Source organism: Camellia sinensis, chromosome 6, assembly GCF_055761805.1.
Source record: "Camellia sinensis isolate YWXY chromosome 6, ASM5576180v1, whole genome shotgun sequence".
NCBI lineage: Eukaryota > Viridiplantae > Streptophyta > Magnoliopsida > Ericales > Theaceae > Camellia > Camellia sinensis.
The window spans coordinates 23667159-23728106 of NC_138966.1; the positions used below are offsets into that span (position 1 = coordinate 23667159).

At 38.6% G+C, this 60948-nt stretch overlaps 1 long non-coding RNA gene across 1 annotated transcript; it reads left to right on the forward strand.

Moving 5' to 3' along the window:
• The first annotated feature begins 44936 nt into the window (after nucleotides 1–44936).
• On the forward strand, nucleotides 44937–48122 carry LOC145792588 (uncharacterized). Its single transcript, XR_014332043.1, has 2 exons — nucleotides 44937–45716; nucleotides 47800–48122. It is a non-coding gene; the product is annotated as an uncharacterized LOC145792588 (long non-coding RNA).
• Nucleotides 48123–60948: the final 12826 nt, after the last annotated feature.

The following is a 60948-nucleotide window of genomic DNA, read 5'->3' on the forward strand; positions in this document are numbered from 1 at the left end:
CTTATGAAATCAAATTCAAAACCACGGCAGTCCAAACTGTAGGGCTAGTCGTATTCGAAAGGAGCATGAAAGGCAAGCTATAGATTGTCATATCAATGTTGAAATTTATAACTGTGTTACATGTATCAAGTACTTATACAAATATGATTATTAGAGTCATTAGAAGTTCGTTAAAACCCTAATTATGATGAAGCACAACAGTTTATAGATGAAAGATGGGTTTGTGCTCTAGAAACATTGTGAAAAATATTCAAATTTTCAATGACCAAAATGACTCCTAGCGTGAAACATCTCCAAATGCATTTACCAAATAAGTAGCAAGTGAGGCTTTATACATTCCAAGACATTACAGATATTAATTTAGGAGATGAATACTATTCCAGACAATACTTATCCAATTATTTCAATTAAATATTGATAATGAAAGTGCAAACCATTACTTATATCAGGAGATCCCTCAACACTATAGATGGTACAACAGAGAAAAGATTTGGCAACGGAGATTGACCCGTCAGAGAGTAATTGATAGAATTTACATAGTTTCACCATCTAAAAAAGAGAGATTTTATTGAAAACTTTACTCGATCATATTAGATGGCCAAAATCATTTGATCATTTGTTAATAGTTGACGAAATTGCATATCTAACTTTCAAACAAGCAGCTGAACATCATGGTTTCTTGGAGCGCGATGAAAGCATACAACAATATTTTTTAGAATCTACAACCATGCACACAATTTTGATATACTGTGCGCCAACAGGGGTTCGAAGTTTGTGGGATGGAATCTACTCTTATTTGATTAAAGATTACATATCTTCAACCAATATGAGTAATATGTATGTCTTTAATAAAATCCTTTAAGATGTAAATCGTCCACTGCAACAACATAACAAGGATATATCAGAATATGATTTGCCTGAAATGACAATAAGTTTTGATGATAATTCAACAATTCCAAAGGTCATACAAGATGAACTTTCTATTGTAACTCCTCAAGAAGATTTGAATTCCATTGCCACGTTGAATAGCGATCCACGCCATGTATTTAATTTAATAGTGGGAGTTGTCGAATGTAATGAAAATGAAATTTTCTTTATGGATGGCCTAGGAGGAACTGGAAAGAAATATTTATATCGAGCACTGTTGGCTTTAGTAAGAAGTCAAGGTCAAATTGCTATTGTAACAACTTCAGAAATAGCAGCTACACTCTTGTTGGATGGAAGGACAGCTCATTCAAGATTTAAAATCCCATTAAATTTAGAGGTTTTGTCTGTGTGTGTTCCATTACCAAACAATCAGATTTGGCAGAACTAATTAGAAGTGCGGTAATCATCATTTGGGATGAAGCAACGATGACGAATCGCTATGCTTTTGAAGTTTTGAACTGAACATTCATAGATATTACTGGTGTTGATTCCTCGTTTGGTGGCAAGATCATGGTGTTTGGTGGTGATTTTCGTCAAGTACTTCCAGTTGTCCCAAAAGTTACAAAAGCTGAAACTATTGCTGCATTTATAGTGAAATTGCCTTTATGGAGTTACATTCAAATCCTTCGTCTAAAGCAAAATATGCACTCCATAAATTATCAACAATTTGGTTTTTTTTTTTTACATCTTGTAGATAGTGTATAACCTCTGAACACAGATGAAATGATCAAATTATCAACATCGATGGCAATACCATGGAATTGGAAAGAATCAATAGTTCAATTATTAGAAGATATTTATCCTGATATTGAAAACCATTCTTTTGGCGTAGGGCATATAGTTGGTAGGGACATAATAACTCCTCGCAATGATAATGTTGACAAGGTCAATGACAAAATCATTTAGAGATTTCTGAGACAATCAAGAGTCTACCACTCATTTGATAAAGTCAAAAATGATACAAATAATTTATATCAATAAGAGTTCTTAAATTACCCTCACATGTATTGCATTTGAAAGTTGGTGCCCCAATTATGTTTTTGAGGAATCTTGACCCTTCTACTAGTTTGTGCAATGGCACAAGGTTATTGTGTCAAGGTTTTCACGATAATTTCATAAATCTAGAGATTTTAACACATTTCAAAGGCACAAGAGTTTTTTGCATCACATTCGATTATAGACTCCAAAAATCATAAAACTTCCATTTGAAATGACTCGCAAACAGTTTCCAATTCACCTTAGTTTTTCTTTGACAATAAATAAATCATAAGGTTAGACAATTCCACATGTAGGCATTTACCTTCCAGATCATGTATTTAACCATGGACAGTTATATGTTTCTTTATCTAGAGGGGTGCCAGATCAGACAACAAAAGTGTTAATCATGTTGTTTAACTTTTGATGATGTCTAAATATTATTTGATAAATTGTAGTTTTGTTTTTCACATAAGTTATAATAATTTGGCACAAAATATAAAAATGTATTATATTATTTTGATACATGTTGCACTAAATTCAAATTTATTTTACAATCATATTGTATGTACTTTGATACATATTTCCCCGAATTCAAATTTATTTTACAATCATATTATATGTACTTGGATACATATTGCACTGAATTCAAATTTATTTTACAATCATATTGTATGTACCAATTACAAACATAGTTGATTTATATGGAACATCTTTTGAATATATTACATATATATATATATATATGTGTGTGTGTGTGTGTGTGTGTGTGTGTAATATATTAATACATAGTCGGTGGCGATGCGGTGCATCAAATATATATATAGTCAAAGTTTTGAATATTGTAATATATTAAGTATAATATTCAACTTGCCTGCAAAAGAAAAAAGTGTGCTGAAGTTTGACTTCAAGGAGTGCCACACATAATGATGGAGCGTCTTCTGTCTCCTCGTAATCCGAAGAAGTCTACCTTTCCAACGGATATATTTAAGTATAAATATAAGTGTTTTGTGTGGGGGGAAAAAAAAAAGAACTTAAAGAGAAAAAAAAAATTTGTGCTCCAAAATTGTGATTGTATTTTTTACTCTGCTCTCTCACTTTCAGATCTAAGTGTTGTCTTTGTTCTTACACTTTCATATCTACTCTTTGTGAGAGAATTATTGTAAAAGAGGGTTGAAGTACCTCTTATTTTTATTCATTATTTTGTGAGAAAATTTTGTGAGGGTGAGGCATTTATTGTTGAGTGAGACTTAATAGATAAAAGTAAGACCTGTGTAAAACCCATAAGCTTGGTGAAGCCTTCGTGGTATATTGATTCATTTTGATAGTGAAGAAATTCTCGAGAAGGTTCCTTGGGGAGTAAATGTAGGTCTGGCATGCTGAACCACTACAAATCTCAGTGTTTGATTTTCTCTCTCTATCTCTCTTACTTTTATATTGATAATTATTGTTCTATTTTTTATTTGTTAAAATTTAAATATTGTGTTTATTATTTTTTAATATTGCATAAATTATTTTTAATAATCTAATTCACCGCCTCTTGGGTTGCATACCTGGAATAATAATTGGTATCAAAGTAATAACTCTAGCTTTTGTGACTTAACCATCTTAGAGTAGATTATGGCAACTCCTAACTATTCTTTACCTGAGGGACAAGCATCCAATGGACCACCATTGTTTAGTGGTACCAATTTTAGCTACTGAAAAACTAGGATGACCATACACATACAATCTAATGATTATGAGTACTGAAAAATTATTTGTAATGGTCTAAAAATTCCTACCAAAATCATAGATGGCCAAAATATACCAAAACCTGAAGATAAGTGGGTTGAATCTGATACAAGAATGGCTCAAGTCAATGTTAGAGCCACAAATATGTTGTATTGTGCCTTAGATGCCAACGAGTACAATAAAATTTCTACATGTAAGACTGCAAAAGAAATTTGAAATAAACTCATAGTGACTCATGAAGGAACAAACCAAGTTAAAGAGTCTAAAGTTAGCTTGCTAGTCCATAATTATGAACTTTTTAAAATGAAACCTGATAAAATTATTACTCAAATGTTTACTCGTTTTACTAATATTATAAATAGTTTAACATTTCTTGGTAAAATATATACTAATGCTGAAATTGTAAGAAAAATGCTCATGTCATTACTTAAGAGTTGGGAGACAAAAGCCATTGCCATCACAGAAGCCAATAACTTATCAAGGCTAAGTCTGGACGAACTAATGAGATCTCCTTACACATAAACTCATCATGAAAGAAAGTGATGAAGAAGAAGACAACAAGAAAAAGAAGGGAATAGCTTTCAAAACCACTGTTACTTGTGAAGAGGAGGATCATGAAAATTCAGAATTTGATGATGAAGAAATGGCCTTCTTAATAAAAAGGTTCCTAAAATTTATGAAAAAGAATCAAGGAAGAAGAAAAATTTTCAAAAGACATTTTAACAAAGGAGAATATTGTAGAAAAGATTTTATAAAATGAGAAAATAATAAGAAAACTGAAATCATTTGTTATGAGTGTAACAAGCCCGGTCACATCAAAATCGGTTGTCTGGAAATTAAGAAACAATAAAAGAAAGACAAAAGAAGAGCAATGATTGCTACGTGGGGAGATAGCGACAAAAGCGATTCAACAAATGACAACAACAATAATGAAGTTGCCAACTTATGTCTAATGGCATTTGGAGATGATGATGAGGTAAATAATGAGTCTTATTCTTTTGATGAATTACAATCTGCATTTGAAGAATTGCATGATGAATTTCGAAAACTTGGCCTTAAAAATATTGCACTTAAAAAATTACTTTCAAATTCAACAAAAGAAAATGAATCTTTATCTAATAAAATTAAAGAGTTACAAAAAGATTTTTTAAAGATAAAAGAAGAAAATGAAATTTTGAAATCAAAAGAATCTACTATTTTAAAAAAAGGAACTAAATGATTTAAAAATTGAAAACGATTCTTTAAAAAAAGGAGAAAATTGCTTTGAATAAAAATATAGAAGAATTGCATAATACTCTTTCAAAATTTACTCAAGGAAGAGACACTTTGGATAAAATTCTTAAAAGTCAAAATTGTACATTTGGAAGAGCCGGAATAGGGTATAAACCTTTTTCAAAAGAAAAACTTTCAAAAATGGTTTTATTTATGCTTTTTCTATACACTCACATCTCACATGTCATTTCTGTGGTAAAAAATGTCATATTTCACCATCATGTTCTATTAAAAGAAATCCTTTTAATAAAAAATATATGGGTTCCTAAAAATATTTCAACTTTGTCAAATTCTAACTTTTACGGATCCAAGAATATATCGGCACTAATAGAAAAATCAAATTTTTGTAGGTATGTTTCAAGACAAAATCCAGCAACGATAGATGGTATCTCGATAGTGCATGCTTAAGGCATATGATCGGAAATAAAGTTATATTCGCCACACTTCAATCAAAGGATGACGGATATGTAACCTTGGGCGACAATAGTAAAGGAAAAATCATTGATGTAAGTAGTATTGGTAAAAATTCTTCTCCTATTATAGAAAATATTTTACTTGTTGAAGGTTTAAAACATAACTTACTTAACATTAGTCAATTATGTGATAAAGATAAAAGAGTTATTTTTGAGAAAACTCACTGCACAATTGAGAACACCAAAAATAATAAATGTTGTTTGTAGGACATAGATATGAGAATGTATATGTGTTTGATTTGCATAACTTGTCTTCTCATTTTGATGTTAAATGTTTATCTGCAATAAATGAAACTGGTTGGTTATGGCATAGAAGATTAGGACATGTTCATTTAGATTTAATTTCAAAACTTTCAAAAAATGAGTTAGTCATTGGTTTGCCTAAAATTAGTTTTGAAAAAGACAAACTTTGTGATACATGCCAACTTGGAAAACAAACTAGAATTTCTTTTAAATCTAAAAATACCGTTTCAACTACTAGACCGCTTCAACTCTTGCATATTGATTTATTCGGACCATCTAGAACATTAAGTTTAGGAGGAAAATCGTATGCTCTTGTTTGTGTTGATTATACTAGATATACATGGGTATTATTTTTAGCACACAAAAATGAAGCCTTTTATAATTTCTCAAAACTTTGTAAAAGAATTCAAAATGAAAAAAATCTTAATATTTGTAGTGTTGGATGTGATCATGGTAGAGAACTTAAAAATGATGATTTTATTATGTTTTGTGATGACCTAGGAATAGATCATAATTTCTCGGCTTCTAGGACTCCTCAACAAAACAGTGTCGTTAAAAGAAAAAAAATAGAGCTCTTAAAGAAATGGCCCATACTATGCTTTGTGAGAATAATTTACCTAGATATTTTTTGACTGATGCCATTTACACTGCATGCCAGGGACAGAGCCAAAGAAGGCCCAGGGGGTCACACGCCCTCCCTTAATTTTGCATTTTTTTAGCTTTTGTTTTTGTTTTGTGGTTATATACAAAATGTATTCTTTTTATTTTCTTAACATTTTCTTTGGCTAAGGATTTATTATATTATTCACAATGAGTAGTTATTTGATACTTTGGGAATATTATGTGGTATTGTTTATGTAGTAGTCTAATCCAGTAAGAAATCTTATGGATTGAATATAATTAACTCATTATTTTCAGGTAGTTGACAAACTACTTAGTGTGATTTGTGATTTCTCATACTTTGAGCATTACATAGGCAATGTCATATGGTACTCTAAGACTATGTAATAATTTTCATTCAAAACACATCATTTATAAGCAATATCATCTCTTCAATATTTTCTGTCAAATAAAAATCAAATATATTTTATAATAATTTGTGCTATAAATTATGTGTTTTTATTTTCTAAAATTAGGAATTTTGATCTATAATTTTTTGTGCTAAAATTACAAAGTTACACCATCTCGCACCGACCTATTACACATTATTATAGAATTTTGATTTGTTCCTATTGTTAATGATTTTTAATTTCTTATGCTTAAATTTAGCTCATAAAATTATTATTATCTTAATGTTGATCATGATTTTTTTTTAAATAAAAAATTGTAATTAATAAGTGCCCTTCTAACTTAATTTCCTGGCTCCGCCACTGCTGCATGTTATGTTGTAAACCGTGCCATGATTAGACATATTCTTAAGAAAACCCCTTATGAACTTTGGAAATATAGAAAACCTAATATTAGTGACTTGCATACTTTTGGTTGTAAATGCTTTGTATTGAATAACAATAAAGATAACTTAGGAAAATTTGGTGCTAAATCGGATGAAGCTGTATTTCTTGGTTATTTGAATTCTAATAAAGCTTATAGACTATTCAATAAAAGAACTTTACTTGTTGAAAAATTTGTACATATTGCCTTTGATGAATCTAACAACGTTGTTTCTAAGAATCTTGTCACACCCTCAAAATAATACATATGAACCCAACATTCATGACATCCATAGCCATAAGAGAATAACACATATTTCCATTTATCATAGTATTTAATACAAAAAGTGTTACATGTTGACAACAAAAGTAAATGCCCTTCAGGCTTACAACTTTCCAAGTCAACACTTGGTAAAAAAGAGAGTTCTAACTCTAAACACATTAAGCCCTTGGCTTGAATTTACATGTAACACCAAAAATAACAAAACAACCAAAAGAGTCTTTAACTCCCAAAACCTTCCAAGCTAAGGCCTTGGAGGCGGCATATCACCTGTACCTGAAAATGATGTCCCATATAGGGTGAGCCAACACCCAGTAGAGATATGCTAAACATAATATGAACGATAACTAAAACATTAGCCTTTGATAAATGTTTTACTCATATAAACAGACGTACATCTCTTTCATAACCAATCCATATTCACAGATATATGTATATCAATCCTTTTTCATTTCATTATCCAAACCAATTCATAGATGTGGTTCTCTATTCATCCAGACAGTTCATAATGAGACTACTACTCATGTTAACAATATTCTGATCATAATCACTTAATATGAGACTACAACTTACATTATTCATACTTCAACACTTCAATTCATCTACGTTATGCAAATGCAATCAAGATTTCGGGACTTTCACCCTGAACACTCCGGCCAACTTAGTTATCAATGGAGTCCATCCCCTATCTTCTCCCAGACAGGTTTGAGAGTACATCCTCTATCTCCTCTCAAACCATGAAGAGCATCCCCTATCTCCTCCCAAACAAGATACATATGCAATGTATTTAAACACTTATCATATACAATGATCAAGCAAAGCACATATTCAATGTGTTATTCCATCAGTCATATTCAATGACATACTCAATTGATTAGTTTTAATTCACCTAATCATCATGCAGTGTCTACAACAATTAAGACTATCCTCCACCGATAGCCCAAAACAATTATTTCTAAACAGATAATAAATTCATCAAAAAAATAAATTACCAACATTTTCATAGGCGAATGATTAATCAATCCAACTACACCATTCCATCTCACAATTGCCCAATTTCATTATTTCCCAACCAATTTCACATTCCCATAATTAATTTCATTAATTACACCAACAACCCGACTAAGCCCAACCAAGGCATTTTCCTTTTTTTCTCAACATTGACCTAAAGGTCCAAATATCACCAATAAACATCAATAACCTCATTTTAAGACTCAAATACACATGTGTAGTCCAAAAGGAACAAAACCCCTCATTATACATTTCAAGTTTTGAAACCCTGACACCCAAAATTTCCCAACTTCAACATTAAATCAAAAGGACTACATGTTTATGTCAAAGACCATAAATATGAGTAGTTATCCCTACCTCAAATTTCGTAGCTCAAAGGAGAAGAAGGTGAAAACCCAAGATGCTCCAAACACCAACTTTTTCGGATCAAAACAATGATCACGCCGAGTGCCACGCTTTATACAAAGGAACTAGGGTAAAAGATTACTAGAACTAGATGTATTTGTAGAGAGAAAATGTAGTCTAGACAGAGAAGCTCTCAAAATAGGGTTTTGGAGTGCTTTAGAGAGAGAGAGAGAGTCAAAGAAAAGTGATCCAAAAAACTTCTTCTCGGACTGACATACATCACAGTCCGCTCGAGCGTGGAACGCCCCGCTCGAGCGCCAGACACAGACTCCCGCTCGAGCATAGAAAGCGCCGCTCGAGCATGGGATACACTTCCAGAAGTTCTTCTTACGATGGTCCCCACTCGAGCGTGAAAGTGGACGCTCAAGCATCCGATGTCCTGCAAGAAAAATACTGGAGACTGAAGAATCCCGCTCGAGCGTCAGACTGCCCGCTCGAGCAGAGAAGCAAATGCAAAAGAGCCTGCTCGAGCTTGAAAAGCCCCGCTCGAGCTTGAAAAGCCCCGCTCGAGCGTGAAGGCCAAAATCTGGGCATAAACTATTTGTTTCTAAACACAACCAACCTGTTTCAAACTTGCCCAACACAACCCAAAACTCAAATACAAAGAGTAAAGGATAGAAATGCGATACAGACAACAATAATCACCCACGGAACCGAGTCCAGGATACAATAAACAATGAAGGAAAAATCAGGATCGCTATAAATCTTGTAAGTGATGATCCTGTAGAAACACATCCAAGAATGGAGAGCATTTACATAACAAATTAAGAAAACCCATCTCCTGAACAAAAAGAAGAAATCACAATGAAAAATCTTCAAAAAAAAATGTTCATTTAGAAAACGAATCAAATCTACCAAAGGAATAGAAGTATGCTCATGGCCACCCTAAAGACCTTATCATAGGAGATGCAGCAGAAAGTACAAAAACTCGTATCTCTATTAGAAATGTTTGTAGTAATTTAGCATTTGTTTCACAAATTGAACCAAAATCATTTTTAGAAGTTGAAAATGATGAAAAATGGATTTTAGCAATGCAAGAAGAATTCAATCAATTTGAAAGAAGTGAAATTTGGTTTTTGACCTCTCGACCTAAGGATCATCTCGTAATTGGTACAAAATGGGTTTTTTTAAATAAAATGGATGAATCTAGAATTGTTACTAGAAACAAAGCTAGATTGGTAGCCCAAGGTTATAATCAAGAAGAGGGCAATGATTTTAATGAAACTTTTGCACCGGTTGCTAGACTTGAAGCTATTAGAATGTTATTTGTTTTGCATGTTTTAAAGATTTTTAATTATATCAAATGGATGTTAAAAGTGCTTTTTTAAATGGTTACATTTCGGAGGAAGTCTATGTTGAACAACCTCTCAGTTTTGAAAATCATAAATACCCGAATCATGTTTTCCAACTTTCAAAAGTTTTATATGGTTTAAAACAAGCTCCTAGAGCATGGTATGTGTGGGAGCCGAATAAAGGGCAGAGTCAGAAGCGTACGCTTCGAAGGATGGAAATTTGTTCAACTCTAATCTGCACGGTTAGGAGGCCGATTACAATTAACAGGCCGAATAACTATGGGGCCGAATAAACAAGCGGTTTGAAAGCGGAAAGTGGACCAGGCCCCGAGGCCCTGTAAACGAGTATAAATAGAGGAACAACAGTCAAAGAAAGGTACGTGAGAACTATGGAGCTTAACTTAGAACATAAGTAATCTTGAGTGCAGAGACTAACTTGCCCGTCGGAGTGCTAATTCCGGCACCCCCGATCGGAGTGTTTATTCTTTTTCAGGTGACCAGAAGAGGATCAATAGCGTCTCCCAAGATCAAAAGAGTATTTCCAAACCATATCCCCACAATTGGCGCCGTCTGTGGGAATACTCAAACACATCCATGGTGGGCGTAACGGAAACCCTCCGATAGTCACTGATGAAAACACGCAGAGAGATGACCTCACTCTAACAAACATGCTTGGACTGGAGACTATCCCTGCAAGACGCGCTTTGAACTTCGCCTCACCCTCGACTCCAGAGCATGAGGCAATGCAAGCGATCATGGAACAAGCAAAGCAAAATGAACAGAGGTTGGAGAACAAGATCGCAGAGAACGAACGTCGCCATCAGGATTTGGCCTTGGAAGTGGCAAAGTCCAAGCAAGTTGTACGCCAAGATCCGGAACGAGCGGTGAGGGCAGGTGGTTGTAGACACCCCATTTTTGACCGACCTTGAGACTCAGATGTCACCAGTTGAGCACTTGGTGATATTGCATGTTGTGCTTGTTCAGAAGTCTCAGAGTCGCGGCTGCGAGCCCTGCCTCCGGACTTCCGAACCCTCTTCTGTGCCTTGCCTCGGTTTGCGAACCAGACTCAGTTTTCTTGGTTTCTTTTCCTGAGGGAAGGGAGAGGTCCCGTAGACCATCTCTCAATGTCCGTAGGCTACATTTTGTGGCCGTAGGCCATTTTTCCCATTTCGGAGCCCGGTTTCCGGTTTTTCGGGACCGTTGGCCGTGTGCCTCGGTTCGGGACCGCTTAACCATCTCCGTTTGCTCTAAATTTTTGCATACATCTTATTTACCCCCTTTTGAGGGACACTGGGGTCTGAGAAACCCACTTCGTGGCCGAACGCCACTTTCGATGCTTAACAGCCCATTTTCGGGACCCCGAACTGCGTGTTTTGGCCCCCGAGCATTCGTTTTGCATCGGTTTTCGTTCATTTTTGGCAGGTGCCTCTGTTTCATCACCAGGGAGGTCACTGGAGGGTGGGAGGCCAGCAATTATCTTGGCAACCAGTTATGTTCCATTTTCGCCCTCCGATACCCGTTTTTTTCGCACTTCCGGGCCAATGTTGAACACCTTGGAGCCATTTTCTTCAAACCCAAACCAAATATTTGTGATATACACACATGGGAGGATCCTAAAAGTTCATGGCCGGCCACTAATGTTTCTTGACCCTTTTGAACCCCTCCTTCCGAGCCAATGTTGAACACCCTTGGGCCACTTTCTTGAACTTTGAACCACATATTTGTGTTGTACACACATGGAAGGACCCTAAAAGTTTATGGCCGGCCAGAAATTCCAGTTGACCCTTTTGAACCCCTCTTAAAAATGGCATGTTCTCTCTCCTGTTTTAGAGTTTCCAAATTCGAACCACAGGGTTGTGATGAGGGGACCCGGGAGGCCACCTTTTTGTGGTGGCCGGCCACTATTTGAACTTGGCCTTTTTGACCCCTAGCCGGCCGGCTAGGGGTGGTGGCCGGCCGGCCACCTGCAACAAAAATACCTGGCCGGCCATGATCCTCACACTGTTCACTTTACAGCTGTACAGCTGTTTCCCCCAGAAAATATCTATATCCGGGGGATATTTTGTGGGGGGAACAAGAGCCTCAATTCCATCCACTTTGGCCTAGGGTCTTCTCTCCCTCTCTTGCATAGATTTCTGGCCTCCCAACTCAAGAAAGAGGGTTAGAAGGATTGGTTGGAGCATATACATACATATCACCCCATTTCCTTCAAGTTTTGGGCTCCATTTCTTCATCATCTTCAAGCTCTACCATCACCACTCCATTTCGGCAGCAAGGGGAGGAACTCCAGTAGCTTAGAGTCATCAAAGTTGGTCCAAGGAGCAACAAAAGCATTGGTCTTCAAGGGTGAGTAGCATTCCCCCCCTTTTTGGTCCATTTCTTGCACCATTTATAAGCCATACATTCTTATTGATTTGAGCTCCGACCAAAACTGAAAAGGTCATTTTTTTGAGCTCATTTTCTTGTTTCATTAAGGGCTCAACCCGGTTTGAGCCCTCCATATTGCACTTGCTTCAATATCCTCCTTGAATGCCATTTTCTTGCATGCTTTGGCAGCCTATCATGCTTCTGTTTTTGGTCTTTTTACAGGCCTAGAAATAGTCTTTTTTTGACCTTTTTAACATGTTTCATTAAGGGTCTTTGGCTGTTTGGTGAATATTTTGTAGACTTTGTGTTATAGCCTCTTTTGAGCCTCATTTTGCATTGCATTTCTAGCATGTTTGTATACTGTTTTGGAGTTTTTACAGTTCAGTAAATATGCTTATTTTTGGTCCCTCTTCAATGTTGTAGAAGGGAATTTTTCAGTTTGGACTGTGCATATACCACTTGCCTCTTTGGCCACCTTTTGGCCCTTTTTCTTGCATGGGAGTGCAGCCATACTTGTGTTTGTTTTTGAGGTTTTTACAGTTCTGTAAAATGTCTTATTTTTGGCCCCTCTTCAATGTTGTTGAAAGGCCCTAACCTATTTGGAGTCAGCAGCTGTGAGTTGCTTCATAATCTCATGTTTAGGGCCATTTTTGCATGCCATTGTTGCCCTATCTTTGCTTACTGTTTGGCCATGATTTGTACTGGAAAAATGCTTATTTCGGGGCTGCCTCGCTTCTGTCTTTTCATTGCATGTTCATATTGTGCATGGTTGGTATAGCTATAGGCCATTTCGGGTCCCAAAATTCATGTTTCGGGACTATTCCATGCATCGGGTGTGTTTTCGCCTCATTTCGGGGCTGTTTTCTCCCACATTTCATTGCTGAAAATCCATTAACATGTTTATATGTCATTTCCATGCCATTGCATTGTGTATGTCATCGCCTCGATTTGCGTGCCCGTGCGCACGCATTTCGAGGCACTTCATTTTCATCCATCGGCCTCTTATGTGAGTGCGGCTGAGGCTCTCTCATGTTAGTATAAGTCCATGTTGCATTCTATATGTCATTTCCATGCCATTGCATTGCGTATGTCATCGCCTCGATTTGCGTGCCCGTGTGCACGCATTTCGAGGCACTTCATTTTCATCCATCGGCCTCTTATGTGAGTGCGGCTGAGGCTCTCTCATGTTAGTATAAGTCCATGTTGCATTCTATATGTCATTTCCATGCCATTGCATTGCGTATGTCATCGCCTCGATTTGCGTGCCCGTGTGCACGCATTTCGAGGCACTTCATTTTCATCCATCGGCCTCTTATGTGAGTGCGGCTGAGGCTCTCTCATGTTAGTATAAGTCCATGTTGCATTCTATATGTCATTTCCATGCCATTGCATTGCGTATGTCATCGCCTCGATTTGCGTGCCCGTGTACACGCATTTCAAGGCACTTCATTTTCATCCATCGGCCTCTTATGTGACTGTGGCTGAGGCTCTCTCATGTTAGTGTAAGCCCATATCATATTTCTCTATCATTTGCATTGCATATGCCATTGCCTCGTTTTGCGTGCCCGTGTGCACGCATTTCGAGGCATCTCATTTTTACAGCATAGTGCATACTAGGTTGTATCTTAGATTGCATTCTGTCATTTTCTCGATTTGCGTGCCCGTGTGCACGCATTTCGAGGCTTGTCATTCCATAGCATTGTGTATACTAGGATTGTATCTTAGTTGTATTTCATGCATGTCATGCATATTGCATCGTGTTTGGGATAGGAGTTAGCCCGGGCACGGGAAACGAGCTGCATTTCGTACTCCGAGTGACGGAATGTGTCTCAATTCCCTAGTCACCGACACTTCGGATCATCCATGATGGAGTTAGGTTTTAGCTGTGTTTTTATGTGCATTCATCCCATATTAAATTGTACATTTTGACTCCTCGGCCATCATGCCTCGGTATGCGTGATTGGTGGCACGAGGATCGAGGCATGCATATATTTGTGAAAATACATTGCTATGCCCCTTTTCTGCTCTCTATTGCAGCAAAATGAAGAATCAGCAACTTTTCGGAGTCTGGCACGCTTTCCAAGAATAACTGCTAAACATAGGCTAATTGGGGCATCCCGGTGGATTTCCACGCAAAGCAGCCTAACATACATCATTCATCAGAAGCAAGGCAGTCCCTGGCTTGCATGCCAGTTTTACAGCTTTCTTAGTTAATTCGTTAATTAATTAGGAATTTGTACATTATTCGGACTGTAATATTTGGACTGTACTATTCTTTCATTTGGGACTGTATATTTATTTGGACCCTCTGCGCGAAGGCCACAACTGTAATAAGTGTGCGTGTGTGTGTTGTATGTCTTCCAACCCCACGTCTTTCTTCCCTTTTATTTACCTGCTTATGATGGTTAGATTAGGGCATATTTTAATTAGCATACAGTATGACAGCATGTTTGCATTCATTCATCTATTTTGCATGCACCGGGCTCGGCGCATCATACTAACTGCATTTGTATTTCAATCCCAAATTGAATACATGTTAGCTGTAGCATTCCATATGCCATCTTAGAATAGCCGAGCCTGCTATAGTTGCATTTTGCATGTGTTGCATTAGGCATTTCTGTATACTTAGGATTCATGCATGATTTCTAATGAGTTTCTGTTTTGGCTTGGAGTACTCGGTAAGCTTTATGCTTTAGCATCCTTGCATGCGTGTGAGTGACTGCTATGAATAGCATGCTTACCATGAGGCTATGTGCTTATATGATATAACTGCCTGAATGCCTGTGGGTGAAGGTTGGGTTACTTAGATTGGAATAATTCATCAAATGTTTGTTTTAAGCCCACTAGATAGTGGCAAAACCATCTTTTCTAAGCCCACCTGAGGGTGGCAAAATCTGCATTTTAAGCCTACTTGCGAGTAGCAAACCATCTTTCAAATAAACAAACATGAAATGTTTTGTTCCAATTCGGGCGACCCAGTCTATACTTATATGTTGTGTGCATCACATAGTAACCTAGGCTAATAACCGGAATAAGAACACACAAAGTTTTCAAAAATAGATATCATGGTTAGTAGAGGCCGGTCTCTGACCGGGCGAGCGGGGGTGCTCACGAAGTGACCTCCCCAATCGTACCCAAGTTCCCGAGCCGAGGCAACTTTGGTGATGACGGACACGTGGCCTTAGGCAAACGAGTCAGGGTTTCCTAAATTTTCCATTAAAAAATATTTAGGTGGCGACTCTGTATCTGGCAAAGCAGTCCATGTTTGGCACTTCTTTCGAAAATCTGTTTTTTCTCAAAACGATTTGCCGGATTTGGACTCTTTGATTCAGACTTAGAACCGTGACAAATTTGAGAGTCCTGAGCTGTAGTGACCCCAATATGAACAGAACGGGACTCACCCTCCCGGGGCGTTCGGGGACGTCTACAGTGGTCGACGATCTCGAGCCCGACAACAAGACACTGATAGCGACTCTGACTCATTATCTCTAGAACCCAAGAAGAAGGGACGATCTGAAACTTCCAGTGTGGTTATGTCCAAAACCCAACACCTTCCGTTCTTCAAGTGGCCATCGAAAATGTTAGGACCTCCTGACACGAGAAGACGGGACAGATGGTGTAAGTATCACAAGGACCATGGCCATGATACTGAGAGTCGTTATGCACTGAAGGATCACCTGGAGGAATTGGTACACGATGTCCGCCTACAACAGTACGTCCGAAAAAGCAACCCAACTAAGCAATGGCCTTAAGTCAAGATTCACCTCCGCTCGGCGTGATCCACATGATATACAGCCTACCAATGTCATCGGCGGTGCATACGATTCAGTCGAAGCTTGACCTTCAAAGTCAACTCACTCTGGCTAAACGGCCCCATGAAGCTGCAAGAATTTCTTTTGATGATTCAAATCTGGCCGGAGTGACACTCCCTCACATCGATCCCTTGGTAATTGAGTTAGGCGTAAACCGATTCACCGTTGAGCACGTACTCATTGATCCGGGGAGCACATCAGAGGTTATGTATTACAAGATATTCACCAAACTCGGCTTCTCAGAATCAGATCTCTCTCCAGCTCCTTAGCCATTATTCGGCTTCAACACCAATCCAGAATACCCGTTGGGGAAAATCACACTACCAGTTCGAGCCGGCTCCAGAACAATAGACGTAGAATTCTTGGTCGTCAAGCTGCCATCGCCGTACAATCTCATTATGGGGCAAACTTGGTTGCACACCATGCAAGTTGTGCTGAGTACATATCATCAGCTGCTACGCTTTCCGACGGAGCGCGGCATTGAGCAAATCCGTGGCTCCCAGAAATCGGCACAAGCATGTTATCTCCTTGTTGAAAAAACACCAAAGGAGCTGCAAGTGAATTCTATTGAGGTGCCAGATCGAGGGAGCCTTCACGATGTTGGGCAGCTCCCAAATGAAAAGGCCACGGAAGACTTAGACCGAGTTGAAATCGATGGCAGGCCAGACAAATTCTTCATGGTCGGCGCATCCCTATATTAAGCCGACAGACAGCAGCTAATCTCTTTCCTGCTCAGCAATATCGATATCTTTGCGTGGACTCCGTATGAGATGCCGGGTATAGATCCGTCCATTTCACAGCACCATTTGAATGTTGACCCTAAGTGCAAAACGATCATTCAGAAAAGCCGGCGGTCAGTTGCAGAGCACACTGTCACCGTCGTTGAGGAGGTTGACAGGCTGCTTGAAGCCGGGGCAATCAGGGAAGTGACCTACCCTACGTGGCTCTCTAATACAGTGGTGGTGAAGAAAAAAAACAGGACTTGGCGAGTGTGCGTCGATTTCACAGACCTGAACAAAACATGTCCCAAGGATTGTTTTCTCCTACCCAGAATTGACCAACTTGTAGATGCGACGGCACGCCATCAGCGTATAAGCTTCCTTAATGCTTACAGAGGCTACCATCAGATTGCCATGCATCCTAAGGACCAAGAAAAAATTGCATTCCTCACCACAAGAGGAACATATTGCTATAAGGTTATGCCTTTTGGGCTGAAGAATGCAGGGGCAACTTACCAGAGACTGGTCACGGCTATGTTCAAGGAGCAATTCAGCCGCACTATGGAAGTGTACATTGATGACATGGTGGTCAATTCCAGAGAAGAGCAAACCGATCTAGCCGATCTAGAAGAGACGTTTGGCATCTTACGCAAATACAAAATGAAGTTGAATGTTTCCAAATGTGCGTTTGGGATCGACTCTGGCAAATTCTTGGGGTATATTGTCAACCACTGAGGAATCGAAACCAACCCAAGGCAAATCACAACAATCCTAGAACTCGGTTCCCCTTAATCGGTCAAGGAAGTTCAGAAGTTAACGGGGATGGCCGCCGCACTCAACAGGTTCATCAGTCGGTCCACAGATTACTGCCGGCAATTCTTTCATACACTACGGCAGGGCAAGGCTTTTGAATGGACCGCCGAATGCGAAGACGCTTTCAACGGCCTCAAGACCTATCTCCGCTCAGTACCACTCTTGACAACACCTGCTGCTGGTGACCCGCTCATTTTGTATCTGGCAATTTCAGACCAAGCTGTCAGTGCCGTACTGATAAAAGAAGAGTTGGGGGAGCAGTGGCCAGTGTATTATGTGAGCAAGGCAATGGTGGACGCCGAAACACGCTACTTTCCGTTGGAAAAACTCATCCTAGCCCTAGTCATGGCGGTAAGAAAACTGATGCATTACTTCCAGGGACATAGCATTGGGGTGCTAACAGATTATCCTCTCCGATCAGTACAACGAAGTGCAGAAGCATCAGGACGTGTTTCAAAGTGGGCACTTGAACTCGGCCAATACGACATTCAGTTTCTACCTAGAACCTCAATCAAGGGACAGGTGCTTGTCGACTTCGTTGCCGAATTCACTGGGGGTCTTGCCGATTTCAAGTCCGATGAGATTCGACCGAAGCCAAACTAGAGAATTTATGTTGGGGACATTTGGCAGTTGTACTGTGATGGATCATCCAATCAGCGGGGCAGAGGAGCCAGAGTTGTAATCATGGCTCCCGACGGCGCAATAATTGAGCAGGCCACCAAGCTCGATTTCGAAACATCAAATAACGAGACCGAATACGAAGCCCTTCTAGCCGATTTGCAGAATGCACATCTTCTGGGTGCTCGGCGTTTGCTTGTATTTTGCAATTCAAAATTGGTGATCAATAAGGGAGAGTACGCAGCAAGAAACGACTGTATGGCGGCTTACATGAAAACGGCCAACTCATTGCTGGAAAAGTTTGACCATCATGAATTGAACCAAATAACGCGTGATCAGAACACACATGCAGATGCCCTTGCTTGCCTAGCCTCCGCCATTAATTCAGAGATTAAACGGACCATCGAAGTAGGTTTCATCCCGGAACCGAGCATCGACCCTTCAGAGGAAGTTTAGGTCAATGTTATAGAATCTGGACCAAGTTGGATGGATCCCATTGCTGCATTTCTATCTTCCGAACAGTTCCCAGAGAACAAGAAAGAAGCGCACAAACTGCGAAACAAAGCCCTACGATACTACTTGGATCCACAAGGAAGGCTTTATAAAAAATCCCTCTCTGGTCCATATTTGGAATGTGTGCACCCTGACAAAGTCGAAGAGCTTCTTGCGGAAATACATGAGGTCAGTTGTGGTGCCCATTCTGGCGGGCGCTCTTTGGCCCATAAAGCTATAACACAGGGGTATTATTGGCCGACAATGAGATCTGATGCCAAATGTTATGTGAAGAAATGTGAACAATGCCAGAAGTTCTCCCCGTTAACCCATCTTCCTGCTAAAGAGTTGAACTCTATCACCAGCCCCTGGTCGTTTGCCCAGTAGGGGCTTGATATCGTAGGACCATTGCCGAGGGCCCCAGGGAACAAGTGATCCTTGATCATCGCCACAAACAACTTCACAAAATAGGTTGAAGCGGAGGCATTAACGCACATTTGAGATTCTGATGTCAAGCGCTTTGTGTGGAGAAATAACATAACGCTATTCGGCATTCCAAGAGCCCTTATCTCAGACAACAGCACCCAGTTTCATTGTGGCGTCTACCGAGGGCTGTGCAGCAAATATGGTATCAGGCCTTACTTTTCTACGCCGTCTTACCCACAAAGCAATGGTCAAGCCGAAGCCTCTAATAAATACATCTTGGACGGCATCAATAAGAGGCTGGAGAAAGCTAAAGGCAAATGGGTCAAAGATTTGCCGAGTGTATTGTGGGCTCATCGAACTATGCCGAGGCGATCTACTGGAGAAACACCGTTCGCTCTGTGCTTTGGAACCCAGGCGATCATACCCTTAGAGATCAGCCACCCAACCTTGAAATCTCTAGTTTTTTATATGGGCTAAAACGACATGATGCTGGCACTGGATTTGATTCTAATCGAAGAACGAAGAGATCGTGCTCTTGCGTCGATGGCACGGTACCAACAACAGCTCGCCAAGTCATATAATCAACGTGTTCAGTTGCGCCGGTACACACCAGGAGAGTTGGTCCTGAAGAAGGTACTTCCAGCTGACAAGAAATCGGCTGATGGAAAATTGGGTCCTAACTGGGACGGCCCCTATCAGATTAATTCGATCGCAGGAGTAGGGGCATATCGGCTCAAAGTCTGCCACGACCTTGGAATTCCACACATTTACGCAAATTTTATCATTGACCCGACTTGTAGGGCATAACACTTGTTCTGAACGGTTCGCCATGTACATCTCATTTTCTGTAATGCAAAGATCGCTACTTACTCACTTCAAAATCGAGTTCAAGGGTGTTCCAATAAAAGCCTCCGGATTCGAAAAGCCCTTCGTGGATATCACGATTGGCTAAAAAAGCTTCCGGATTCGGAGCGCCCTTCGTGGATATCACGATGGGCCAAATAAGTCTTCGGATTCGGAGTCCCGTCGGTGCACGACATCCTTGGGCCAAAAAGCCTCCGGATTCGAAGCGCCCTTCGTGGATATCACGATTAGCCTAAAAAGGCCTTCGAATTCGGAGCATCCTTCGTGGATATCACGATTGGCCAAAAAAGCCTCCGGATTCGGAGCCCCATCAGCACACGACATCCTTGGGCCGAAAAGCCTCCAGATTCGGAGCACACTTCGTGGATATCACAATTGGCCAAAAAAAGCCTCTGAATTCGGAGCCCCATCGGCGCACGACGTTCTTGGGCCGAAAAGCCTCCGGATTCAGAGCGCCCTTCGTGGATATCACGATTGGCCGAAAAAAGCCTCCGGATTCGGAGCGCCCTTCGTGGATATCACGATTGGCCAAAGAAGCCTCCGGATTCGGAGCGCCCTTCGTGGATATCACGATTGGCCAAATAAGTCTCCGGATTCAAAGTCCCATCGGCGCACGACATCCTTGGGCCGAAAAGCCTCTCGATTCGGAGCCCCATCGGCGCATAACGTCTTTGGACCGATTAATCCTCTGAATTCGGAACGCTCTTCGTGGATATCACGATTGGCCAGAAAAGCCTCCGGATTTGGAGCGCCCTTCGTGGATATCAAGATTGGCCAAATAAGTCTCCAAATTCGGAGCCCCATCGGCGCACGACGTCCTTGGGCCGAATAAGTCTCCGGAATCGGAGCCCCACCGGCCAAATAAGCCGTTGGATTCAGAGCGCCCTTCGTGGATTTTCGGTCCGTGCATTACATAATGATGCCGATTAAATGCTTAATGTAGAATGCTCTCATTTCGAGCCGGCTAAACCTGTTTATACTTCGAAACATATAAACATTCAGATTGATGTTTGTACAATAAAACACGTGCAAACACGTGCATGCCGAATAAAAGTCATGAAAGTTACAATAAAAACATGTGCAAACACATACAAACATTTTATTCAATCAGGCGATGATTATATAATTTTGAACGCAATCTGTGTTTAAGCATTACAATGAGTATTTTTATACGGCGTCGCCCTCATCCTCACTCTGCTCAACCTCGAAGGCGGAAAATGAAAAATGCTTTCGTCGGTAGAGTGGCGATGCCGAATCAATGCCCGATGCTCGGAGAATTTTTGCGGCTTGAGATGCCTTGATCCAACCGTGCTTAAAACCACAATTTTCACATTGGCAAACCTCATCAGCGAGTTTCTCCTTGGTCTTCTGAATTTCGATCTTTCGGCCATCATGAAAACCTTTTTCATAGGCTACAGCCCTCGCAATCCCAATCACGAACATACTAGTCGTGTTTCGATCGGCAATAGCATCACATATCAGCCTTTGAGTCACCCTCTCTTCCACAATCGAGTTGGGTTGGCTGGCTAATTGACACTCGGCAAACCTGTTTTTTCTTAGCTCACGCTCGGCCTTCTTCGCACGAGCATCTAACTTCCGAATGCGTTCATTTCTTTGCTCTATATCGCGCCGAGTGGCGCGGAGATGCATGCCAATTTCATAAGCTGTGTATAGCCCCTTCACCGCCCCGTGAACGCCTTCGCAAAACACTTCGAAGTCTTGCCGACCTACCATCGACTGTTGGACTTCGAGTGAAAAAATCTGTCGGGCGAACTCAACTGCCACGTTTGGATCTCGAACGATCGAGTCCACCTCTATCATTGGTCTATTACCCACGAAGACCGCAAAACTCAATGGGCACGGAGTCGCGTCAGATTCCCTTCCAAAACTGGGTTGAGGAGCATTGCCCTGAGGCTGCTTATCCCTTCTAGGCAACCTACTTCGACGACGAGGAGATTGGTGTCTCTCCCGATCCCTCGAAGTCCTACTTCCCGTGAGTGACGGATCACCACCTCGATTCATGGCTCCTCCCAGCTCAGCTAGCGTCTTCGCTTCGCCTCTGCTGTTGAAGAAAAGTCTTTGTGACATTCGCACTTGTTTAATCTTCCTCAAAGGGCTGGACTGAATTGCTGACTGAGCATATAAATAGGACCCTCGTTCGCAAAGTACACGCCCATTTATTCCCTACGCGGGCAGCACCTCCGAGGTAATCTCATTAATATTGAAATGTCAACAGCCCGGCGCCGACTGGGTCATATGCCCCGATCGCCCCGTCAGCTGCTATCATTCGGCGTTTAATGTTCATGAACCAGCTGGGGCAAAAGCAGATTCATCAATCTAGTCGGCTTGAGTGCCCCAGCCATTCCACTAATCGATTCATCACTACAAGATTCAGAACGTGTTATTCGGCATTTAAAGTTTGTGAACCAACTGGGGCAAGGGCAGATTCATCAATCTATTCGGCTTGAGTGCCCTAGCCGTTTCACAAATCGATTCATCAGTACAAAATTCATAAGTTCATGTTGTTCGGCGTTTAATGTTCGTGAACCAGCTGGGGCAAGGGCAGATTCATCAATCTAGTCGGCTTGAGTGCCCCAGCCGTTCCACGAATCGATTCATCACTACAAGATTCATAACGTGTTATTCGGCGTTAAAAGTTTGTCGTCTCACGTAATCATGACATTTTGTTCTAATTGTTGATTCTCCTAATTATGTACTCATACAACAAACAATACAAGCAGTAACTTGAGTACAATATTAAATTTTCATTCATAAATTGGGTGCTAGCAGCGGACATTTTACATATGAAAATCCAAAAATGATGAAAATTTACTAGACAAAAACATACATTGAAATTGAAAATATTTAATAAAACTAGTGTCTCCCAAATCAATCCTCGGGATCAGACTCAAGTGGCTCAACATCCACTTGCTCGTATGGAATTGGCATGGCCAATGTAACTCTAGCGGCAGTAAGAGCTTTGAGCCACCCATGTTTGAATCCCCGATTCTCAAATTTAGGGACTTCTTCTATGTAGTCTTTAAGGGCGGCGCTCTTTCTAGCCTCGAGCGCCGCAGAAGCCTCAGAGTCGGCTTTTTCCATGGCCTTCCTCAACTCTTCTAACTCGGCGTCCACCTTAGCAAGTGCCTCCTTGGCTAACTTGAGCGATTCCTCGCTCGCGTTCGCCCTCTCTTCGGTATCAGATCTAAGCCGGTTAGCAGTCTGAGCCCTCTCCTTCTCAGCTTCGGCTCGAGTACTTTCCATCGCGGCTCTCATCGCCTCGAACTTGGCCCCGCTCCTCACCTTCATCTTCTGACTTCAGGCGGCCAATTCTTTCAATGGCTTTGTGCTGGCAGCGGCCTAATTCGGCTATCCTTCCAACCGTCTACAAAGCAAGGAGTCAGGATCATCACATACCGAGAAATATCGTATGCAAACCAAACCAAACAAGGAGTAAAAAAGATCAAGTCGCATACCAAAAGGGCCGACTGGGCAGTTAACGCTTTAGCTACCAAATCCGGCTCTGCTCGAAAGGTGGCCTTGTTAGCCGACAACAAAGTTAAGGCAGCCAAGCTCAACGCTACAGCTGGATCCTTCAAGGCAGACGCATCAGAAGAGATCAGCGTGTTTTTGATCTTCGGTTGAATAACGAAAGGAACAACCACATCTGATTCCTCTAGACAAGGCCGTTTGTCAATAGGGCTCTCCTCTGAGCCGGCCTCTCCCTCGGCGATCTGTTTTTTGCCCCGCTCTTCTTGAATCGGCCTTTCTTCTGGGATCTGCTGTTCGGCCACCTTATCCGACTCGGCCGAAACAATTTCAGCCGTCTCTTTCACCATAGCAGGTTGTGAAGATTCAATTGGGGCAGGCCCAGAATGGCTGGCCTCAGCTTTCCATCGCGCGACCATGCATTCGGCATTTCTCTTTCGTGCCATCGGCGTTAGATTTTCCGCAGCCATGCCTTCAGAAAAATCGCCGAGTAGATCTCCCAAATCTGTAAAAATATCTCCGAAGGAAAACTCCGTCCAACCCAGAGTGGATGGTGAGTCAGGCTAGTTAAGACAGGCTGCCTCAAACGCCGAGTTTAGAGCCTCGTCGACCTCTTCAGCCTCTGCAGCAAACTCTCTCGTTTGTTCGGCAACTAGCTCGGCCATCGTCTCTACGTCTTGCTCCGAATCATAAGCTTCGAAACCAATTTGTCTGAGGGTCTTGAAGCTGGAGAAGATAAGAGCCGTAAGGTGGTGTTCCCCGGATGGGATCGGGATATTGTCCACAGCTGAGAACGTGGTATAAGTAGGCTCGTACCGCAGAAGTATATAGGCGGCTCTCCCTTGCTTTTGTAAGTTTGAACGGCCAAAATACTTGAGTGCAGTCTTAATCTCCGCAAGGACTGCGTCGTCAGTCGAAGTCTGAATCTTCTTCAACTTGTTGCCTGCAAAAACAAAAGATTAGACTTGAAGAGAAAGCCGAGTAAAAGAAAGATCAACAAACATAAGGAGTTACTCGGCCACCTGGTTCACTCCTCTTTCTGGGAATGGGGTCTAGGCGATCTTCGCCCTCGCCGAATTCCCAGTTACCGCAGACATTGACCATGACATCGTCAACTCGTTTGCCAGAACGGGCAAGCATGGTTACCAAGTGATGGTCGGTGTCCTTGGCCCTGAGAAAGTAGCGCCCAAGCCGACCAGAGGATTTAGCCAGAGCGTAGCAGTGCCGAATCGCCGAGGTTGATCCTAAGGCGCCAGTTCAGTTCTACGATTCCCATTATGATTCGAAAGAAATTCACGTTGGGTTAAGAAGAAATCAGACCCCAATAACGGAGGACGGCCCTAAGAAATAGGTGCAAGGGAAAGCGAACCTCGCCCTCCGCAATGGATACGAGAGGAAAGATGATGGTATTTTGGTCCTCCCTCTCCATATCAAGGGTATTGTCTGTCACTAGAGATATATGGACATCATCAGGGATAGAGAAATGTCTCCGGAACCCAGAGATACGACCCTCGGAAAGGAGGTCTTTCAAATGCTTAGCCATTCTAGTAAGGATTTGGGTATTCTAAATCAAAAATGAACATGGAAAATAGGATTACAAAGAGGAGAAGAAAACTTACGAGAGGTAAAGGAGACACGGAGAGACGGGAAGAAGTTGCAGAAGACGCGAGATAGAGGAGGAATTCCGGCTGGCAATCCAAGAGGCCCTAATATTCAAAAAATGTGCATTCGAAGAGACTGGAGTTTCAAATCGTAATAAATGCAAAAGATGCACGAATGAGGCGGGAACGTATAATGATGACCAAAAGGCCTGTGTTCTGACATACACATTGGGATAGGTGAAGCCGCCTAATTTATGTTTCACTTGACTTTTCAAATTCGAAACCAAACACACCAATTAACTGCCGTCAATGGGGAGTTTAGGGGGCAATTGTGGGAGCCGAATAAAGGGCAGAGTCAGAAGCGTACGCTTCGAAGGATGGATATTTGTTCGGCTCTAATCTGCACGGTTAGGAGGCCGATTACAATTAACAGGCCAAATAACTATGGGGCCGAATAAACAAGCGGTTTGAGAGCAGAAAGTGGACCAGGCCCCAAGGCCCTGTAAACGAGTATAAATAGAGAAACAACAGTCAAAGAAAGGTACGTGAGAACTATGGAGCTTAACTTAGAACATAAGCAATCTTGAGTGTAGAAACTGACTTGCCCGTCGAAGTGCTAATTCCGGTACCCTCGACCGGAGTGTTTATTCCTTTTCAGGTGACCAGAAGAGGATCAATAGCGTCTCCCAAGATCAGAAAAGTATTTCGAAACCGTATCTCCACAGTATGAAAGATTAAGTAATTTTCTACTTGACAAAGGTTTTTCTCGAGGAAAAATAGATACAATTCTTTTTATAAAAAGTAAAAAGGAAGATATGCTAATTGTTCAAATTTATGTTGATGATATTATTTTCAGTACTGCTAATGAAAATTTGTGCAAAGAGTTTGCTAAAGATATGCAGGGTGAATTTGAAATGATTATGATGGGCGAGTTAAATTACTTCCTCAGTCTACAAATTATACAAACCAATGATGTGATCCATTTAAATCAAACGAAATATATCAAGGATCTAATCAAAATGTTTGAAATGGAATCTCCAGCAATTCAAATGAGCACATCAATAAAAATCGACAAAGATGAGCAAGATAAACCTGTAGATGAAAATAAATATCGAGGTATGATCGGTTCCTTACTCTATCTTACTGCAAGTAGACCTGATAATGTTTAGAGTTTGTATGTGTGCACGTTTTCAATCCGTACCGTAAAAGTCACACATCACCGCAGTCAAACGTATTTTCAGATATATTGTTGGCACTCCAAATTTGGGATTATGGTATCCTAAGGGAACTACCTTTGAACTTTTTGGTTACTCAGATGCCGACTTTACAGGATGTAGACTTGACCGAAAAAGCACTAGTGCTACTTGTAGTTTTCTTGGACACTAACTCACTTCTTGGTTTTGCAAAAAACAAAACTCAGTGCTCTATCAACTGTTGAAGCAGAATACATTGCCACAGCTGGGTGTTGTGCACAATTACTTTGGATGAAATAACAAATTCAAGATTTTGGACTTCATTATGATCATATTTCTATAAAATGTGACAAAACAAGTGCCATTAACATGTCAAAAAATCCTATTTAGCACTCACGCACTAAACACTTTGAAATAAGGCATCATTTTCTTAGAGATCGTGTACTCAAAGGTGACATTGAACTTAAGTTTGTGCCTACACATCGTCAATTAGTTGACATATTTACCAAGCCTGTTAATGAAGAACAATTTTGTTATATTAGAATTGAACTTGATATGATGAATACTCCCTTATAATAATTATATATAAAATAAAATATAAATAAATAAATTCTCTCTTTCTCTTTTTTCTCACCCACTCTTTGTCTCTCTCGCTCTGGCTCTCTCTTGCCCGTTCTCACTTTCTCTCTGTTTTTTCTTTCTCATCCACTCTGTCTCTACCTTTCATCCTCCGACACCATTTTCATCCCCACCGTTATCCATCTAAATCCATCCCTGATCTTCTCCATCTTCACAGTTCATCACCATCATCATCCACCCAAATCTTTCACCGATCTACCAAGATCTATCTCCAATCTACCGATTTTCACCGTCCTTTCTGATCCTCTCCATCGAAGCAGATCTATATCATCATCACCGATTTTCACCATTGTCACCGATCTTCATCGTTGTCAACAAATTTTACATCTATCAACATCATTTCCCCTATCAATATGTTAAAATTATTTTTGCACTGTGTTATATTTCTTATATGGTTGTATGTGCTGCAAACTCTCTTGTATTTAATAACAATTGCTTCTACCTGGTATGAAGAAATTGTTTTTATTTGTATTTTCTCTTTTTATGCTAGTGCACTCGGTGTAGTTGTTTATGGCAGGATCCTAATGGCCATTACTGTTATAAATTGGTAATCTGTTTTTACAATTTATGTAATTTTTAGTGCATTAATTTAGAGGGATACTCGTATTATGTAATATTTTGAGATTAAAACATTAAAAAAATGCACAATCTTAAGGGGCCTTTGTGTATTCTATACATAATTTTAGGGGGAGTCTATATAGTTATCAACTAATTTTTTTTACTCTTTATCTGCATCAACAAATTTTTTTATAGCAAAGATAGACAATTTTTTCAAAGAGAAATGCTTGCAATTTTATTTCAGAAGGAGAAAATATTGCTAGATTACATGGAAGTTTTGAGAAGGCTTCATAGATTTTTTGTGTTTAACTTCTCTCAATAACTTTTCATGAGCCTCCTTTACATGCCTCTCTCTATTTTTGACTTCTGTGAGTCTTGGCATTATAATCGTTACATAATATTGCACCGCATTCTCTAACTGGGAATTTTTCCTCTCTAGATTTCTGTTCTTCTGATGAGTATTAGCCAGTTGTTGTTTTAAAAAGCTCACATTGTCTTTCAATTACTAATTCTCTTGTATTCTTGCTTGTAGTCGTCGAGCCATATTGGAAACCGCAGTCATCATTTTGTGTACTAAGAGCCATAGTGTTGTTAATAACATCGATATCACTACGATTACCAAAAACACTAGGGCTCTCATTTACTAAAATCGCGTGCGACTGCATTATAGGTAACCTCTCATTTGCCTGAATTACAAGCACTTCATTCATGTCCGAACCATTGATAGCTAAGGTAAGGAATGACATTATTACAAAGAAAGTAAACAAATTTTTTCTCTAAAAATAATTGAAGATTTTGTATCTCTACATATCATTTATGTCACTTTTTATACACTCCACAGATCCAATACTCATACATGTCTGCTCAAATATCTTGTTTGTCAATATTTTGGACACTGTTGCACCATTTTTCAAGAGATGATAAAAAATCCCATAGACGATCATGAGAAAAATAAGAACCATTATTATATTTTTGGCAAATCAAATTATTTTCCCAAATGTGTTTCTCTAATTTTTGTTTCGATCACTAAAAATTTTTCTTCTCTATAAACACTTCATTTCTCCATATTTTATTTTGATGATGTCAAAAGGAGAGAAAATTATAAATTTGAATTGTTGTGCATGTGCTTTAATTATCAAATATCTTATGTGGCAACATTATCAAATATTTTGTTAATTTTAATTTTGTGTCAAATCCATACATGTATTGCCATCATAAAAAAGGGAGAGATCGTTAATCGTGTTGTTTAAATTTTGATGATGTCTAAAATGTTATTTGATAAATTGTGATTTTTTTTTTTCACATATGTTATAATAATTTGACACAAATATAAAAATATATTATATCATTTTGATACATGTTGCACCGAATTCAAATTTATTTTACAATCATATTGTATGTAGCAATTACAAACATAATTGATTTATATGGAACATCTTTTGAATATTATATATATATATATATATATAATATTAATAAATAGTCGGTGGTGGTACAGTGTATCAAATATATATATAGTCAAAGTTTTGAATATTATAATTTATTAATTATAATGTTCAACTTGCCTACAAAAGAAAAAAGTGTGCTGAAGTTTGACTTCAAGGAGTGCCACACATGGGGAGATTGTTAATCATATTGTTTAAATTTTGATGATGTCTAAAATATTATTTGATAAATTGTGATTTTTGTTCACATATGTTATAATAATTTGACACAAAATATAAAAATGTATTATATCATTTTGATACATATTGCACCAAACTCAAATTTATTTTACAATCATATTATATGTACTTTGATACATGTTACACCGAATTCAAATTTATTTTACAATCATATTGTACATACTTTGATACATGTTGCACTGAATTCAAATTTTTTTTACAATCATTTTGTATGTACCAATTACAAACATAGTTGATTTATATGGAATATTTTGAATATATTATATATTAATAAATAGTCGGTGGCGGTGCAGTGCATCAAATATATATATATAGTCAAAGTTTTGAATATTATAATATATTAAGTATAATGTTCAACTTGCCTGCAAAAGAAAAAAATGTGCTAAAATTTGACTTCAAAAAGTGCCACACATGATGATGGAGCGTCTTCTGTCTCCTCGTAATCCGAAGAAGAGTCTACCTTTTCAATATATATATTTTTGGATATAAATAAAAGTGTTTTGTGTAGAAAAAAAAAAAAGAACTTGAAGAGAAAAAAAACTATGTGTACTCCAAAATTGTGATTGTATTTTCACTATGCTCTTTCAGTTTTAGATCTAAGTGTTGTTTTTATTTGTACACTTTCATATCTGCTTTTTGTAAGAGAATTATTGTCAAAGAGGGTTGAAGTGCCTCTTATTTTTATTCATTATTTTGCGAAATTTTTTTGTAAGAGTGAGACATTTATTGTTAAGTGAGGCTCGATAGATAAAAGTAAGACCTGTGTAAAATCCACAAACTTGGTGGTATATTGATTCATTTTCATAGTGAAGAAATTCTCAAAGAGGTTCCTTAGGAAGCGGACGTAGGGCCGGCGTGCCGAACAATTATAAATCTCAGTGTTTGATTTTCTCTCACTTTCTCTCTTACTTTTATATTGATAATTATTGTTCTATTTTTTATTTGTTAAAATTTGAATATTGTGTTTATTATTTTTTAATATTGCAAAAATTATTTTTAATAACTCAATTCACCCTCCTTCTTAGGTTGCTTACTTGGAATAACAAAAAGTCTTGGTTAAAAAAGGTTCAATTAATAATGAAGAAAGAGTGTATACCCACAATATAGTATACAAAGATATTTTATTGTCAAATAATTGATACATGAGGTATGTACCAAACATACTCTTATTTCAATTAATTTGATAGTTGTATTCATACTACATCATTTTCTATTTATACTACATCTTTATATGTAATTGTTGATTGAAGGAATACTTGAAAAAATAAAATTACTTCAGCTTTGGGAGAGTTTTCAAGAGGAGACAAATATGGTTGTGGATAGAAAAGTTAAAAATAAGGTGTTTTTTCAACTCTATTTAAATAATTACTATAATATATTTTGTTGATATTTGTCCATGTATATTTGCATTCAACTTGACAACATTTACATACATTTTGGGTTTGACTATATCTTTTAATATAATAATGTAGGTCAAATAGTTCTCCATATATAGTCTTGGTTGGAAGATCTCTATTAAAGTTGATGTAACACCCCGAAATAATTATCATAACGCATACTCAATATCAAGAAGTGCTCACAATGATAAATAAGTTATCTTTCATTGATTTACAATTAAGCTTTACAAAAGAGTGATATAATTGAAAGACATGATAAAGGTTGGACAAATAAGAAATGCCTTAAAGGCTTACATCTTTCCAAGACGATACTTGATTACAACAGAAGTAAACTTAAGTCCAATACAGTTAAAACCCTTGGCTTATACAAAAGTAAATACAGTGAAAACACAAAAGGAGCTCTCGCTCCAAGTCCTCCCAAGCTATTGCTTTGGCAGAGACATATCATCAGCACTTGAAATATTTTTCCCACATAGGGTGAGCCAAAGCCTAGTAGAAATAATCCAACATAGTTTATGAGTCTTAACAAAGCTATAAGGTGAATGCATATGCAATGCTCGTGCCAAAACACTTTTCATTTCTTTCCAAAACTATGCAATGCCAAGTCAATATCATGGTTCATAAATCATCTCCCTTTTACAATAGAAAATAGGGTAGTGAATCACACTCTGGGAATTTCAAAACAATATAACCTTTCTCAAAAATTTCATCCAAAGGAAACCGTAAACCGGGACCCATGTAAACATATGCTATACAAGCACTACTATTGACATTTCACAAAAATTTTGTCTGCGTGATTGACACCGATGTATATGCGCGGTTTTCGAGACTTTCATCCTCAACACATAGGCCAACTTATTCAAACTAACAACAACTTTTTCCCAGATTCACCCATTTTCTCAAAACAATAACATTTCTAATGTATAAGTGTGAGATAATACTCAATGCAAAAGAATGAGAAAAATAGTTTCAATTCTCCTAAATTATATGCAATTTCTATAACACTCATAGTTATCCTCCACCGATAGCACAAAACAGATATTCCTAAATAGATAAACAATTATCAATAAAGATAAACTCTCCATATTTTCGAGAGGTGAGTGATAATACATATCTAACTCTGCCATCCTCATCAACATCATTCTAATTCCACAATTCCAATATCAATCTCATAATTTATATAAAATCAACATTTGAGGCATTTAGGGCAAAATCCTTTTTCTTCCCAAAATCAACCCCAACATTCAAAATCAATAATTTATTCCCAACTCAACATTTTTTTCCATACCAAAATTATTTTCAATAACCCGTTTGAAAAACCCTTATTTTGATTTTTACCCAAAAACCCTAGGTTGTTCCAAATCTTCCTAAAATCTCAATACTGTTTAGAAATAACAAATAACTAAGTTAAAACTCATAAAAAGAGTAGAGATATCCCTACCTCAAGCTTAGAAGATGATTGAAAGAGATATGAAAAGTCAAACATGCCGAAATTCAACTTTACTCCAATTAGAACGAAGCCCTCATCAAGCTTTACTTTTTTAATAAAGGCACACAGGTGAAAAGATCGACAGATCTAAATGTATTTGAGGGAATTAGATGAGTTTTAGAGAGAGAGTGAGAAATATTAGGGTTTTCAAATGTTTAGAGAGGGAGAGAGGTGAAAAAGTGGCTCAAAAAAGTGATTTTACGAACTAATATATGCACAATTCGCTCGAGCTCAAGATGTGTCGCTCGAGTGACTAGACATAATAAGTTGTTTCTCTCGAGCGCAAGAAGATAAGCTCCCAGTAGTTTTACAAACATAAGACCGTCGCTCGAGCGAAGAATGCAAACTCCCAATAGTTTTACATACCTGCAATATAGCGACCCCGGTTTTCCCTCCATTCATTATTGTATCTCGGGCTTAGGTTCTGTGGTGTGGGATGTTGTATATATCTTGTTTCCATCCTTTAATACTTTGTATTTGAGTTATAAGATGTTTTGGGCAGGATTGTTACAGGTTGGGTGTGACTGGGAGCAAATGGTTGCTGCCTAGAATTTTGGTTCTTCGCTCGAGCGAGGCTTTTGTCGCTCGAGCAAGCTCCTTGTTTTAGATCCTTCGCTCGAGCCAGGATTCCTTCGCTCGAGCATGCGTCTGCATCTGGGTTTGGACCTGAGAGTTGTATTTCTTGGCTCGAGCGAGCGAGCCGTATGTTTTGGGTTTCCTCGCTCGAGCGAGCTTTTCCTCGCACCGTGCTTCTGGGTTGCAGACCTAAAGATTCGAATTGTTTGCTCGAGCGAGGCTTTCTACACTCGAGCGAGTATCATTTGTGTCTGGTCGCTCGAGCGACCACTCATTTGCTCGAGCGAGCCTGGTGTATTTCAGTTGACAGCAATGAGATTACACTTCACTTTTCATCCTCTCTTTTCACACAAACCCTAGACCAGCTGCATCCTCTTTCTCTCTATATACCTTCTCTCTAGGGATTGATCTACTTATAGTGTGTTTCCACCCTAACCTCTTTGTAAGAAAGATAGAGGATGACTTGGGTTTCCTTTTAATATGAAAATTTGTGGATTTGGAGCACTTTGGATTTTCACCATCTTCTCCATTTGGTCTCTCCATTTTGAGGTAGGGATAACCTGCTCCATCTTATGAGTTTTGACATAAGTTTTATGCATTTTGATTAGTTGGTGGTGTTTGGTAATTTTGGGAAAAGTTAGGGTTTGGTTTTGTAATTTATAGAGAGGGGTTTTCAAATGTTTAAACCCATGTGTATATGAGACCTTGGAAAAATGGTATTATTGTTGTTGAAATGGTGAAATCAAACCTTAGGGTTGATATTGAGAAAGAGGGGGGAATGCCCTAATTATTATAATAAATTAATTTGTATAGTTAATTTGGAAAATGTGGAATTGAGTTGAGGATAATGAAATTGAGAAATTATGGGGTTAAATGGTGTAGTTGGATTAATTTATCACTCACCTATGAAAATGTTGAGATTATCTCTGTTTGATGCATTTATTATCTGTTTAGAAATAATTGCTTTGGGCTATCGGTGGAGGATAGTCTTGATTGTTGTAGACACCGTATGTTGATTAGGGAAAACTGAAACTAATCGAGCGTGTTATGTCATTGAATATGACGGTTGGAATAATACATCAAATATGTGTATTGATTGATTATTGTATATGATAAGTGTTTATATACATTGTATTGTGTGGGAGGAGATAGGGGATGTACTCCATGGTTTGGGAGGAGATAGGGGATGGACTCCTAAATCGGATATTATTTAGGAGAAGATAGGGGATGGACTCCATCGATACAGCAACTATGTGTACCTATTGTGAAGTATGGAAGTGTTTTAACATGACATTAGTACAGCAAATATGTGTACTTATTGAAGTATGGAAGTGTTGTGAAAGTGTTTTGATATGAGCTATAATCTCATTGAATTGTTTGGCCAGGTTCTGAGCCATGTTTATGAATCGAAATTGTGTAAGTAATGGAAAGTGAAATGAAACATGGACTTGACTATCATAGAACTGTATTGTGATATAAATTGGTTTATAAGTGTTAACCATCTATCGAATGCTATTGTTTTAGTCATTGCTTATATCTGGTTTAGTATATCTCTATTGGGCATTGGCTCACCCTATATGGGACATCATTTTCAGGTTCAGGTGATATGCTACCTCCAGGGATATAGCTTGGGAGGTTCTGGGAGTTGAAGACTCTTTTTAGTTATTTTAGTTACTTTGATATTACATGTAAATTCAAGCCAAGGGCTTCAAGTGTATTTGAGTTAGTACTCTCTTTTGTACCCAAGTGTTGGCTTAGAAAGTTGTAAGCTCATAGGACATTTACTTTTATTGTCAACATGTAAAACTTTTGTACTTAACTACTCTGATTAATGGAAAGATGTTTATTTCTCTTATATCTATGCATGTCAAGAATGTTGGGTTTTATGTTTTATTTTGAGGGCGTTACAACTTGGTATCAGAGCATACCAGGTTCAAATACTTTGGGTACGCGGGAAGTGGTTAGTACCACAATGGGTTTGTCTCGCTTGCTAGAGGCTTATGTGTGACATTACATGTTTATCTGATAACATGCTTATGTGACTACTTGGGTATGGGATTTAGTTTCTAGGATGTTGATTGGATCCTTGGGTTTCTGGGAGTCCTATTGGAAAAGCACTTGATCAATGCTGCTTCTAACTGGAACTCTAGCAGCGCCTCGAGACTGTCATTATCCGGAAATGAAATTCGTAAGTGCTTATGTGATTATGTGCTTACATGGAGTGAATTACTATTGTTCATTGCATTAGGACGTGAGTGTTATAGCTTCGGCACATTTGTGAATGTGCTAATGATCTTCGTTACCTTTATTAGGATGTCAGGACGAGGACGTGGTGGTAGGCGAGCTAGGCCTAGGAGGGAGGAGATGCCTATACCGGATGAGATTCCGGCGCAGTAGGAGGGTGTGGGCCAGGCCAATGTGGCCGAGCCAGTAAGTCAGCAGGCCATGGGCGCCTTAGCCCGCGAGATGGCAGGAGCATTGAGGGAATCTATGGGCATTCTTAGGGCTAAGAATCAAGCCCAGACCCATGTAGCTGAAGCAGGGCCTTCCTTTCTGAAGAGGGAGTTCTTCCGGTCTAATCCGGACGAGTTTGTTGACGATCCTAAAGAGCCACTTAAGGCTGATGAGTGGCTTGAACAGATGACGAAGACGTTTGAGATGCTTGGCATCGAAGACGGGGCTTTGAAGGTGACCTTGGCGTCTTTCCAGCTGAAGGGAGACACGGGTCAATGGTAGAAGTTTATTCGAGGCCGCATTGGTGAGATTTGGGAGGCTTTCGTTGATGCCTTCCAGGAGAAGTTTTTGTATCCCGCTGTCAGGGAGAAGTTGAGAGATCAGTTCTGTCAGCTTAATCAACTGAGTATGCTTGTGGCTGAGTTTGAGGCCGCATTTACTAGCTTTTCGAGGTTTGCTCCTGAGTTAGTGGCGTCTAAGGAACGCCGTTGTTTGGAATTTGAGAAGAAGTTGAGGCACGGGCTCAAGACTAGAGTTGCGGGGCCCATGATCCGAGAGTATGGGCGTCTTGTGGATGTTGCAGCTCATATGGAGATTACCATGCTTGAGGAGGAGGAGAGGATGAGGGACTCCAAGAGGAGTCAGGATGGCCAGAGGGATGGTAGGAGGTAGAGGGGTTCTAACCCTCAGCAGCCCCAGGGAGCTTTTGTGAGATCTACCTTTCCAATGCCGAGTTCAGGTTCTAGGAGAGGCAGTCAGGGAGACATTACTTGTTACAAATGTGGTTAGCTGGGCCACAAGTCTCCAGCTTGTCCGCAGAGGGGAGGAGGGCAGAGAGCAGCTTCATCTTCGGCTCGACCTCAAAGCCAGAGTCAGGGCAGAGGCCAGGCACTCTCTTGTTACCAGTGTGGTCAAGCGGGGCACCTGAAGAGGTTTTGCCCACAGTTGGGTGGCGCATCTGGTGTATCGGGTTCGAGGCAGACTCAGAACCCTCAGCCAACTCAGTTAGTTCAGGCCTCGAGGGCCAATCAGGGGGCCTCATCGTCCCAGTCTGTACAGCAGTCTTATGCTCCGAGAGGTGAGCAGGTAGATCAAAGACCTTCAGGGCGTGTGTATGTTGTTACAACGCAGGACCTTGTACCGGCTCCATCTGTTGTGAGAGGTACCTTTTTGTTTTGCAACTCGGTTGCTAATGTGTTGATTGATACGGGTGCATCCCATTCCTTTATATCTACTGCATTTGCATCTGTTTTGGGGTTGGAGTTGGCGCAGTTAGCATCTCCTATTTGTGTTGTATCACCTGTTGGGGGTGAGTTGATTTTGAAGCAGGAGTGTAGAGGTTGTGATATAGAGGTCGCTGATCGTCAGCCTCCATTTTGTTTTGTGGTTATGGCTATGTCGGGTTTTGATGTGATTTTGGGTATGGACTGGTTATCGTCATACTGAGCTGTTATTGATTGTTACCGCCAGAGGGTTACCGTGTGTACCTTGAGCTGGGATTGTTTCCATTTCTTGGGGGATCGGGTTGGTAGTGTTTTGCCACCAGTGCATGATCCGCGAGGGCGGAGTGAGCTTAGTGGTCTTCTCGCTAGCTTTATGAGTAGTGAGTGTGATGAGATCCAGATTGAGTTACCCCGAGTGGTTTGTGAGTACTCGGACGTCTTCCCCGAGGATCTTGTTAGTTTGCCACCCTATCGAGAGGTGGAGTTTTCTATTGATTTAGTGCCCGGCACAGCGCCGATTTCTATGGCACCGTATCGTTTTGCCCCAGCCAAGCTGAGTGAGTTAAAGATTCAACTTCAGGAATTGCTAGATAAGGGTTTTGTCCACCCTAGTGTTTCGCCGTGGGGAGCACCGGCCCTCTTTGCTAAAAAGAAAGATGGGGATTTGAGACTTTGTATCGACTACCGGAAATTGAATCGAGCTACGGTTAAGAACAAGTACCCTATGCCTCGTATTGATGATTTGTTTGACCAGTTGAAAAGGTCCCGTTGTTTCTCTAAGACAGACTTGAGATCAGGTTACCATCAATTGAGGGTCAGGGAGGAAGATATCCCGAAGACGGCATTTCGTACGCGGTATGGCCACTATGAGTTTCTGGTGATGCCTTTTGGGCTCACCAATGCACCGACAGTGTTTATGGACTTGATGAACCGGATATTCTGGGAATTCTTAGATCGTTTTGTAGTCGTTTTTGTAAACGACATCTTGATTTATTCACCTTCGGAGGAGGAGCACGAGGAACACCTAAGAGTGGTGCTTGAGTTGCTTAGAGCCCATAAGTTGTATGCCAAGTTTGGGAAGTGTGAGTTTTGGCAAAGAGAGATGAAATTCTTAGGCCATGTAGTCTCCGGGGAAGGGGTGTCAGTTGATACATCCATGTTGAAATTGAATGTATAAAGAGAAATAGAGAATTGTATTATTGATGTAATATTGATTAATGTTATTACAATGATTCATGATTCCTATATATAGAAGAGGGTGAGTGTGTAGTAGGTAAGGAGTAGGTGAAGTGGAGGTGGTAGTGGTGTAGTGGGTTAGGTTTAGTGGAGTAGGTGAGGTGGTAGTGGTGTAGTGGGTTAGGTTTAGTGGAGTAGGTTTAAGTGGGTGAAGGTTTAGTGGAGTAGGTTTAAGTGGGTGGAGTAGGTTTAAGTGGGTGGAGTAGGTGGATTTTAACAGCCCCCCGCAAACTCAAGGGGGATAGGAACTAACCAACTTGAGTTTGGAGAGAGTAACAAAACAAGAAAATACATAAAAATAAAAGAGGATAAGAGACACTGTATGGTCGTGTCAGACCATTGGTGAAGACACTGGATGGTGGTGTCATAACGTTGTAGAGGACACTGTATGGGGGTGTCATAACCATGTAGAGGACACTGTATGGTGGTGTCATAACGGTGTAGAGGACACTGGATGGCGGTGTCAGACCGATGTAGAAGACAGTTTATGGGGTCATGTCGGACCGTTGTAGCAGACAATGTTGTAACAGTTGTTGTGACAGTTTACAGAGTCTTGCTGGACCCTTGTAGAAACTAACCGGAATCAATGTTGTGACAGTTTACAGAGTCTTGTCGGTTAGCTCCTTCATGGGTCCGACAAGACTCGGGGGGCTGTTAAGACTCGATCTTTGCTTGCCTTCTTAGTGCTGCATTGATCTGGCGCAACTGCTCATTCAGCCATTCCAATTCTCCTCTCCTGTGTCTTGCAAGCAGTCCTCCAACTGTGGCCCCTACAAGGGCTACAAATAGCAGTAAGGGCATGTCGAAAGCAGATCTATCAGCCTCACATGTTTCTGCCAGAGCTTCAAAAGGCATACGCAACATCAAGGCATTAGTGACAATAAGTGCCACGGCTGGGGATCTTACAGGAACCATCACCTGAGCAACTAAGTCTTCCAGAGTGGTGTCATAATCTACTTGTGTATGGACAGTATCACAAGTTCCTTCTGATACAGAGGTGTTGACATCATTTACTCTTGTAAGCATAGACCGACTGCCTAGCAGTGGCAAAGACATGGAGTTTGAGAGGAATTTGGCCGGAGGAAGATGAGCGGCGGTGAAATACGGCGGCGGAGTGAGGGCGTGTAGAAAACTTTAGCGGAATTTGGTTGAGGTCCGGCGGACGGCTAAGGTGAGGTTGCCGCCCGCCGGTGAAGCGAAAATATTAGGTTCTAAACCTGCTCTGATACCATGTTGAAATTGAATGTATAAAGAGAAATAGAGAATTGTATTATTGATGTAATATTGATTAATGTTATTACAATGATTCATGATTCCTATATATAGAAGAGGGTGAGTGTGTAGTAGGTAAGGAGTAGGTGAAGTGGAGGTGGTAGTGGTGTAGTGGGTTAGGTTTAGTGGAGTAGGTGAGGTGGTAGTGGTGTAGTGGGTTAGGTTTAGTGGAGTAGGTTTAAGTGGGTGAAGGTTTAGTGGAGTAGGTTTAAGTGGGTGAAGTAGGTGGAGAGTAGGTGGATTTTAACAATCCAAGATAGAGGCAGTGCAGGATTGGGCGCAACCTAAGAGTATTTTTGAGATCCGCAGTTTTCTGGGATTAGTTGGGTATTACCGTCGATTTTTGAAAGATTTTTCCAGGCTAGCTTCGCCTTTGACTAGATTGACACGGAAAGGGGTTAAATTTGTATGGAGTGAGACTTGTGAAAAGTCGTTCCAAGAGCTGAAAGTTAGACTTACCACCACTCCGATTTTGATTATTCTGGAGAGAGGCTTGGGTTATGCGGTTTATTGTGATGCCTCACGAGAGAGTTTGGGTGGTGTGTTGATGCAAGAGGGGAAAGTAGTAGCCTATGGCTCACGGCAGTTGAAATTACACGAGAGGAATTACCCTACACATAACCTAGAGTTAGCAGCTGTGATTTTTGCCTTGAAGATTTGGAGGCACTACCTTTATGGTGAGAGATTCGAGGTGTTCTCGGATCATAAGAGTCTGAAGTACCTGTTTACACAGAAAGACTTGAATTTAAGGCAGAGGAGGTGGATGGAGTTTATTGAGGATTACGACTTCGAGTTGCATTATCATCCAGGGAAGGCCAATGTTGTGGCCAATGCCCTTAGCAGGAAATCCATTAGTGATGTAGCTTGTATAGCCATCCGGGAGTGGGAGATGTTGAGTGCACTTGGAGAGTTTGATTTGCTTATGGGCGAATCTGTTGAGGCTGCGGCCTTGTTTTCTGTTGTTGCACAGCCTACACTTGTGAGTCGAGTGTTAGAGGCACAGAGAGGTGACCTTGAGGTAGAATCCCTCCGGGGAAAGATCTTCAGTGGGAAGGTTGAGAAGGATTTGACTATGTATCCCGACTTGAGTGTGAGATACCGAGACCATTTGCTTGTGCTGGAGTCCTGCCGAGAGGAGGTACGCCGAGAGTTTCACCATTCACGCCTTGTGGTGCATCCGGGGGGCACTAAGATGTATCGTGATTTGGGTCGCCAGTTTTGGTGGCGAGGTATGAAGAAGGATGTGGCAGTTTTCGTGTCCAAGTGCCTTACTTGTCAGCAAGTAAAGGCCGAACATCAAAGACCAGCGGGTTTGTTACAACCCTTGCCTATTGCCGAGTGAAAGTGGGAGCATGTCACTATGGACTTCGTTGTAGGTCTTCCGAGGACTCAGCGGGGTAGTGATGCTATTAGGGTGGTTGTAGACCGGCTGACTGAGTTGGCGCACTTCATTCCTATGTGCGTGAGAGATTCGGTAGATCATCTTGCCGACTTGTATATTCGGGACATAGTGAGGTTGCACGGGGTCCTAGTGTCGATCGTCTCAGATAGAGATCCATGTTTTACTGCTAGGTTGTGGCACAGTTTACAGAGTGCCTTGGACCCGAAGTTGGTTCGGGAGACGACGGAGAAAGTTAAGCTTATCCGTAGGAGGCTTGTTACAGCCCAGAGTCGCCAAAAGTGTTATGGCGACCGTAGGAGGAGGCCTTTAGTATTTGAGGTAGGTGATCATGTCTTCTTGAAAATATCACCTAGGCGGGGTTTGATGAGGTTTGGTAAGAGTGGGAAGTTATCCCCTTGGTTTATTGGTCCCTTTGAGATCCTTGAGAGGATTGGAGAGGTCGCATACCGTTTAGCTTTACCACCGCAGTTGTCCAGAGTGCATGACGTGTTCCATGTTAGTATGCTTTGGAAGTTTGAACCGGATTCGTCGCACGTATTGGATTGGACCGACTTAGAGGTAGATGAGGATGCCTCATATGAGGAAAGACCGGTACGGGTCTTGGATAGGAGGGACCAAGTCTTGCAAGGCAAGACCATTCCCTTGGTAAAGATTTTGTGGAAACATCACGGAGTGGAGGAAGCCACTAGGGAACGTGAGTTGGATGTCCGTGAGAAATATCCTGACTTGTTTCTTAATGTTTAACTATGTATTGAGAATTTTGTTGTATTAATAAACTTTAAGAGCATTGAATATGTCTTAAGTTGTAAAACATTGTATATGTTTCGGTTTATGGAGGTATTATTGTATATGCCTCGAAAATGGAAGTTTATTTTAGCATTGTATATGTTAAATGTGTTGTAGAAATGCAAATGTATTATTGGCATTGAATATGTTATGGAATTGTGAACCATGTACATTGAGAATTGTTGGATCTGAAAAAGATGCATGTTGATAATGCATGTTGGGACATATATTGTAAATTGCCTCTTGAATAGAGATAAGATGGCCTGTAATGGGTCAGGTTGTGGAATGTTGAACTGTAATGTTGTTGAGAATTGAAAAATCTTGTTTTTGAAAACTTGTATCTAATTTCGGAGACGAAATTTTTTAAGGGGGGGAGGTTACAGCGACCCCGGTTGGGAGGAGATAGGGGATGGACTCCTAAACCAGATATTATTTGGAAGAAGATAGGGGATTGACTTCATCGATACAACAAATATATGTATCTATTGTGAAGTATGGAAGTGTTTTAACATGACATTAGTACAGCAAATATGTGTACTTATTGGAGTATGGAAGTGTTGTGAAAGTGTTTTGATATGAGCTATAGTCTCATTGAATTGTTTGGCCAGGTTCTGAGCCATGTTTATGAATCAAAATTGTATAAGTAATGGAAAGTGAAATGAAACATGGACTTGACTATCATAGAACTGTATTGTGATATAAATTGGTTTATAAGTGTTAACCATCTATCAAATGCTATTGTTTTAGTCATTGCTTATATCTGGTTTAGTATATCTCTACTAAGCATTGGCTCACCCTACATCATTTTCAAGTTCAGGTGATATGCTACCTCCAAGGACATAGCTTGGGAGGTTCTGAGAGTTAAAGACTCTTTTTAGTTATTTTGGTTACTTTGATATTACATGTAAATTCAAGCCAAGGGCTTCAAGTGTATTTGAGTTAGTACTCTCTTTTGTACCCAAGTGTTGGCTTGGAAAGTTGCAAGCCCATAGGGCATTTACTTTTGTTGTCAACATGTAATACTTTTGTACTTAACTACTCTGATGAATGGAAAGATGTTTATTTCTCTTATATCTATGCATGTCAAGAATGTTGGGTTTTATGTTTTATTTTGAGGGAGTTACATGCAAAAGTACTAGAGATTCACAAAGACCGCTCGAGCGCAAGAAGTGTCGCTCAAGTGAAGGAACAAAATTCTGGACATCAACAATTTGAAAAAACAAGCTACCAACCTATTCCAAACGTAAACAACACACCTCAAAGGCCAAACTCAAAGAGAAATGAAGGAAAATAAGACATAAAACACTGTATCAGACAATGAAACCCAGATCCAAAACATACAATCGGTCGGGTCCAGACCAAAAATGCTATAGTTAACAAAACACAATTAAGAAAATTAATTGTGCGAGAGCTTTTAAGACAACGACAGTGTCGGTATGATAACATATTTACAACATATTATAAGCATAATTTTAACATGTTTATATACTAATAGGTAATTTATTTTTATTTTTTTACAGAAATCCTGTCATAATTGATAATGCAAGTATATGTAGTAAAGATAATATGGACATATATGTGATAATTTAATAATTCTTATGAACTTTATTACTATTTTGATTATGTGTATATATGCAAATTTATCAATTATTTTGTCAAATAATTAACTTATAAGGAAGTGAAATGTTTTATTTCAATTTTATAGGCAACTGCTAATACAAAAACTGAAAGCTTACAATGACATGTGCAAGACTGTTATAAGGTAATCAACTAACATATTTGTATCCAAACCAAAATTTTTTTACTTCAGTTTTTATCAACTCAATCTTATTATTTGTATTGTCACAGAGCTATGTCAAAAAATGTATGAAAACAATTTAAATGGATTGTTGGGAGGACATTTGATTTAGACTATGTCAATCCATATCCAAATGTAAGTTTTTAGTTTCGTTTATAAAAATATTTACGCTCTATATCTTCATACATAATGTAATTAACCAATTACAAAAGAAAAGTTATACTTGCAATCTATTAACTAGAGTACATTTATTTATTTATTAAAATAATGTAAAATTTTATTTTAATCCTTATATAACAAATGAAAACAATACTATTTTTTTAATGTATCTTATATATTATTTGCATGATTTATAATTTCCAGTCTCATGTCACCACCAATTTGAGATGTTTTATGAATTCATAATGTACAGTTTTTTTTTTTTTTTTTTGTGGTGAAAATTAGGAAATATTGTATTTTTTTTTAAGATTTGTACATATTATGCTGTACATATTTTATTCATAAAATATATTAAAATCAAATGTTACATTAAACATAGTTAAAAATATTTAACTTGTATTACATTACACTCATAATACATATGTACATTATTATAAAAAAATATGAATCACATAATATAACTATTTTCTAAATTTGCAGACGCAATGAATGTGCCTCGGCTAAGTTGAGAATTTGAAGGCTTACCCCATTTTTTTATGTTTTCCATAGGATTAGGTCTCATGTTTGTGATATCCTAGGTATAGGCAAGCACGTTCCCACTCAAACTCAAAGTGGATATTTTTTTGACTTGATTTACCTATTGTTAAGCCTTTGTTTGGGAAGAATTAATTTAGTCTGATTTTTAATTTTTTGACTAATTTAGCCTAGCTAAATTAGCTCTATTTGATAAAAACTTTTGACTTTCTTTTGTTTAGATATGATAGTTGTAAGAGAAAAAATGAAATAATTATGATTTAAATGTGATATTTTATCTTATTAACTAAATTAATCTATTTTATCATTTTATACTTATTTAGTCACTTTAATTCTAGCCAAACGAGCCTTGAGCTTGGCCGCCTAGTCGGCTACCTTGCTTGGTGATACTGTCATGTGTCTTGTTTATTCACTGTACAAACAGTCGACAATGCAGAGTGGTCGTTTGGGATTTTACTCTAGCAAGAATACGTTCATTGAATTCATTAATTCTAAACATTGTCCATAATTATGTAACATTGTTACACTGAAAATTTCTCCAATAATAACTTATCTAGGCCCAACTAGGGTAACTCTCCTTTTTGTCAATGATGTGTTGCTATTAAAACAAATATTTGTGATGCAACTTAAAAATAAAATGGGTATTTGTTACAAATATCTGTAGCAAATATTAAAATAGTTTTAAAAAAAATTACATATTCATAATCACACACTTACATTATTAAATTATCAATACACCCATTGCAATTTACTTAAAATACAAATTGCCCTGAAAATTACATTCCGCTCCTGATGTCGCTAATTTTATAACAAATGACTCATTTTATTAATAAATTATCAAGTTAATTAACAATTTTTAATGATGTTAGAAATTTATTTTAATTAATAATTTAGGTAATTTTATTATTGTTTTAGAAAAAGTTAAAAAATTTATTTTTTCAGTTCATTCTATCAAATAAAAATTTTTGATAGGAGATATTTATAATTTTTTAAATCACAAAGGATAATTCGTATTTTAAGCAAATCTCAGAGAGTGTATTTTTAATTTATCCTAAAATATTTAATTTTTTTTGTTATGTATGCTAAGAGTAGGCATTAACAAGTTTTTTTAGGGAAAATTGTTTGAAAAAAAGGGGGGGAATTATAAATAAAAAAAATTCAGAGTTCGAGTCTTGTAATAAAATAAAGGACGCTCGGGTGATAAATCTAATTTTGATTTTTCTTCACCCAAAAGCCCAGGCACTAAAATTGTATGTTCATAAGGACATTATTTTGCAAAATGAACAGACTATTCTCAAAAGTTCACAACACACTTTTTTTATTAACGAAACACTCTCTTACATGTTGAAAATCCATTTTATCTCTCTCTAGCAGAACCGTCGCCACCGCCTCCACCATTGGCGTCACCCATCAACAGGTTTCATCACCGCCTTCATCACAGACCACCCAACGATCTGAGTTCATCACCGTCAACAGGTTCTTGATTTGAGTTTGTGTGACACGGCGGCGGACCACCACCTCCACATCTACATTCACAGTCCTCATCACCCAACGCTGTCTCTTCTTCAGATCCATCGTTGTCGTTGCTATCCATTTGGTTTCCTTCTTTTTTTGCACTTCGAGTTTCCTTCGGTTGAAGGCAGTGATGGGTGAAAGTAAAGGGAGCGATACTGCCTTGAAGCCCTCCACAGCAAATAATCTCACTTTCTTTCTCTTTTCTTCCGTCTTTCCTTTATACTAAACACGTTTCGTTCGTTGTCGCGATCACGATTCTCAATTTTGAAAAAATATTCGAATCCCTTCCAAAACACTTTCCAATTTGAATCTCTATCCACATATTCCTCAAGTTTATCTCTCTCTCTCTCTCTCTCTCTCTCTCATCATATATATATATATATATATATATATATGTGTGTGGATTAAATTAATCTTTGCAATTGAATATATGTGAAAACCTTTTTCAGGCAAAATCATCATTCGTTTTTCGTGTCTCTCTATTGATTTTGGAGTTATTTCAGATTTACGATCACTTTGGATTGCTGAATTTCAATTTTGTGCAAAATCTTCATTAGGTAAATCATCGTTTGCTTTTCCTTGCTCCACTTGAAGTGTTTTTTTAAAACATTAGTTCATAATTCATATCAAGAGAGATAAAGTTTCTTGGCAAATTATTGTTTCTTTCTTTGGATTGCATACATAGATTGACGTCTGAAATAATGGCTAGATATATGCTAATTTGTTATTGATGATGCTTGAGAATGAGTATTGGCATCTGATCTTTGTTTCATTAGATCTGGTGCATTTACTCGATTTCAGTAATATTGTTGTCGTGATCGACGGCACTGGCAGTCCAGTGGTGCAAAAGAAGAAAAGCATGGTTGCACTAATCTTTGTTGAAGCTTTTTGCAACTAGTTCCATAGATTAGGGGTGATCATGGATCCATCAAATCCGCCCAACTCGCCTAAACTAACCCACATTTATTGATTTTGGGTGGATATGTGTTTTTTGACAGACAAATGCGGATGAAAATTTCAAAATCCATGCATACGATTCGGATAACAAATCAACTATAGCGATTATAATTTAGACTTAGACCCATTTGATGTTTTGAATTCGGGTTTTAGTATCTTATATGGTTGTTCGTGATTTGTTTATCCTTATTCCTCATTAAGTTTGGTTATTGGAGTGTCTCGGTTGTATTTAGAACAGGTTGGTAGCTTATTTTTCAAAACTGTTGTTGCCCAGAATTTTGTTTCTTCGCTCGACCGGTGATTCTTGCGCTCGAGCAGTCTTTGTGAACTCCTAGTACTCTTGCAGGTCTACAAAGATACTGTGAGATGGTATTCTTTGCTCGAGCAGTCTTTATTGCGCTCGAGCTATCCTTTCTGAAGTCAAGCGATGGCCTTCTGTCTGTAAAACTTCTGGGTGTTTAGCGACCATTCCTTCGCTCGAGCAGTCTATGCATATATCACGTCGTAAAGTTCACTTTTCCACACCTCTCTCTCTCTCTCTAAATCTCAAATCTACTCTCTCTCTCTCACTAGAAATCACCTATAAGCTCCAAAAACACCTTAATCCACCCATGTCTACACCCTAGTCCCTTTGTTAAAAAGAGAGAACACGTTGAGGGCTTCGTTTTAATCAGTGAAGTTCATGTTTTCGGTTCCGTTGAGTTCTACCCATCTCTCATTTGGGTCTTCTTCTCTAAGGTCGGAATTCTTCGTACTTTCTTATGATTTTTAACTTAGTTATTTGTTGTTTTCTAAAACAATATTGTGATTTGGGGATTTTTGAACAAATCTAGGGTTTTGGTTAAAACTCAAAAGAGGGGTTTTCAAATGATATCTTGAAAATGGTTGTGGGATTAGGAATGAGGTTGAGTTGTAATAAAATGGTTGGTTTTGATATGTGGAAATTGATTTTGGAAGAAAATGGATTTTTGCCCTAAATTTATGAAATGTTGATTTTGTATAAATAAATGAAATTAATGTTGGACATGTAAAATTGGATTGATGTTGATGAGGATGGTGGAGTTGGGTATATATTGCCACTCACATCTTGAAATTTGAAAAGTTTATCTTTATGGAAATTAATTATCTGTTTATAAATATCTGTTTTGGGTTATCGGTGGATGATAGCTATGATTGTTATAGAAATTACATGAAAATTAGGAAATTTGAAACTGTTTTCTCATCCATGGCATTGAACATTATTGCATGTTTAACACATTTGAAAATGTTGTTGTTTTAAGAAAAAATAGTGAATATTTGGTGAATCCGAGTAAGGGGTGTGGTTATGGAAATTAAGTTAGCCTATGTGTCCTTGGTGAAAGGCTAAAAAACCCGGGTGGAAAGGTGTCAAGCCTTTTGGTTAGTACTGGTAAAAATGACAATTGATAGTACTTGTATAGTCTACTTGTAGACACGTACCTAGGGATTCCCAAAGTGTGATTCATTGCCCTGTTTACTATTATAATGGAAATGATTTTATGAATTGTGACATTAACCTGGCATTGCATGGTTGGAAAGAGATATAAAATGTTTTGACACGAGCATTGCATATACATTCACGTTATATATTTGTTAAGATTTATATACTGTGTTGGATTTTTTCTACTAGGTTTTGGCTCACCCTATATAGGCAACCATTTTCAGGTACTGATAATATGCCTCCACCAAGATCATAGTTTGGGAGGAACTTGGAGCTAAAGGCTTCTTTTTTATTATCTAATGTATTTGTTTTGCACAAACTAAGGGCTTTTAAGTGTATTGGAGTTTAAATTCATCTTTATGGTAACCAAGCATTGTTTTGGAAAGTTGTAAGCTTTTAAGGCATTTATTATCTGTATAACTTTTGTTTCATATTTCTCGTCATGGCACAGGCTATAGATTTAGGGTTAGGACTTATGAATGTGTAATTGCATGTGTTATCTTTTGTATTTTGAATCATATGAAATGAAAGGACATTATAATCAAAATGCTTGTCATTTATTTATTATTGAGAAAAGAGTTTGATTATCATTTATTTTGGAGCATTACATCAACATCCTGCACCTATATGAACCCGATCCGTCCATAGATGAAATTAAAAAAAAAAAAATTACTAACAAGTAACAACATAGAGTATAAATAATAAAATATATATTTTTGTGAAAATGAAAAAAAATACCTTAAAAATATGCATGCGTGGTACCATGGCCTATTATTGACAAATAATACATATTTTTTCAGATAAAAATTATAATTCAAAAAATTACCAAAAATTTGTAAAGTTTAAACCGCCAAACCAATTGCATCTATCTACTAACTTACATGGCCCGCTCAATCCGCATCCGCTAAACCGGTGGATGGATGCAAATTGATTTTTTTTCATCCTCCTAATTTTGAATAGATGGCATATGTGATGCCACCCGACCTATCCCGATCTGCGATCATCTCTACCAGAGATAAAATCAGCATATCCAACTCTCTCTCTTTTTGTAGTAGTTGTTGTTGGCTTGTGGTGTTAATGATGATAAATAGATATGGATTAATTTGGCTCTGTATTTTAATAGATAGAATTTAGTTTGGCTTGGTATTTCAACAGATAAAAAAATTGAATAGATAATTTCAACAGATACAAAATTTAAATAGATAAAATAAAGATTTTGACAACAGATAGAGTTGGTTTAGGAGAGAGGAACAAAGTTTGAATAAAAAAAATTGAACAGATAGGGAAAAAAATTGAAAAGACAGATATAATTTGGACAAATAGAAAAAAAAATTGAACAAATAGATATAAATTTGAACATATAGTCAACAAAAAGTCAATAGATAAAAAAAAGTCAACAGATAAATTAAGGGATAAAATTAGAAACAAAATGTCCTCCAAAACCAACAAAAGGATTTCTCTCCAAACTATTTTACAAATGATGGATCTCATACCAACAAAAAAATATATACTGAACCTAATGTCTTTACAATTATTTTTAATTTTGTCAATTTAAATAATGAACTTTTGATTTGTTTTCTAGTTAAACCATTTGCCTATTTCATTAAGTAAAATCGATGAAAAAAATGAGTATTTTAGTTATTAAACTCAATGAAAATAGTATTCAAAAAAATTTTATGTATACTTACATTGAATTTAATGACTAAAATATTTATTTTTTCATCAGTTTTACTTAACGAAAATAGATAAATAGTGAAATTGAAAATAAATGAAATAGGGTTGAAATTATATTTACATATTAACATGGGAAAAATTGAAGGGATTGTTGGATTTATTACAAATCAAGTTTCGATAATCCGAATCGTTCATTTTTTAGGATCCTAAATGTATATCATCCATAAAAAAACTTAGATCGATCCGATAATCGTAACATTTTATTTTAACACATTTATTTCTAAAAAAATAGAAGAAAAATATATTTTTAAAAATAGACCATCTATTTGTTCAATGACTAAGAACATCTCCAACAATTCTCCCTAGTAATTTTTTTTCAAATTTTAGTTAAAAAGTGTCTTTCATATTTTAGGGACTCACTTGTTCAATTACTTCATATTTTTTCTGTATATGTTTTGAATATTTTAAAAATATTTGTTCTTTATAATTTTTTATTAAAAATATTTTTTCAAACTTTATTCTATCTCCTCCACCATTTGAGAAAAAAATGAGAGATGAGAGAGAAAGAATAATTTTTTAATTATAGAGAGTGATTGAAATCTCCCTAAACGTAAGGAGTCAAAAGTTTACTCTCTTAAACAAGGAGTTGAGTAGGGAGTCTATTAGAATTACTTATTTTATATTTGACTCTCTAAAATAGGGAAAAAGTGGGAATAGAGAGCATATTGGGGATATGGGTGGACATCGGTTCGTTAGTCGTCCAGCCCGCTATAGCGATTCCGGTTTCCCTTCCTTTGATTGTTGAATTCCGGACTTGGGTTTCGTGGAGTTGGTGGTTATATATCTTGTTGTTATCCTTTAATTCTGTGTGTTTGAGTTCTAGGATGTATTGGGCGTGCTTCGAGCAGGTTGGTTGAGCTTTTGTCCCATTCCTTGTTGCCCAGAATTTTGGTGGTACACTCAAGCGGGTCCCTTTGCGCTCGAGCGGAGTTTGTTTCTTTTTGGTGTACGCTCGAGCGGGTCTTATTGCGCTCGAGCGGGGTTTACACACTCTCAGCATTTCGTGCCTCTACAAATCTTCTGCAGGTGTGTTTTTCACGCTCGAGCGGGTATATTGGCGCTCGAGCAGGTCACGCTTGAGCAAGTATCTGGGCGCTCGAGCGGGTAGTTCATTGTCTGTAAAAGTACTGGAAGGGGAAAATCTACGCTCGAGCAGCTTTCCCTTTGCGCTCAAGCGGGTGTGTTTTGCAGTTGTGTCTTGGCGCTCCAGCAGGTACCCTTCACGCTCGAGCGGGTCCAGTTTTTGTGCTTGATGCTCGAGCGTCCTATTATCCGCTCGAGTGGGTCATACGTATATCAGATATCAGCTGGGTTTTTTTAGATCACTTTTTCACTTTCACACATTCTCTCTTACTTTCTAAAAACCTCTTTTGAGAGCTCCTCTCTCTAGAATCTACCTTCTCTCTAGGGTTTGATCTAGTTAGAGTGATCCCCTATTCTTGGGCCTTTGTAAAAAATGTTGATCTCGTTGTGGGCTACGTTTTGATCCGAAAACCTTGGGATTTGGAGCATCTCGAAATTCTTCATCTTCTCCCTTTGAGCTCCGAGTTTGAGGTAGGGATAACTACTCATTTTTATGATCTTTAACATAAACTATTGGTCATTTTGATTTAACATTGATATTGGGTAATTTTGGGTGTTAGGGTTTTCAAAATGTATATAAGAGGGGTTTTGTATTTTGAGCCTATACAGGTGTATTTGGGTCTAGAGATGAGATTATTGGTGTTGTTGATAATATTTGGACCTTTGGGTCAATATTGAGCTTAAAGGGAAAATTGCCATGTTTGGGTATATTTGGGTCATTAGTGTAATTAATGACATTTGTTATGGAATTATGAAATTGAGTTGGGAATAATGAAATTGGCTCATTATGAGATAGAATGGTAGAGTTGGATTTATTAATCCCTCACTTTTGAAAATGTCAATAATTTATCTGTCGGTGCATTTATTATCTGTTTAGAAATAACTGCTTTGGGCTATCGGTGGAGGATAGTCTTGATTGTTGTAGACACTACATGATGATTAGGTGAATTAAAACTAATCAATTGGTGTATTGGTTGTCATTGTATATGATGAGTATTTGAATACATGGGTGCCGAGTCCTGCGGACGAAATTTTTGTAAAATGGCAATATAAAAACATCTATACATGGGTGCCGAGTCCCGCGGATGAAATTTCCGTAAAATGGCAATTCAAACATAATTATACATGGGTGCCAATCCCGCGGATAAAATTTCCGTGAAATGGTAGTTTGAAGTATTGTTGGCATGAGATGTAGCACTTAAGTTGTTCGGTCTAGTTCTGAGCCATGTTTATAAGTTGAGTTTTGTTAAGTGAAGGATTATGGAACTGGATTGTACTGTAGGTTGGTTTATATGAGTTAAACGTTTGTGAGGTGCTAATGCTTTAGTTATTGTTCATATTATGTTTAGCATATCTCTACTGGGCGTTGGCTCACCCTATATGGGACATCTTTTTCAGGTACAGGTGTTATGCCACCTCCAAGGACGTAGCTTGGGAGGCTTGAGGCTGTCAGACTCTTTGTGTTGTTTTTGTTGTATTTACATGTATATCAAGCCAAGGGCTTAATTGTGTAGAGTTAGTACTCTCTTTTTGTAACCAAGTGTTGACTTGGAAAGATGTAAACCTGTAGGCATTCTATTAATTTTGTAAACATTTGTAATTAATATGAAATACACTTTTGTAATATTAACTCTGATGCTTGTATGACAATGTAAACTATCTTACATGTTTATGGAAGGATCGGATGTGGGAATTATGTATTATTTTGAGGGCGTTACAACTTGGTATCAGAGCGTACCGGGTTCGAATACTTTGGGTACACGGGAAGTGGTTAGTACCACAATGGGTTTGTCTCACTTATTAGTGACTTATGCATGATGTTATGTGTTTACTTGATAACATGTTTATGTGACTACATGGGTATGGGGTTTAGTTTCTGGGATGTTGATTGGATCCTTGGGTTTCTAGGAGTCCTTTTGGAAAAGCACTTGATCAATGCTGTTTCTAACCCGAACTCTAGCAACGCCTCGGGACCGTCATTATCCGGAAATGAAATTCGTAAGTGCTTATGTGACTATGTGCTTACATGGAATGAATTACAGTTGTCCAATGCTTTCGGACGCAAGTGAAATAGTTTCGGTACATTTAAGAATGTACTAATACCTTTGTTACTTTTACTAAGATGCCTAGACGAGGAAGTTTTGGTTTCCCTCCTTCCACACGGGAAGAGTTGCGGAAATAGTTTGTGGAGTTACGCCAAGGTACTACACTTTTGGTACAGTTTGAGGCTTGGTTTGCTAACTTGTAGAGATTTGCCCCAGAATTAGTGAAGATAGAGGAATTGTGTTGTTCAGAGTTTGAGAGTAGGCTGTGTGACGACATCTGAAAAAGGATTGCTGGGTCTTGGCATAGGGGCTATAGTGTGCTCGTTAAGGCGGCAGCTCATGTAGAGGCAGCGGCGCTAACTATGGGTCAAAATAAGGAAAAGTCTGTGGTTGTGAGTGTTGGTCAGGTTAGGGAGGAGGCCATCTCGGTAACTCCTATGGTTTATAGGTACTCTAGGCCCAGTAAGAGATGGAGGCGAAAGTATGCTCCGTCTTAGACTAAGTCCTTTTCTTCACCAAGGGTTTTGGACTCTTCTATTGGGAGGTCCAGAGAGGTTCAGGTTTCAGGTCAGTCTCAGAATAGGGTTTCTGCTGTTTGTTTCAGATGTGATCAGCTGGGCCACAAGTCTCCAGTTTACCCACAGAGGAAGAAGGTAGGGTTGGCAGCTCGACCGGTGACTGCCCCACCAAAATCATCTAGCCAGCTAGGTTTTGGGTCGACCGAATGCTCATTGGGGAAGCAGTTGTTGGGGTCTCCATCAGCTCAGACTTTAAACCAGTCTCATGCTTGGGAGCCACTTACTTGTTGGGTGTGTAATCAGCCAGGTCATATCAAACATTTCTGTACTCAGCCAGGGGCTTCTTTAGGAGTTTTGCAACCTAGGCAGGTCCAGCCTTATTCGACTGGACAGGGGCAATACCATTCTGGGGGACAAACAGGCCAGATTTCGAGGGCCTTAGGAGAGTCGAGTTCCCAAGCCCCAGTTAAGGAGATTTGCAGTTGTTCCAGGTGTGGCCAATTGGGGCACATCTGTAGTTCTTGTCCGTGTTTTGTAAGCTCGTAGGATGTCATGGGTTTGAGAATGACCAACGTTAGCGGCCCAGCGAGGGACGGTCGCAGTGGTAATACCGATGGGGTGGTTTTGTTTTGACTAATCCGTTTTGTAATCGGTGAATTATTGTTTTGTAATCATTGGGTTCTGTGTGTAACCAATGTGTTTTGAGAATGTTGAAACATCAAAACTGCTTGTTTATATATATATGCTTTTGCTTATTAATTTCCATGGAATGGGCAGATTGGAACATGTTATGGCTCTAAAGTTTTATTAACGTAATAAGTTGTCGAGAAACCGTAAAACTTTTGTGTAAATGCATTTATATGCGTGTGATTTGGTTTGGAGAAGCGAGGGCTGGTAACCATGTTTTCAAATTTAGAAGAATTATTGAGGGATGCTTGTCTTGGTCAGGGCTACTATGGGGCGAGAATAGTTATACTTGCTGGATGTACGGAATCTCATAGGTGTTATCTATTTGATCTTATGTGCGTGGTAGGGATTTTGGTCTTTTGCCGTGAGAACTCCTCGAGAGGGTGCAATGTGTGCGATTAACACTGGGTTCTGTATATTTAACATGATGTTTTACGGAGTCATAGCGCATAACTTCATTAGGAATAGACTTATACCTTCATGATAGGTAACGTCGCCAATTTTGCATGTATATTGATTGGTTCTTTTAATTGAGGGAGTGTTAGTCCCTATATAAGATTGTGGTTGTGGGCATCGGGGAGTGGTGTGTTGTGAGCAGCTGGTGTTATGTCTTGGGCAGTGGTATAATGGATGTTTCCCTAAGTTTCCAGACTCCTTTGTGATGGTAGAATGCGATAGGTTTGTACCTTAATATCAGGTAGGCTAGAAGGTGCTGTCGGTAAGATTGGTTGGGTGTATAACCCGTGGTTTGGCTGTGACCCGTGAGTAGAGTCACAGTAGTATGGTGTTTGTGGAGGAAGGCTTGGGATGATAGTGAGGAGGATGAGGACCTTTACTCTTCAAGAGAGCTAGGATGGTGAGTCTTTGAAGGCCTTGTCTGTGTCAGGGTCTGGTTCACGATGGTTGTTCAACGGTAGCAATGGCTAGTAATTTGGCACGGAGGCTTAGTGTCTTGATTGTACTCTCGGGACCAGTGACAAGTAGGAAGTAGAATAAAGAGTGGACCTTATAGGTCATTGACGGATGAAGGTACTGAGTTCGCTTGTGTACGGTACAAACAGATACGTAGCAGTGATAAGTGTCGTGGGGTGGTGAGCCCTTGTCAACTAATTCAATACAAGGGAATGGGTGTGCAAATCTTGTTATTATGAGTTCAGTCAAGATGGCGAGTGAAATCTCTAAATGAGGGATTCAGTATGGGTGTAAGATTGCTTGCATTAAATAAGGAGGTTTTGTTTAGTACGGTGCGTGTCAGTATGTGGTTCGTATTGTTATTATTAGATGATGTGTAGAAGGGGATCGATCCTAGGGAAATCCCCGGAGAACGCCTTGGTAAGGCAATAGTGTGATTACTAATTGAATCGAGTGGTTTGATGTTTGGTAAAGCTAAGTCACTTTGGTATAAGTGTCTGTCGTCCAGTTTGGATAGTGGTAACACTAGTGAGGTAGCAAAATTGTGTAAAATGAGTAAGGCACTCTGTTAAAGTCGTTTCAACTTGTTCGGTCCTTGTTTGTGTGGTGTAAGGCACAGGAGTGTGCAACGTTATCCTTTGTGTTGTTGCGTTGTTGGGAATTTCAAATTTTCAGGGGGTCCCTGTCAAGAGAGTTTTGTTTTTGAGTGTTGTGTTATCACTGTGAGTGTGACGAGTTTTGTGGGATGGTTATGTTATGATTCACGGGAGGGAGATTGGGTACTCTTCATAAACTAAAATGATTTCGAATCAAAACGTGAATTTGCGATCCTTATTTTCGAGAAAATAATCTGAGAAAAATCTTCCCGGCTATGGCCAGTTATAAATGACGTGTTTAAGTGGTGACAGTATAAGTCTGAATATTTTTGGGAGGAACTGAGTGCTTTGAAACACAGGAAGTAAATAAAATGATTTCTTTAACTTGAGTGGAATATCTTTTGAGAAGTTAGATTTAACCTAGCCTGAGTTGCTGGTTACACGTTGTGTGTCTTTGGCAAGACCTCGAAATTTTGGGATAGTAACGTACCATAATATTGTTCTTTACCCATGCTTCGTCTTGTGTTCATGTTTTGAGAGAAAGTTGACCGGAAGCCTTGTGTACGAATGTTTTCGTGTTTACTATGTTGGGATATTAAATATTAAATACTGGTTTGAGTATTGTCAGTAGTCGAGACGTGGTGGATGTCTCAGAACGCTGTAGTGGTTAGATGTGTCTTGCTGTTATTACTGTTTTCGAGTCTTGTGAAGCAGGACTTTTACATTAGTTAAGATGTTGTGGAAACATAACAGGGTTGAGGAAGCCACATGGGAAGGTGAATTAGAGGTCCAAGAGAAGTAGCCGGATATATTGGTGGGTAACTGAGTAGATGTTGAATATTTTGTTGTATTGATAAACTTTAAGAACATTGAATATGTCTTCAGTTATAAAACATTGTGCATATTTCGGTTTATGGTAGTATTATGTCATATGCCTTGAATGGAAGTTTAATTTAACATTATATATGTTGGATGTGCTGTAGTAAGGGAAATCTATCATGAACATTGAATATGATATGCAATTGTGAAATATGTATGTAGAAACTTGTTGAATTTCAATGAATTGCTTGTTGTAGCAAACTGTGAGAAATGCCTCTTGAATAGATATAGGATGACCGGTAGTGGGTCAGGTTGTGGAATATTGGTTGGTAATGTTATTGAAAATTGAGAAAAACTTATTTTGAAAAAAACTGTACTTAATTTCGGGGTTGAAATTCTTTAAGGGGGGAGGTTATAGCGATCCCGGTTTCCCTTCCTTTGATTGTTGTATTCCGGACTTAGGTTCCGTGGAGTTGGTGGTTGTATATCTTGTTGTTATCCTTTAATTCCATGTGTTTGAGTTCTAGGATGTATTGGGCGTGTTTCAAACAGGTTGGTTGAGCTTTTGTCCCATTCCTTGTTGCCCAGAATTTTGGTGGTACGCTCGAGCGGGTCCCTTTGCGCTGGAGCGGAGTTTGTTTCTTTTCGTTGTACGCTCGAGCGGGTCTTATTGCGCTCGAGCGGGGTTTACACACTCTCAGCATTTCGTGCCTCTACAATACTTCTGCAGGTGTGTTTTTCACGCTCGAGCAGGTATATTGGCGCTCGAGTGGGTATTTTGGCGCTCAAGCGGGTAGTTCATTATCTGTAAAAGTACTGGAAGGGGGAAATCTACGCTTGAGCGGCTTTCCCTTTGCGCTCGAGCTGGTGTGTTTTGCAGTTGTGTCTTGGCGCTCAAGCGGGTACCCTTCACGCTTGAGCGGGTCCAGTTTTTGTGCTTGACGCTCGAGCGTCCTATTATCCGCTCAAGCGGGTCATACGTATATCAGATATCAGCTGGGTCTTTTTAGATCACTTTTTCACTTTCACACTCTCTCTCTTACTTTCTAAAAACCTCTTTTGAGAGCTCCTCTCTCTAGAATCTACCTTCTCTCTAGGGTTTGATCTAGTTAGAGTGATCCCCTATCCTTGGGCCTTTGTAAAAAATGTTGATCTCGTTGTGGGCTACGTTTTGATCCCAAAACCTTGGGATTTGGAGCATCTCGAAATTCTTCATCTTCTCCCTTTGAGCTCCGAGTTTGAGGTAGGGATAACTACTCATTTTTATGGTCTTTGACATAAACTATTGGTCATTTTGATTTAATATTGATATTGGGTAATTTTGGGTGTTAGGGTTTTCAAAATGTATATAAGAGGGGTTTTGTATTTTGAGCCTATACAGGTGTATTTGGGTCTAGAGATGAGATTATTGGTGTTGTTAATAATATTTGGACCTTTGGGTCAATATTGAGCTTAAAGGGAAAATTGCCATGTTTGGGTATATTTGGGTCATTAGTGTAATTAATGACATTTGTTATGGAATTATGAAATTGAGTTGGGAATAATGAAATTGGCTCATTATGAGATAGAATGGTAGAGTTGGATTTATTAATCGCTCACTTTTGAAAATGTCAATAATTTATCTGTCAGTGCATTTATTATCTGTTTAGAAATAACTGCTTTGGGCTATCGGTGAAGGATAGTCTTGATTGTTGTAGACACTTCATGATGATTAGGTGAATTAAAACTAATCAATTGGTGTATTGGTTGTCATTGTATATGATGAGTATTTGAATACATGGGTGCCAAGTCCCGCAGACGAAATTTTCGTAAAATGGCAATATAAAAACATCTATACATGGGTGCCGAGTCCCGCGGATGAAATTTTCGTAAAATGGCAATCCGAAAATATCTATATATGGGTGCCGAGTCCCACGGATGAAATTTCCGTAAAATGGCAATTCAAACATAATTATCCATGGGTGCCGATCCCGCGGATGAAATTTTCGTGAAATGGTAGTTTGAAGTATTGTTGGCATAAGATGTTGTCTCACTTAAGTTGTTCGGTCAGGTTCTAAGCCATGTTTATAAGTTGAGTTTTGTTAAGTGAAGGATTATGGAACTGGATTGTACTGTAGGTTAGTTTATATGAGTTAAACGTTTGTCAGGTGCTAATGCTTTAGTTATTGTTCATATTATGTTTAGCATATCTCTACTGCGCGTTGGCTCACCCTATATGGGACATCTTTTTCAGGTACAAATGTTATGCCACCTCCAAGGACGTAGCTTGGGAGGCTTGAGGCTGTCAGACTCTTTCTGTTGTTTTTGTTGTATTTACATGTATATCAAGCCAAGGGCTTAATTGTATAGAGTTAGTACTCTCTTTTTGTAACCAAGTGTTGACTTGGAAAGATGTAAGCCTGCAGGGCATTCTATTAATTTTGTGAACATTTGTAATTAATATGAAATACACTTTTATAATATTAACTCTGATGTTTGTATGACAATGTAAACTATCTTCCATGTTTATGGAAGGATCGGATGTGGGAATTATATATTATTTTGAGGGCGTTACACCCGCTGTACCCAACCATTTTTTTTAGGGCTTGGGAAGATTATTTTAGCCTACAGGGTAGAGTTTGGCTAACATTTGCAGTCCAAAATATTAATGGGCTAGATTTGAGATTTATACTATCAACCCAATTTGGCTCGCTGTTAAATTAATAAATTAATTATTTATTTATAATATATTAAAATATATTTTTTTTATTGGAATCTAAACTTTATCTTTGTTGATTTTATAAAAACTCACATTTGTAATGATGTGTGATTGAATTTATTTAAGAAATCCATCAATTTATACACAAAATCTTTCAATTTATAATGATACCAATATATTTATTTAGGGTAAATTACAAATACACCCCCTGAGGTTTGATTAAAATACGAATCGCCCCCTGTGATTTTGGAAATTACATTCCACCTTTAGAGGTTTCTAATTTCATAACAAATCACCTATTTTATTAACAAATCATCAAGGCAATTAATAGTTTTTAATGATGTTAGAAATATATTTTAATTAATAATTTAGGTAATTTTATTATTATATAGGAGAGCAATTATGATTTTCATTTTTTTAGTTAATTCTGTTAAATAAAAAATACTAACAATGAGGTATTTGTAATTTTCCAAACCACAAGGGGCAATTTGTACTTTAAGCAAACCTCAGGGGGTGAATTTGTAATTTACACATTTATTTAAGAAATATAATGTGTGATTGAATTAATTATGGAATGTTTTAATTTCTTTAACATATTGCCTGATGAGTGGGCTTGAAATTTATAATTATTTTTTAAATTGAGTTTGGACAGATATAAAGACCTAATATTAGGACCAGGTCGTACTTGGGTAGACCCAATTGCCATGTTTGATAGAGATTTTTCTAAGCTAAAATTTGATAATAAAAAACATAAGTTAAAAGTACTCATACCTCAGTTTCTAAATAATTAGTTTTTTCTAACTTATTTAAGTTATTTCTGCCTAATAAGTTATAAGCAAAAAGTTGCACCAAATAGTCAGGCATATAATTTCAAAATAAAATAAGTTATAATCATCTCTTACAATCCATACCAACCCAAGGCGGTGTGGCACTTTGGGGCCAGTCACTATAGCGATTCCGGTTTTGGACCCAACCCATTTGATATTCCAGACTCGAGTTTCATGGTTCTATATTGTTGTTTTTGTCTTGTACCTCTTTTCCTTCCTTGAGTTTGGCTATTGGGTTGTATTGGTTGCATTTGGAACATATTGGTTGCTTGGTTTTCAAACTTTTGTTGCCCAGAATTTTACTCCTCTGGTCGAGCGTCACTTTTTGCGCTCGAGCGGTTATTTTTACGCTCCAGCGGTCTTAGCTTAAGTGGCCTTTCTTACGCTCGAGGGTTGGTCTGCTGTCTGCAAAACTATTGGGAGTGTGTAATCTACGCTCGAGTGTCACTTCTTGCGCTCGTGCGGACTATGCATATTTCAGTCCGTAAAAATGACATTTTACATCACTTTTTCATTCCTTTCTCTCTTTAAACATTTCGAAAACCCTAGATCTAGAGCTTCTCTCTTTAAAACTCACACTCTCTCTACATTTTCACCTAAATTTAGTGATTTCTCTACTTTTGTGCCTTTGTTAAAAAGGTAGAAGATCTCAAAGGCTACATTTCCATCTTAATAGAGTTGGGTTTCGGTTTCATCCGAGTTTTTTCCTTGCTTTGCTCGTCTTCTAGCTTTGAGGTAGGGATTTTCTATACTCCAGTATGACTTTTAACTTAGTTATTTGTTTTGTATAAACATTTTTGTGATTTTGGGAGATTTTGAACAAACCTAGAGTTTTGGTTTAAAATCAAAAGTGGCGTTTACAAATGGATGTATTGAAAACGATTATGGGAGTGAATATGAGGTTGCGTTGTAATAAAATTGTTGATTTTGATACTTGGGTTGGATTTTGGAAGAAAATAGAGTTTGCCCTAAAATGTCTCAAATATTTATTTTGTATAAATAAATAGAATTAGTATTGGAAATGTGAAATTGGATGGATGTTTGTATAAATAATGGAGTTGGATATATATTATCACTCACCTATGGAATTTGGATAATTTATCTGTCTTGGAGATTGTATATCTGTTTGGAAATATCTGTTTTGGGCTATCAGTGGAAGATGGCTATGATTGTTGTAGAAATTGCATGAGAATTAGGTGAATTGAAAGTAATTTCTCATCTATTTGCATTGAATGTTGTCACATCTTTAATACATTGTAAATGTATGATGTTTGGGAAAAGAAAAAGGGTTTGTACTCCATGTTTGGGAGAAGAAATGAGATGTACTCTATTGAATTAAGTTGGCTCGGAGTGTATAGGGTGAAAGTCCCGAAAACCATGAGTATACATGGGTGTTGATTCCCGCAGATAAAATATCCGCAAAATGGCAAATAGAAGTGATTGTGTGATGGTTG